Here is a 68,536-nt window from a genome sequence, read left to right as displayed (position 1 = left end):
AAAAGTATAAAAAGCATAAAAAAACATGAGAAAAGTATAAAATAAACATAAAAAACGTGAGAAAAGTAAAAAAAAAAACATAACACAATTGAGAAAATTATAAAAAAAACATTAAAAAACAGTCTGGGTTAGGTCTGCATTTCAAAAAATACAAAAAAACCAGACCTAACCCATAAAAAAGCAGGAAAAACCAGACCTAACCCAAAACGAACCCGCTGAAACTAGTAAAGAAGTGGAAAAAATTAGAAAAAAATTGAAAAAATTATAAAAAATTCATTAAAAAACAGTCTGGGGGAGGTCTGGGTTACAAAAAAGCAGGAAAAACCAGACCTAACCCATAAAGAAGCAAGAAAAACCAGACCTAACCCAGGACGAACCCGGTGAAACTAGTGAAAAAGTGGAAAAAATTAGAAAAAAAATTGAAAAAATTAGAAAAAATTCATTAAAAAACAGTCTGGGGGAGGTCTGGGTTACTAAAAAGCAGGAAAAACCAGACCTAACCCATAAAGAAGCAAGAAAAACCAGACCTAACCCAGGACGAACCCGGTGAAACTAGTGAAAAAGTGGAAAAAATTAGAAAAAAAATTGAAAAAATTAGAAAAAATTCATTAAAAAACAGTCTGGGGGAGGTCTGGGTTACTAAAAAGCAGGAAAAACCAGACCTAACCCATAAAGAAGCAAGAAAAACCAGACCTAACCCAGGACGAACCCGGTGAAACTAGTGAAAAAGTGGAAAAAATTAGAAAAAAAATTGAAAAAATTAGAAAAAATTCATTAAAAAACAGTCTGGGGGAGGTCTGGGTTACTAAAAAGCAGGAAAAACCAGACCTAACCCATAAAGAAGCAAGAAAAACCAGACCTAACCCAGGACGAACCCGGTGAAACTAGTGAAAAAGTGGAAAAAATTAGAAAAAAAATTGAAAAAATTAGAAAAAATTCATTAAAAAACAGTCTGGGGGAGGTCTGGGTTACTAAAAAGCAGGAAAAACCAGACCTAACCCATAAAGAAGCAAGAAAAACCAGACCTAACCCAGGACGAACCCGGTGAAACTAGTGAAAAAGTGGAAAAAATTAGAAAAAAAATTGAAAAAATTAGAAAAAATTCATTAAAAAACAGTCTGGGGGAGGTCTGGGTTACTAAAAAGCAGGAAAAACCAGACCTAACCCATAAAGAAGCAAGAAAAACCAGACCTAACCCAGGACGAACCCGGTGAAACTAGTGAAAAAGTGGAAAAAATTAGAAAAAAAATTGAAAAAATTAGAAAAAATTCATTAAAAAACAGTCTGGGGGAGGTCTGGGTTACTAAAAAGCAGGAAAAACCAGACCTAACCCATAAAGAAGCAAGAAAAACCAGACCTAACCCAGGACGAACCCGGTGAAACTAGTGAAAAAGTGGAAAAAATTAGAAAAAAAATTGAAAAAATTAGAAAAAATTCATTAAAAAACAGTCTGGGGGAGGTCTGGGTTACTAAAAAGCAGGAAAAACCAGACCTAACCCATAAAGAAGCAAGAAAAACCAGACCTAACCCAGGACGAACCCGGTGAAACTAGTGAAAAAGTGGAAAAAATTAGAAAAAAAATTGAAAAAATTAGAAAAAATTCATTAAAAAACAGTCTGGGGGAGGTCTGGGTTACTAAAAAGCAGGAAAAACCAGACCTAACCCATAAAGAAGCAAGAAAAACCAGACCTAACCCAGGACGAACCCGGTGAAACTAGTGAAAAAGTGGAAAAAATTAGAAAAAAAATTGAAAAAATTAGAAAAAATTCATTAAAAAACAGTCTGGGGGAGGTCTGGGTTACTAAAAAGCAGGAAAAACCAGACCTAACCCATAAAGAAGCAAGAAAAACCAGACCTAACCCAGGACGAACCCGGTGAAACTAGTGAAAAAGTGGAAAAAATTAGAAAAAAAATTGAAAAAATTAGAAAAAATTCATTAAAAAACAGTCTGGGGGAGGTCTGGGTTACTAAAAAGCAGGAAAAACCAGACCTAACCCATAAAGAAGCAAGAAAAACCAGACCTAACCCAGGACGAACCCGGTGAAACTAGTGAAAAAGTGGAAAAAATTAGAAAAAAAATTGAAAAAATTAGAAAAAATTCATTAAAAAACAGTCTGGGGGAGGTCTGGGTTACTAAAAAGCAGGAAAAACCAGACCTAACCCATAAAGAAGCAAGAAAAACCAGACCTAACCCAGGACGAACCCGGTGAAACTAGTGAAAAAGTGGAAAAAATTAGAAAAAAAATTGAAAAAATTAGAAAAAATTCATTAAAAAACAGTCTGGGGGAGGTCTGGGTTACTAAAAAGCAGGAAAAACCAGACCTAACCCATAAAGAAGCAAGAAAAACCAGACCTAACCCAGGACGAACCCGGTGAAACTAGTGAAAAAGTGGAAAAAATTAGAAAAAAAATTGAAAAAATTAGAAAAAATTCATTAAAAAACAGTCTGGGGGAGGTCTGGGTTACTAAAAAGCAGGAAAAACCAGACCTAACCCATAAAGAAGCAAGAAAAACCAGACCTAACCCAGGACGAACCCGGTGAAACTAGTGAAAAAGTGGAAAAAATTAGAAAAAAAATTGAAAAAATTAGAAAAAATTCATTAAAAAACAGTCTGGGGGAGGTCTGGGTTACTAAAAAGCAGGAAAAACCAGACCTAACCCATAAAGAAGCAAGAAAAACCAGACCTAACCCAGGACGAACCCGGTGAAACTAGTGAAAAAGTGGAAAAAATTAGAAAAAAAATTGAAAAAATTAGAAAAAATTCATTAAAAAACAGTCTGGGGGAGGTCTGGGTTACTAAAAAGCAGGAAAAACCAGACCTAACCCATAAAGAAGCAAGAAAAACCAGACCTAACCCAGGACGAACCCGGTGAAACTAGTGAAAAAGTGGAAAAAATTAGAAAAAAAATTGAAAAAATTAGAAAAAATTCATTAAAAAACAGTCTGGGGGAGGTCTGGGTTACTAAAAAGCAGGAAAAACCAGACCTAACCCATAAAGAAGCAAGAAAAACCAGACCTAACCCAGGACGAACCCGGTGAAACTAGTGAAAAAGTGGAAAAAATTAGAAAAAAAATTGAAAAAATTAGAAAAAATTCATTAAAAAACAGTCTGGGGGAGGTCTGGGTTACTAAAAAGCAGGAAAAACCAGACCTAACCCATAAAGAAGCAAGAAAAACCAGACCTAACCCAGGACGAACCCGGTGAAACTAGTGAAAAAGTGGAAAAAATTAGAAAAAAAATTGAAAAAATTAGAAAAAATTCATTAAAAAACAGTCTGGGGGAGGTCTGGGTTACTAAAAAGCAGGAAAAACCAGACCTAACCCATAAAGAAGCAAGAAAAACCAGACCTAACCCAGGACGAACCCGGTGAAACTAGTGAAAAAGTGGAAAAAATTAGAAAAAAAATTGAAAAAATTAGAAAAAATTCATTAAAAAACAGTCTGGGGGAGGTCTGGGTTACTAAAAAGCAGGAAAAACCAGACCTAACCCATAAAGAAGCAAGAAAAACCAGACCTAACCCAGGACGAACCCGGTGAAACTAGTGAAAAAGTGGAAAAAATTAGAAAAAAAATTGAAAAAATTAGAAAAAATTCATTAAAAAACAGTCTGGGGGAGGTCTGGGTTACTAAAAAGCAGGAAAAACCAGACCTAACCCATAAAGAAGCAAGAAAAACCAGACCTAACCCAGGACGAACCCGGTGAAACTAGTGAAAAAGTGGAAAAAATTAGAAAAAAAATTGAAAAAATTAGAAAAAATTCATTAAAAAACAGTCTGGGGGAGGTCTGGGTTACTAAAAAGCAGGAAAAACCAGACCTAACCCATAAAGAAGCAAGAAAAACCAGACCTAACCCAGGACGAACCCGGTGAAACTAGTGAAAAAGTGGAAAAAATTAGAAAAAAAATTGAAAAAATTAGAAAAAATTCATTAAAAAACAGTCTGGGGGAGGTCTGGGTTACAAAAAAGCAGGAAAAACCAGACCTAACCCATAAAGAAGCAAGAAAAACCAGACCTAACCCAGGACGAACCCGGTGAAACTAGTGAAAAAGTGGAAAAAATTAGGAAAAAAATTGAAAAAATTAGAAAAAATTCATTAAAAAACAGTCTGGGGGAGGTCTGGGTTACAAAAAAGCAGGAAAAACCAGACCTAACCCATAAAGAAGCAAGAAAAACCAGACCTAACCCAGGACGAACCCGGTGAAACTAGTGAAAAAGTGGAAAAAATTAGAAAAAAAATTGAGAAAAGTATTAAAAAAACATAAAAAACATGAGAAAAGTATAAAAAAAGTACACAAAAGTATAAAAAAAACACAAGAAAAGTATAAAAAACATAAAAAACACAAGAAAAATATTAAAAAAACATGAGAAAAGTATTAAAAAAACATAAACAACATGAGAAAAGTATAAAAAAAGTATAAAAAACATAAGAAAAACCCAAGAAAAGTATAAAAAAGGAAAAAAAAACATGATTGTAAACGAATAGCGACTGCTGTATTTGCAGAAATTTTTTAAAAGTGTATGACTGCTGAAATTGTAGAGATTGTAAACGAATAGCGACTGCTGAAATTGTAGAGATTGTAAACGAATAGCGACTGCTGAAATTGTAGAGATTGTATACGAATAGCGACTGCTGAAATTGTAGAAATTTTTTAAATGTGTACCGACTACTGCAATTGTAGAGATTATAAACGATTCGCGACTGCTGTAATTGTAGAAATTTTTTAAATGTGTACGACTGCTGAAACTGTAGAAATTTTTTAAATGTGTATGACTGCTGATATTGTAGAGATTGTAAACGAATAGCGACTGCTGAAATTGTAGAAATTTATTAAATGTGTACCGTCTGCTGTAATTGTAGTGATTGTAAACGAATAGCGACTGCTCGATTTGTAGAAACTTTTAAAATATGTACCATCTGCTGAATTTGTAGAAATTTTTTAAATGTGCACGACTGCTGAAATTGTAGAAATTTTATAAATGTGTACGACTGCTGAAATTGTAGAAATTTTTTAAATGTGTACCGTCTGTTAAAAGTGTAGAAATTATTTAAATGTGTACCGTCTGCTGAAATTGTAGAGATTGTATACGAAAACCGAATGCTGATATTGTAGAAATTTTTTAAATGTGTACCGTCTGTTAAAAGTGTAGAAATTATTTAAATGTGTACCGTCTGCTGAAATTGTAGAGATTGTATACGAAAACCGAATGCTGTAATTGTAGAAATTTTTTAAATATGTACGACTGCTGATATTGTAGAGATTGTAAACGAATAGCGACTGCTGGATTTGTAGAAAATTTTAAAATGTGTACCATCTGCAGAAATAGTAGAAATTTTTTAAATGTGAACGAATGCTGCAATTGTAGAATTGTTATAAATGTGTACGACTGCTGAAATTGTAGAAATTTTTTAAATGTGTACCTTCCGTTAAAAAGTGTAGAAATTATTTAAATGTGTACCGTCTGCTGAAATTGTAGAGATTGTATACGAAAACCGACTGCTGAAATTGTAGAAATTTTTTAAATGTGTACCGACTACTAAGTTTGTAGAGATTATTAACGATTCGCGACTGCTGGAATTGTAGAAATTTTAAAATATGTACGACTGCTGATATTGTAGAAATTTTTTAAATGTGTACCTTTTGCTGAATTTGTAGAAATTTTTTCAATTTGCACGACTGCAGAAATTGTAGAAATTTTATAAATGTGAACGACTGCTGAAATTGTAGAAATTTTTTAAATGTGTACCGACTACTAAAATTGTAGAGATTATTAACGATTCGCGACTGCTGGTATTGTAGAAATTTTAAAATATGTACGACTGCTGATTTTGTAGAAATTTTTTAAATGTGTACCTTTTGCTGAATTTGTAGAAATTTTTTCAATTTGCACGACTGCAGAAATTGTAGAAATTTTATAAATGTGTACGACTGCTGAATTTGTAGAAATTTTTTAAATGTGTACCGACTACTAAAATTGTAGAGATTATTAACGATTCGCGACTGCTGGTATTGTAGAAATTTTAAAATATGTACGACTGCTGATATTGTAGAAATTTTTTAAATGTGTACCTTTTGCTGAATTTGTAGAAATTTTTTCAATTTGCACGACTGCAGAAATTGTAGAAATTTTATAAATGTGTACGACTGCTGAAATTGTAGAAATTTTTTAAATGTGTACCGACTACTAAAATTGTAGAGATTATTAACGATTCGCGACTGCTGGAATTGTAGAAATTTTAAAATATGTACGACTGCTGATTTTGTAGAAATTTTTTAAATGTGTACCTTTTGCTGAATTTGTAGAAATTTTTTAAATTTGCACGACTGCAGAAATTGTAGAAATTTTATAAATGTGTACGACTGCTGAATTTGTAGAAATTTTTTAAATGTGTACCGTCTGTTAATGGTGTAGAAATTTTTTAAAAGTGTACCGTCTGCTGAATTATAGAGATTGTATACGAATAGCGACTGCTGTAATTGTAGAAATTTTTTAATGTGCACGACTGCTGAAATTATAGAAACTTTTATAATGTGTACCGAGTCCTGAAATTGCAGAGATTGTAATCGAATAGCGACTGCTGTAATTGTAGAAATTTCTTAAATGTGTACCGACTCCTGATATTGTAGAGATTGTAAACGAATAGCGACTGCTGAAATTGTAGAGATTGTAAACGAATAGCGACTTCTGTAATTGTAGTGATTGTAAACGAATAGCCACTGCTGGATTTGTAGAAACTTTTAAAATGTGTACCATCTGCTGAAATTGTAGAAATTTTTTAAATGTGCACGACTGCTGAAATTGTAGAGATTATAAACGATTCGCGACTGCTGTTATTGTAGAAATTTTATAAATGTGTACCATCTGCTGATTTTGTAGAAATTTTTAAAATGTACCGTCTGCTGAATTTGTAGAAATTTCTTAAATGTGTACCGACTCCTGATATTGTAGAGATTGTAAACGAATAGCGACTGCTGAAATTGTAGAGATTGTAAACGAATAGCGACTTCTGTAATTGTAGTGATTGTAAACGAATAGCCACTGCTGGATTTGTAGAAACTTTTAAAATGTGTACCATCTGCTGAATTTGTAGAAATTTTTTAAATGTGCACGACTGCTGAAATTGTAGAGATTATAAACGATTCGCGACTGCTGTTATTGTAGAAATTTTATAAATGTGTACCATCTGCTGATTTTGTAGAAATTTTTAAAATGTACCGTCTGCTGAATTTGTAGAAATTTTTTAAATGTGCACGACTGCTGAAATTGTAGAAACTTTTAAAATGTGTACCGAGTCCTGAAATTGTGGAGATTGTAAACGAATAGCGACGGCTGAAATTGTAGAAATTTTTTAAATGTGTACGACTGCTGATATTGTAGAAATTTTTTAAGTGTGTACGACTGCTGATATTGTAGAGATTGTAAACGAATAGCGACTGCTGGATTTGTAGAAACTTTTAAAATGTGTACCATCTGCTGAAATAGTAGAAATTTTTTAAATGTGCACGACTGCTGAAATTGTAGAAATGTTATAAATGTGTACGACTGCTGAAATTGTAGAAATTTTTTAAATGTGTACCGTCTGTTAAAAGTGTAGAAATTTATTAAATGTGTACCGTCTGCTGTAATTGTAGAGATTGTATACGAATAGCGACTGCTGAATTTGTAGAAACTTTTAAAATGTGTTACGACTACTAAATTTGTAGAGCTTATAAACGAATCGCGACAGCTGTTATTGTAGAAATCGTAAATGTGTACCGACTGCGACCGATTTCTACGAAATATTTTTGGTCCATATTCGACCATTTTTGAAAATTTAGAAAATGTCTTACGACTAAAGTTCTTAAACTAAAACTTATTGCTAGGACTATGGCTAGTTAAAACTAAGCACTTGTGCAAGTTCTTCCGCGGTGTATAAAATTTTAGGGTTAGTGGCTTAAAGTTATTTTAATGCAGGGGAGAAAGAAATTTAAGTTCATATAGGAGTCACTTTGGCAGCAGTCATTTATTATCCCCGTAAAAAAACTTCAAAAAAGTAAAAAAATTACGCCAAGTACATGAAACAAATAAGTCACAAAAAAAGAAGATAATAATATAAATCGTAAAAAAAAAGAAAAAAAGGATACAACCAGAAAAAATAGAAGATAATAATATAAATCAGAAAATAAAGAAAATATACAATGTAAAAAAAGATATGAAATCAAAATGAGCTGCAAATACGTAAAGGTACTTTCTAACTGCGCTCTCTAACGGTGCTTTAATTAACCAATCAAAAAGAATCCAATTGAAAAACATTTTCGTAAATTAATAGCTTTACAAAATTAATGATATACAAAAAATTTGCGCCAATTATAACAATGGCTATTTATAAAAAGAAAAAATGTATTATTGAATAATATTAAGCAGATATATTTTTATACAAATAAATATTTTAATACGAATAAATATTTTATTCCAAATACTTGGCGCTGCTCACCGAATTGGTGTTGCTAAACTAAATACATATGTATGTATAAATTGCATTAATCTTTTTCTTTCTTTCTTGTGCGTGCGTTCGTGAATGTGTGTATGTGTGCGTTTGCATATGCTATGTATGATATTGGAGTTAAATATACGTAGAATAAATCTGACTGCGTTTGTAATATGTATATGTATATGTTTATGTATTTTAGATTGTAAGGGAGTTATTGTAAATTATTAATACTAAGACATTTATTTTTTTTTTCGGTTTCGCAGTGCCAAGTATTTTGAAAAAAATATTTATTCGTATGAAAATATTTATTAATATTTATCTGTTATGCGAGGACCGATTTTATTGAAATTGGTTTTATTCGAAAACTTATATACGGTTTACATAAGAAAAATGCCTTTAAATTTAGGAAATATTGCAGGCGTGATGAGATATTAACGACATAAGTTTCAGGTTAGGTTGGAATGGCTCTGCGACGAGTAAAGGTACACGGTAGCGACAGTCGACATATACAGGGTGTCTTTCCTGTACTTGGCGTCGAGACGTTACCGCCTCTCTAGATTATACTATTATTTTATAGAGGGACCATGCAAGGTCGAGATATCAGGTGATAGAAGTGGCATTTTTGATTTCTCGTAACATTGCCACTAGTGTGTCTTTATATTTAGCACATGCAACGGAGAAGCAAAAGTAGCGAGCATAGTGACAAAGTAGTACCAACAATGACTGTCTTTGTTTATTCCGAGAATCTAAAGACTCGAATGTAATTTCTGTTAAGAGAGAAGATTTGAAAGAACTCACACGAAAGAGTTCAACTTTAGAAATGTAACTCGTATTCAATACATTAAGCACCCCGAATGATTGTGAAATTAAAGAAAAGAAGTTTAGAATGTTTGAAACGCGATATTATAACTGCTATCGCGAATTTAAAATTGATTCATTGCATTTTTCTACGTGTATTAAACATGTGGAATCACACGCATTAAATGTTACTATTCAGGAGTACTAACAATAAGTATGTATTCGTGGTCACTATGCTCGCTACAGCAATCATTTTGTTCGATATCATACAGAAAATTTTGTTCGATAGCATACAGAAAAATTCAAAGAATGAAAAAGTATCACTCACCGTTCGTTGAAAATAGTTTCACTGCTATCCATGCAGACATGCATCCCCTTTCAGCAGTAGCTATTCGATCTGCAGGCGAATGTCCAGCAGTTGCAGGGTCAGTGCCGAATAGAATGTGTCACACTTCCAAATATGTCCCATCACTTTCGCGATGAAAAAGCAATAGGAGCACTGGTGCTCTGAATTAATTCTAGATGCGTTAAAACACTGACTTTACGTTCGCGTTCACATTACTAACACGCAGGGCCACTGTGCACTATGAAATACTTTATCGCGAAATAAGCACTGATTCTACAATCGCATTGCACACGATTACAAAAGCACTTGATGCTTTTAAACATCTCTCAACAGTGGAAAGATGTGTTCGGAATCGAGTAAAGTGTTTCCAAAATAGTCCTCTGGGCACTCAGTGTAATGTAGTAGAATCTTGTTGAACGATCTCCCACATAGTCCAGTAATCGATGAAATTCAGGCACGAATCGAGAAATGACGAAATAATATGCAGGCACATTCACTGATCCGATCGCTGCCGCGGTTAAAGTTGAACTGCCAGCTTACACCTCTCGTCAATGTTGTCACATTGGTAGAGGTTGCTGTCGACCTCAACTGTTTACCATGGAACTTGAAATTTCTCAAGGCCGGAGATAATTCTACCATAAAAAACTTCAGAAATGTAAAAAAATTACGCCAAGTACATGAAAGCGAAAAAATGACAAAAAATAGAAGATAATAATAATTATAAAATAAAAAAAGATGTGAAATCAAAATGAGCTGCACGTACATAAAGGTAATGATAAATAGAAATAAATATTTTAATACGAATAAACATTTTATTCAAAATACTTGGCGCTGCGAAACAGAAAAAAATGTTAATTGTCCTCGTATTAATAATTTACAATAACTCCCTTACAATCTAAAATACATAAACATGTATATGTACATATATACATATACATATTAGAGACGCAGTCAGATTTATTCTACATATATTTAATTCTAATGTCATACGTAGCATATGCGCACGCACACATACACACATTCATGAACGCACACACAAGAAAAAAAGAAAAAGATTAATTAATGCAATTTATACATATTTATTCAGTTTAGCGGCACCAATTCGGGACACAGCGCCAAGTATTTTGAATAAAATGTTTATTCGTATTAAAATATTTATTTGTATTTATCGTTACCTTTATGTACGTGCAGCTCATTTTGATTTCACATCTTTTTTTATTTTATAATTATTATTATCTTCTATTTTTTGTGATTTACTTGCTTTCATGTACTTGGCGTAATTTTTTTACATTTCTGAAGTTTTTTATGGAGATCTCACTTCTTTTTACAAAGATAATTTACATAGAGAATGACTTCAGATAATTTTCAATATTATAAATTATTATTATATTATTAATTGATGACTGGATAATTTTTTCATCCTCTGGGGTTTTTTTTTTTAAATATATTGTATTGTTATCCAAACTACGCACGCCTGCAAAGCTTCAAGACAATTGGATTGGTGGAATTGGTTTAAATTGGTTTTTATCATTTAAATTAAAAAGAAACTCATTTACAGTGGGTGAAAAAAGTATTGGCACACCCAGTTTTCTTGGAATATCTTTAAACTATATAGTAATTTATTAATATTAACTATGTTTATTAGTGTCTTTTGACACACATAAATAGTATGTTTACTGAGAATTCTCAGTTATTTGGTATAAGGAAGTAAAGTAAAGAAATGGAAAAATCCATAGTCAAATAAGTATTGGCACACATACGATGTTATTGAGGAATGCACAGTAATAAACAATATGAACAATATTGAACTTATCTAATATTTGGTGTGCATGCCTTGGCCTTAATTACAGCCTGTAATCGATTAGGTATCGATTCGACCAGTTTTTGCGTAATTTCCGGTGAAATGTTAGACCACTCTTCTAAAAGTGTCGCTTTTAGGTCATTTTTATTTTTTATTTTCCTTTTACGGATTTTTAAATCTAAAATATGCCAAAGATTTTCTATCGGATTAATATCCGGCGATTGAGGTGGTGTAGGGAGTTGTTTTGGTACATTGTATAGTAACCATTCTCTTGTTTTCCTTGCCGTGTGCTTGGGGTCATTGTCTTGTTGGAAAAGAAATTTTCCGTTTATGCCCTTTTTTGTTGCACTCGTTAATAAATTATTTCGCAACACGTCGATATAGACGTCTGCATTCATTATGCCGTGAATAAAAAGCAAATTATAGCCCCATACCATAACGTGACCACCACCGTATTTCACTGTAGGAATAATATTCTTTTGATTTAATTCGGTATTCGGTTTCCTCCATACAAATCTTTTTCCATCAGAGCCGAAAAGATTAAACTTGCTCTCATCCGAGAAAATAACCGTCTTCCAAAATTCCATTGTCTTATTTATATATATTTTTGCAAAACCGAAGCGTTTCTCCCTATTCTTCTCATTAATGAACGGTTTTTTTCTCGCTGCTCTACCATAAATTTCCGCAGAATGTAAAACATTTCGGACTGTTTGGGCATTCACTTCTTTTCCCGAATATGTTGCGACGTCAACAGATAAACTTTTGGCACTTACAAAAGGATATTTTATTGCTTCTTTGATGATGTCTCTTCGTTCTCTAGTTGTAAGTACTTGCGGACGACCTGATCGCGGTTTGTTCTCGACGCTACCAGTTGCCTTAAATTTTTTTATTACATTTCTCACTGTCGAGAAACTTAAATTTAATGAATTACCGATTTTTCGGTAACTCTCACCACTTTTATGTAATGAAAGAATTTCCTTTCGCACGCACAATGATAACTCGCTCTTCTTCGTAGACATGATTCTTGTTCAAAGTGTAAACACAAACTGATTGTGGTAACTGAGAAAAGCAAAAGTGAATTCTGTTTATGTTTACGTTCCTAGAGCCGAATTTGTCGCGTACGAAAGCGAGTATCACTTATTCTTGTAGTTAAACCATACATGTGCCAATACTTATTTGACTATGGATTTCTCATTTTCTTTACTTTACTTCCTTATACTAAATAACCGAGAATTCTCAGTAAACATACTATTTATGTGTGTCAAAAGACACTACTAAACATAGTTAATATTGATAGATTACTTTATAGTTTAAAGATATTCCAAGAAAACTGGGTGTGCCAATACTTTTTTCACCCACTGTATGTATATATTTGTAAAAACACGCTCATAACTTGGTTATAACTTGACGGTAAGCTGTGAAAATTTGGAGTAGATTGCATAGCGAAGATAGCGATTGACGAACGAAACGTGTGTTAGTTCCGTTTTGGCTGAAGGTGTGCGTGTAACGCGTATACGTATTATGTTGACGAAAAAATTTCTTGGAGAATACGAAGAAAAATCTTAATTTTTCCGACTGATCCATGAGACGATATTACGATATCTCGGTTATGCGCGAACCGATTTTATTGAAATTGGTCTTATTCGAAAGCTTATATGCGGTTTACATAAGAAAAATGCCTTTAAATTTAGAAAATATTGCAGGCGTGATGAGATATTAAGGGAATAAATCTCAGGTTAGGTAGGATTTGCTCGGCGACAGTCGACATATACAGGGTGTCTTTCCTGTACTTGGCGTCGAGACGCTACCGCGTCTCTAGATAAATTATGTTTAATTATGGGATAATCAGCTTGACAATAATTTTTTCAATGTATTATATCTGTATGTATCTATATGTATAGTTATATACAACATGTGATGCAAAAGTAAATAACAGTATGATAGGATGAAGCGATAGGGCTTATGAAGTGAAGGTTTAGTTTTACATATCACATTTGTAACATACATATGCACTATATCTATTTTTTAGGGAAAGACGTGAACGCGAGTTAGAGGAAACGGGAATGAGTGAGAAAGCGAAACGTCTTTCACTTTGTTTTCCACGTACCGCAACGTGGTGTGAGTGCGACAACACACTCAATTTACCGAGATGTGAACAATTTAATAGCTCCGAAACGGTACATTTCCGGCACATGGTTTCTATCAGACTTTTTCTCTACGCGTCGAGTAGAATACGTTGATGTAAAAAAAAATTAACGTTAATTTTCAATTTTGTAAACAATTTTGCGGCCCGCTTTTTTTACAAAGGTCTAGTTTCATCCCTATAAGCGATGACCATTACTTTTTTAACAGCCTGTGCATTGAGGAAAGCAGAAAATGCTCTGAAATACTTGTCTTAATGTAGGGAATTCGTAATCATTGTTTGTGTTCTTCTTTGAACAAATTTCTTTCCACATTTTATCGCAATGTAAACGCTTATATTTCGCTTTTTCACTTTCATCGAAATAAGAATACAGTGGTCGCCATTCAATTTCTAGCAAGCTCAAATTAATTTTTTTTAAATTAGAAGCAAATTCAAGAATTGGATATCCACATTTTCTATCTGTTTCATATAAAACTTTTTCAACGCTTAGTGCAAAACAAGAAATCAGAAATATCTGCATTGTGGTGTAATTTACAAGACTTTTAGAAACAAATGTTCATTATGTTCGTTGGATGATTCGGGTATATTTGTTAAAATTAGATACTTAGATACTGTTGAACACCATATTAAGATTAGATACTTGTGTGTACACGGCAAAAGCACAGCCTCGAATGAATTCGCTGGAGCATCGCACCGTTTCGGCGTCTCTCGCAGTCACTTGACACACACACACACACATAGAGTTTCCATGTGTATACAGAACAAATGTACTATATATTTCAACACGCCTCCTTACATTTGTACTGTATGTTTTGCTTATAATAATTATTTCATATTACATTCAAATCTTTTCTGAATTTTTCAAACTTCTCTTTACACAGCGCTTTAGTAAAAATATCTGCCACATTTTCCCTTGTGTGAATTTTACAAACATCAATCAATTTCTCTTTTACGCTTTCATGTACAAAATGATAATGCATAGAAATGTGTCTTGAATTTTTTGTAAAATTACCTTTGTTCGCAATATTTATCGCTCCTGAGTTGTCTTCGTAAATTTTTATAGGTTCAGTTATATTTATGGCAAATATTTTTAGTAACTCTCTAATATACTTTTTATCTCATCTACAACCTCAGATAATGCTATGTACTCTGCATATATCGAAGCTTTGGGCTTATATATATCGATCCCTAGGGCTTTCTCGTAATCCGTACAATGCTTTTGACAGTTTATAGACTCTGTTTGTTCCATCCTCATAACCTTTTGGTTGATTAACGTATACCTCCGAGTTAATTTGTCCATTTAAAAAGGCCGTTTCAACATCCATTTGTTCGATTTTTAAGCCATTTTCGATTTTTCAAAGTCACTGAAAAATGAAGCCGTATCTGTATAATTATTTAGTCTTAATTTTTCCAATCTGTTTCTGCACACAATTTGCAAAACCGTCGATTCTTTCAAGTATATTTCATCTAGTTTCTTTATTATTTTGTAAGCTGTTTCTTCCTCACATACAAATTCCAATTGCTTGTTTGAAATCGAACTATAAATCAGATTTATTGCTTTTAAATCGTTTTCTTCCCATTCCTCTTGTTTATCTGTTGTCGCTTTTTCTCTGGTAAACAGTAGTTTTACACTTTTTAAACTTCAAGAACATTTTGATTCTTCTTTTCCACATACCATAGTCCGAGTTCACTCTATCGAGTAGGTACATTCTAATCGTAACACATATTGTGTTTTAGGTCTTACAAGCCGTGACGGTCACGTTTAAAGCGCAGCATGCACCGATCGTGGATTAGCGATTAAAAATTGCAAGTAAAAGTTCTTTCTTATACGTATTATCGATGAAAAATAATTACAACATTTTAAAGAAAATGTTGCTAATCATAATTTTACATAGTAGTGAATAGGTTTATTTTTTGCCTTTCGACCTTTCATTTAAAACACAGTTTTCAGCAATCGGTGACCGGGACTTGGTAAACCTCTTGAAACGTCTCAAGTACTATGAAGTGTCAAGGCGTTGTTTCGGCTACTGACCCAACCGCCAAGATGTAGAAAAGGAGGCTAAGTAGCCACATAAATTAGGCCCTTGCAAGTGGACTAAAACGTCGTGCGCGGCGCGCCGTTGCACTAGTGGGACCCTGCCTTAAGGCGTATTCATCGGTATGAAAATTGCACAAGATATTGCTTCACCCGAAATATCAATTATATTACACTTGTAAGATTTCATTCTATTGTATGTCGCTTGATTGAATAAAATGCAGCCAAGTGATAAAAGAGTATTATTATTTAACGAGCCATTCATCCACAACTTGTTCCTTCCTATTCCAAATCATATATAAAAGCCATGCTAAAAAAAAACACCTAAAATGATGCTTCCACATGGAGTTGCTTTTAAAAATCTCTGTCTTCGAGTCGCTCTCCAGAGACTGTTCTGAAAATTTCAGCTTCGATGGTGTCGCCTTAAACTTTAAGGCTTAAAGTATCGAACAAAAGCTGCACCTTTCAAGGGCCTTTCGAAACTTGTGCGCTACAGTATTGCAACACAACTACAATCTTCAACTCGTATGGTCTTTAGCCTTATGTACGACACATACCTGCATAGGTATACTGAATTCCACTTATGAACGATGACTCTGAGGAGGCTGTTGATTGGTAGGAAACCGGCAGAAAAAGCGCCACGACCAATCGCACGTGTCAGATCGGTGGGGGCGTATGGTCTACTCTTATATGGAATGCTATATAGTTGACTAAATTATCGACGCAGGCGACGTTACACCGTTTACAACTGTTACCTACAACTCGCAACGTTTCAAAATCGCTGTTACGGAGTGTGAGATCGTACATCCATAATTTTCGAGTACACAATGGAGAATATTGCGAAGTTTGAATGAAAATAATCCTAGTCCGGCTGGAGAAATACGATTGATTGTCGCATTTGTCACCCCAAAACGCGTTCCGCTTCCTTCTGTAACAACAGCAATGATGGACAAAACTTTTTCCCCCATTAAAAGTCTTTCGTTTCAAGGTTGTCGAAAATGTTTAATTCTGCTTGGGTATTTGCTAAATAGATTTATTTTCTACCCAACATTGATACGTGGTTTAAAATCTTATCTTCGCTAGAAACGTAGCGCCGTTAATTAAATCTAAATCTGGAAAATTAAAAATAAAGTATAACGATGTACGCCTCGTCGTTCGCTCCTACGCTGGGCGCGTAGGTGTACATTTTCTCCGTGTTTGAAAGTTTATAAAAAATGATGGAAAAACGCGAGTAGGTAGCTAATGATTGCGACGCAGGAGTGTTCGTCTTGCGTTCGCTTTGATTCTCTTGGTTCGTTAACGAGGCACGTAAAATCCATGGAGAACGTAGCGTAGCATTGCGTTGTATGGTTGCATGGTTGTAGGGGTGTAGGTATCTCGTGTCACAGAATGCATGTACTGCGTGCTTTTGCCTATAAATACTTGTGTATCCTCGATGATCTCGACTTTGCTCCTCGAATAGGTATATACGTGCGAAAATATTCCCATCGAATTGCGCGTGATTGACGATCTCGAATGAAAAGAAAAGCGCAAGAAGTTGCGGATGAAAGTTTGGTGAAACGACCTTGTCGCGCAAGGATATCGGTAGAGACAGCAATTTTCGTTCGACAAGTGTTGCGAAAAGCGGAGCAAAGCAGAGTGGAATGGAGAGAAACGAAATGGAGCCGAGTCGAGTGGTTTAGTGGACTTTAACGATGCCTCCGGTGCCGTAAGCACCTGCGAGTAGAGCCTGCGTACCGTAGAGAGAGCCTTGCCTGAGCCCGAGTCCCACACCGAGCCCTAGCAGCCCTGCGTTCGCGGCAACTACGTTCGTCGTGGCCACCGTTGGACCTGCCAGCAACGGTTGTCTCACGATGGGAGCTCCCAACAGTGCGGCGGCGGTCTGTGTAGTAAAATATTTTCAGGGCTTTCCAAACTGCTTTTATACAGATGCAAGGGGGGGGGGGAGGGGGAAGGGGGTGAGAAATAACGAACCTGCGGACGAACGGCTACAGCGGCGGCGGGTGCAGCTGCGGCGATTACCGATGTCGGTCGTGCGAGTACGGGAGATGCGACCACTGGACGCAGGGCCGCTGCCGCGACTGGTGCCGCGGCCACGGCAGTCTTGACCGTGATACTAGGGTCCTTTTGAACGACAGCGTTGAAACCGTTGATGGGATCGGCAGCATACGATACCACTCGGCGCGAACCATCTGGCTCGATTAAGCTGTAGCTCCCCTGAACCACGTCGCCGTTACGAGTTTCCTCTTGGGCCTTGTTGTCACCTTTCGAATCGCATCGGACGTGATAATTTGTCAACTTGTAAGTACGGCGGGATGCAAATGTGTCTTTAGCGCGTGTACGTACCCGTCAGGCCATCGGCGACGCTGTAACTGAAACTGTACTGCGGATTCGGATCGTAATTTTCGGTTCTAACGATTGTGGCCGCGGCTGGGGCTGGTAGCGCTGCTGCCACCGTCGCTCCGCCAGGAGCAAATATTCCTGCGCCATGTCCGATTAGTCCTGCACGGGCGACGGTTAGGAAAGTGGCCAAGTAACCGATAATCTGCGTATATCGGAAGAAGCGAACAATATTAATTATCGGCGTTGAATATGTTGATCGGGAAGAAAGAGACACCGAAGCGAGGATTTACTTTAAGATCCATGGTGCGCTTCAAGTGTACGACGACCCGATATTCCTTCGACAACTGCGTACCGTTGCTTCCCGGTAGCGTACATTTTATACCAATTAATTGGTTCAAGTTGACCCCACCCTCGCTTTTTCTTCGGGGACACCAACGCCCCCCACTTGGCCAAACATACATTCTCATGTACAAGCACTGCGATAATTATTGTGGCGGGCTAGGTGACCGTGTAAAATTGATCGTGCCGTGTGAAAACGTGCGATCAGCTATTACGACGATGATCTTGACAGGTTTCGTGCTGTATACTTTCGATTTTGACATCGAAATTCAAACTCCGAGATAAAGAAGGAAAATATGGGCGATGATAAAATACCAATCGGATTATACCTACTGTCCCCGTTACAACACGACAAGACGATACGAACCGTCGGAGATGAAACCAAACACGCTGGACGGTTTATAAGAGCAGGATCGCGAGTTAGCTAACACTAATGTAAGATAATAATTGATATCATTGCGACATTGGGTAACGAAACCTAGGCGTTGGAGTAAGAGGTGTTCTCCGCGGGGATGGATCGCATTGGCGCTATTTTATCCATATAGGTCACGTAACTCTAGGAGTATTCCAAGGAGCCGCGCAGAATCGAGCGCTCGATTTGCGTAATTTTATCGTGCCTAGGTAGCTACTACTACGAGATCAAACCTGGTCTAAGTGGTCAAACCGTAGCCTATTCCTAGGCTACGCGGTGTAAGTAGTAGGGGATCCTTCCTAGGTATAAAGAGCGTCGATCGCTTCGAACCGTCGTACTTGGAACGTTCATACTATACCTAATAGCAGGAGTGTATGGCAACGTGAATCGTAAGTGCCTCGACTTTGTACATATTTCCTACGAATCGCTCCCTTGCTCCTGACATAGCGATTACGCGGTGTAGCATTTTGTATAGTATGGGTACCTGCGGGAACGAGAATTGCGGCCAGTGGAATCGTAAAGAGAATTTTTTGTGGACGGGTAAATGCATCTGCGGATATTTAGCCAATCCTGTAGCAAAATAGAACAGTGCTCGTGAGGACGATTTTGGATCCTCCGCAAGTCCAAGTAGCGTACATAAAAAATTTCCTTTCCTCCTGTTGGTGGTTCGAATCGCTCGGCTACGCCCCAAAATGCCAAAGATATTGTGAGAAACATGATCGGTAATCCTACAAGTACGCGAAGGCGTGGCAGCAGATCGATACGTGACAAAGAGAGCAAAATCATTTGCGAAACGTTGTAACATATCACAGCTTTGTCGTAAGCTCGCGTGCCTAGGCTTGGAACAGTGAAATAAATAACTACCACCACCGTGTACGGAACGATATAAATCGCATAGGACATACCTATACACTATATTCACTGTATTGGCACCCTAGAAATTCAACGAGGTAAACACGTTTCCTGGCGATTTGTCCATCTTAACGACTCTGGTCACTTGCTTGTTCAACGTGCACGCTCCGAAGCAACCACCCTCGCTCCGGTTTCGGTCCTCCTTTCCGAAAAACTATGGAATATGTCGCACCGCGGTTGGTTTAATAAGCATCTTTCTCCGGCACCGCGCCGATTCCTTCGAGCTGACAATTGAGAATCGTAACGCAGTTATTAGTCTAATGAATCACTTTGATCAGAAAAGACAGTTCTACCTTTCGTTTCAATCAAGAATCGATGATTTCGGTACAAGCGTGTAATTTCAACTCTCAAAGAAGGTAAGGGCTTAGCGGGCATCTTTAGAGCGGCGACTTGTTTAATGACTGTATAATCATTAACACCAATGTTAACATTCGTGTTAGTCGTGTTTTGGGGGGTGTTGCATCGAAAGATCGCGATGAAAATTGATTTAGATCTTTGGAGGCACGGGGCAATGTGCCCTGCTTTTATATGGTTTCGGGTATGCACCTCCGATGACTTCTAATTTTTCATTGGTCTGGAGGTCGGTACGATAATTCGGAGGTCAAAGGCGCTTGACGAAGGAAAAAATAAGAAAAGCAAGAAGCAAAAGAAGAAAAAGGAGAAGTCTAAGAATAAAAAAAGAAGCGAATGAGAAGCCAATGAGACCGCGGCAAAGTGCACGGCATACGTCGTGAAAGGTACAGATGAAACTCACCCTGCCCCAAGACGATATGTCTTTGATTTTGATATCGTGACAGATGGATTTAATAATAAAAGTGACGTTAAAATAAAAATATGCCATTTTCTTTTATATTCAGCAAGTGGTCAACAACTGTACCTGGACCGGTCAACAACTATGCCACGACCGGTCAATAACTACAATTTTCAGTTATGTTTCTTTACAAATAGCCTAATATCGAAACTACTGATTTCTCAAAGTTTCTTTGGTGTTATAATCATCTTCGATACTTCTCTTTCCGCCCGGCATAATAAAACTTTATTTATAAAATTCGAGTTACTTATTCCATAGCGTTTACCTAAACTGAAGCTCTTAGGTGGTCAACTACTGTATCGTTTACCATGTGCAACTTGCCGACGCTGAGGGGCAATTGGCATGCGTACAAAGTTGGAAACTAAGTAGTCGTACAACAATATCGATATCACGAATTCACGGACGCAGCGAACGTGAGATCGTACGGTATCACGATCGGCGCGCCTCGTCTGTGTTAGAAGCGAGATCTAGCTTTGGCCGGTACTGTAGGACTCTGCCCTACATATACACGGTATCACATTTGAAATTTCGCACGCATTTACAGCGAATTCTCGTTATACGAGAATTTAAACTCGTTATTGTATAATTTTTTTTACCCACCTCGCAGATTTCAACCACGGAGGCCCTCCAAGGTCTGATAGCCCTGGGCCCCAGAAATTTTAATCCTAGCTGGGTTACGGCTTGCATGTTGCTACATACGTGCTTGCTTGAATCTGTATGATTAAGGGGTCTCCCTACCTTGCCGGACGAAAACTGATGCGAACTTTCGGAATTTTTTAAAACAAAACCTTTAAATGTATTTACTTCCAGCTTCGTGGTTTTATTTGTCAATCTTTAGAGAATATGAAAAAAAAATTGTATGCAAAAATAGTGGTTATATCCAGAGTTATAGTGCTTCGAATAGAGCGTCTTACAAAAATCATATGCGCATGGTTAGCATAAAATCAGCCGTTGTAGTTGTCTGAAATAGAAAATTTAAAAATTTGTGCAATCTGTAGATTTGAGTGTGGCTATCGTGTGAATTAGATTAAATGAAAAATACTGCAAAGTAAAAAAAAAAGTGGCAGCGTCTAAAACAGTCATCGATTTCTAATAAAAATTCGCTGTTTTTTTTTAAATCGCGTAAATCTGTTTTTGCAAAAACCGACTTAGTTTTAGTAACAACGAGAATGAGACATCTACTGAAGATATGTACAAAGTTATAAGTAAATCGGGTGATTGATTTTCGAGTCATCATGCTAACCAATTCTAAGAACATCGTTTTCAGAAAGACACGTTCAAAGTTTTAGGTACTGTTATATTTTTATTAAATATTTTTTAAAATGTTGCCTAAATATGTACAAATATAGGCATAAAGTTTATTTGAAAAAATCCTAAATATCGCCCTGCTTTTCAGGCGGTCAAAATAGGGAGAGAGACCCCTTAAAAGTCCGTCGGGCCATTACGCCGAAGCGGAGCGAAATGTTCGTCGCCGCTCTTCTGTCATATGGGCGATGCGTGGTCGTTGCTATTCTGGCATATGAGCGATGCGTGGTCGCCGCTAGCGGCCTAGTGGACGACGACCTTTAAGCGCCCAACCCACCGAGGCATAGTTGAGATGAATCAAGATTATCGCGACACCTTTCGTCAACATGTGTACGCGATCGCACCCATATGTATGTATGTACGTATGTATGTACGTAAGTAAAATTGTTGTGCAATTCGATCCTTCGGGCGCGAGATCGCGATTTCGAGCATCTTTCATTTCTGCTACAACAAGTCGCAGCGAAACTAACCATATGTATAGATAATATTTCCCTTCCATCGAACCGTGCCACCATGGCAATTCTCTGTCGCTTATTTGCGCTAAACGAGTTTCCTCCTCCGGAAACCATCCATCCCTCCCCATCTACTCATCCTGCCCCCTCTTTTCATTGTTGGCATTTTTTAAAATAAAATTTTAAATGAAATATTACGAGCTATATATACTATAAATGTTTTAAGTTAAGAATAAAACTTCGGGACAAGGTCGTGGAAAACCTCGAATAAGTGTATTATAAATAATGGCGGCGAAAAAAGCCCGAGCCGGGCAGGGACGGATCCAGAGGGGGGCGATTATAAAATAGAAATTATAATGACATTGTGTATTATTCTGTATAAATAATTAATGTGAATTTAATTATTTAGGGTATAGTATCGGATAGAAGGTTCAAAAATGGACTTATGTACATTTACATATCTCGCCCCCTCCATGAAACGCTCCTGAATCCGCCTCTGGAGCCGGGTTTGTATAAAAACCAATTTATGTTTTATGACTGACATCTGATACGCGTGTATATATGTACAACATTTTTAAACGATTTTATTCAGCTTCGATCCTCTGTTTGTTTTCTTATGTTTGTATGTTTGTATGTTTGATTCAAATCTGGCAACTCAAATTTAATCAACTTCCAACTATGCAATTGTCTTGAAACTTTACAGGCGTGCGTAGTTTGGATGACAATACAATATTTAAAGAAAAAATTAACCTTAAGGGGGTGAAAAAATTACCCAGTCATCAATAAATATTACCCATAACCGCAAATCCAAACGACTTGAAATCAGCCACTGGCGTTCTTTAGGAAAACGACAAAAAGCCGCTGCTCACATTCGTGACGCTAGTCGCATCACGATTATCGAGAAATGATCCGTCACGTATGTACGGATAGTAAAACTAAAACTTTGCAGGTGTCCGTAGTATATCACCATCGAAATTGCAGTACAAGAAAAGAATTATTTTTTAGTGCATTTTTCTTTGTCAACGTATCCGAGCACTTACATACATACATACATACATACATACATACATACATACATATGTCGTTTCACTTGTTGCTTAGCGACTATTTAGTAAAACATGTATACCTAATAGGACAAAATAACCACATTTCTACTATGCATGTCCACGTTTCCGAGTGATTGTGAACGTTACGTTCATATCGACTGGTTGATGAATCGTTGAGAGAGGTTGTAATAAACCTGCGTACATATAGTTTCCATTCAAAAGCGGATACGCTTCCATGGACCGATTTCCAGTCATTCGTCGTGCCTTCCATCCGAGGGATCCGGCGCGTGGCACGCGAAATTATGACATCGGGGCTTTAAATGAATACCAAAAACGAAACCTAAACGTAAGAAAAAATATCGACCGAGACGCGAGTGAAATTTATTTTAGACTGCATCCAGAAATCAGAGCACTGATCTCAGTTTTGCTCAAGTAAGCTAGTCTTTTTATCCTTATTTTCACCTCCTCCTCCTTCTCCTCCTTCTCCCCAACACCATTTTTTGTCCCTTTTGTCTTTCTCTTCTCCTTCGTGCTTTGTAGCGTACAGTGTCCAGGTACAGCATACCTCCTATTATACATACACTGCGTGCAATGAAACGTCTGCTTTCTGCTCATTGCGATCGAGTCCCTTTACTCGATAATACTGCAAGTATTCTAACGTAAATTTAGAATCAGTTATTTTTTTACAGGAACGTGTTATGCAAACGGCCCGACATGAACGTTCACGAAATCATCGGCTCGTTTTTCAACAGACCACATCGTCGCATATTCGTGGATCTCCTAAATTACTTCTTACACGGCGAACAATCTTTTGGCATCGATAATGGATTAGAGATGCTGTCCCGCAACGCTTAAATAGGTATCATATTTTATAACAGATGGTACGCTTAAAGGTACAAACAATGACGACGATCGCAGCTTGTTTATATGTCGGCCGGTTATGAATTAATTTTCTTCTTCCATGCCAGCTTGCGAATGGAATTAATCGAGCTGCGCGAAAGTAATCACATTGTGCGTACACGCTCTATGCGCGATATAGGCACTTTTGTCAAATTTCTGGTTATTTACAAAGAAAACATTACAAATGGTTGACCAGTCGGCCCATTTCCGCTATCCACGGAACATACGCAACATGTACTTTTAACTTGCTTTTATTCGCTGTACTACATATAGGTATATACATTATACATATGCTCTTTCTCGCGTTTCTACATCAATATTATCGTATTGTATAGATACTTGCTCGTAAGTACCTATATCCCCTCCAACGTCGGCACCTTCCGTAACCAACATTTCGTGTTCTCCTTTCCTTTTGCTTTTCTTCCTTGTCTAACACAGTTTACATATTTCAATTACAATAGGTACTCTTATTCAGTTTACGTACTATCGCTGGTGGTTAATGTTCTTAAGAATGTATTCTATAATATGTACCAGATGTCGATTACTCAGTTTTTTGACAGCGTGGATTTTTTACTCGATTCATAGTTTCATTTTTATTGCCTTAAAAGGGCAAGATTTTATATCCGATTTTTCTTTAAATTTAGAAGACTAAAAGAAATGTGTATTTTTTATTTTCAACCCTAAAGGTTTATGCTGTTACGTTTCTCTCACCAATGAGCATAATTCACTTCGAATGTCTATATCTTTTATATATTTGCGAATTTCAGTCCCGAATTTTCAGGAACCGTTCATGACATATGGAGCACTGAAAATTTGAATAAAAAAATTCTTTTCACAGCTTTTCGGACTTTTTTCGAAAACCGTTTGTCGCACGAGAAAAAGTAATGCAACATAAAAGATACTCCTTGGCGGGATCTACAACTTTTGTTGGACATATTTTTTTATGTAATGAATAACTTTGAGGATATTATATAAAATCGACTTTGTGTGCTGTTAAATAATTATGGGGCAGCACCTTTCCCCAGTTATCCGATCGAGTTGAAAGTTACACAGATTTTTTCCGTTATTATTTGGAACTATTCTGGGCGGTGCCGCGAATAAGATTCAAAACTCGAAAATAAAAGCTACCCTAGTACTGAATTTGCTAATTTCTTAAAGTGTAGAGATACGCGTGTGTGCAGTAGTGTGTGCAGTAGCGCGCACCCGCGATGAAGCGACAGAATCGAAACTCGAGAGTCGAGAATCGAGGACCGAGAGCCGAGAACGGACGAGGATACTCGAACGCGACCGAAGGGCCGCGTGGTGTTCCTAAAGAATTGCTGCACCCTCAGTCGGGACTCGATCGTCGCGGTGGTTCGCTCGCTTCGCCGTTGAATGAAAGCTTTCGTTGGAAATTTAATTTTTTTTTCCTGTGCGTGTGCGTGTTCAGCTGCACAAATGTATAGTGTGGTTTCATTTATTTGATAATCAGTGCGTTTATGGAGAAAAAAATGTCAAATACCGAGATAAGGAGGAATACATTTTCTTCGAGAAGCAGAGAAGCGACGCGCAGCTTGACAGTCGGTCACGAAGCGATCGATTTCGGAAGAAACGCCATTCTTCGGAGAAACGAAACCAATAGCACCAATAGCGACTTTAGGCAATAGATGAACACCAAACGAATGGATATCTAACTGGAAACGCATCGGGTCAGTGGTGATTCGTTCGTAATGGCAATGAGGACGCACAGCTTGGATCGGTCAAAATTAGAGTAGTAGTTGTTCGATTCTGGAGGAGAATGAAAGTGTTCTAGAAGAACGATATCCCGATGCGTTGTTATTGGTGACAGCTCTGTTTCGTCGTGTTTACCGTACGTGGTACTGGTGGTGGTGGTGTTGGTGGTGGTGGTGGTGGTGGTGGTGGTGGTGGTGGTGGTGGTGATGGTGATGGGGATGGTGGTGGTCGTCGTCCGTCGTCGTGTGTGCGTGCGTGCATTTCTGAGAGAGTGTTACACCCGCTGCTGTGTACGCGCGTGTGCGAGTCATTTTTAATACGTGTGATACGCTTCCGTGTGTGCATGCGCGCGCGCGCGCGTGGGGTCGACAATGTCAAAAGTTCAACGTACGAGACCGGGCGACGATTTTGTTGGATAAGAATATGGTAGTAATAAAAATGTGCCGATGGTCGGCGCTTTGATGCTACCTTACTTCGCGCGATATACGAGGCGAGGAACTTACGTGAGATACGTCAACACTTACGCGCATACCTTGTATACGTACACGTAAGCACGCATTGGGCATACTGCGTGCGCGTGGGTGGATATTGTTGGTGGTATGACGTGGGTGCGGGTGCGGGTCCCTCGTACGTACGTACGCGTATTTTGTGGTAACGTGTAATGGCATGGAAATGAGGCGCGCGCGAGTGTCACCCCGAAAGATACGCCTCTTGCCTGGAAAGCTACTCTGTGCTCCAAACTCGAAAGCAGAATCCTCTCGCGAGTGGTCACTCTTACCGGTTTAACCTCAGCATCGGCATCGAGTGCAAATTTCGTGTATCTTTCCTTCCGTTCTTCTCGATCCGGTATTTGGGTTTTGCTTGCGATTTTCCGCCAACTTGGACCGTATGCGGTAACGTCGAATGAAAAAATAATCGAAACGGATCTCGTTCGTCGCTCACCGTTCACGGCATCCCAGCATCTTTGGATACCGGAAAGAAAAATGCGCAACGAGTGGCTAAGGAGCTTGATCGCGATAGCAGTTTTCGCCCTTATGGTGCACGGTAAGCGGACCGCTCTTTCCCTTAATTCATCTCTTTCTCTCTTTCTCTTTACAGTTAACTGGCGCGAGGCCACGTATTTTGGCAATTTATATACCAATGTACATATTTCTGTAATTTCTTCTTTGCGACGATGGCGTTATTCCATACTTACATATTTCTTCAATTCACCCAACAATCACGAACACATTGATTGCCATTCGCGAATACATGTACCGCATCCCACAATCGCGACGACGACGAATCGGTTTTGGTATACATAATATTATGTGCTATACTACTACACGCGTATAATGTATTATCTGTACGTTAAAAGTGTACTGTGAACGAGTCAAGTAGAGATACGTATTTCTTGTTTCTGTTTATGACAGCCCGTTCGACCAGACGCGATAACGAACGAGGGAAGAAACTGACACGAATGAGTAAGGGCTTTAACGATATGTAAACCTTTTGTTCGCGAGTTGAATTCGATGATTAAGATGTTAAAAACCATAATCGAACGAAATAGGGTCAACTACGAGCCGCTCAGCCAAGATTTGTTCGTTCGAGAAATCTAAACTCTAAACAGACATGTGAAAGAAACTGCTGTTTATTATTGTCATCCATATTTTCATCGTTTTCACGCAAGTAAGTTGTTGGTCAAATTCACTCGTGGCAGAGCTTTGACGGATGGATAATTGTTTGCGTTAAAGATTGAAATTATTCTATGAATTCTACTAAATTCATGTAGGAACATACCTACATATACGTATACTTGCACACAACATCTACGCTCGCGGGATGTGCTTATTGAACAAAGTTGGATTCTCAGGCTTTTGTATCTACAAGTTAACCTGTCGTTACTTTCACTTACACGCGAAACGCAAGAGTGTGTGAAATAAAGAAAAGAAAATGAGCGTGTTACCCGTGTGATTCAATCAGATTGGGAATATGTATTCATCTCTTTGTCTCCGTAGGCGCATGAAACGAGCAAATTGCTTTTGTATATAGGTACCTATACATAGGTACTAGGTAGGGTAGCCCTTATTTTCGATTTTCGAATTTTCTTCGTTGTACCCCCCAAAATAATTCCAAATAATCAAAAAAAAGAAAAAAAAATCTGTAAATTTCAGTCACAAATTTTCAGGAAACATTCATGGCATATCAAACCCTGAGAATATGGAGAGAAAAAAGTTCATCTTTTTGGCATATCTCGGTATGTGCCTCCCCCTTTAGTGTTTAAATAATAATCCTCGAAAATAAAAGTTACAATTTTTTTTCATCTTCATAGATAAAAAGTGTTCGAGAAGGATTTAAACTTTCAAAATTCGGGGGAAAAAGTTTTTTTTTCTTCAATTTTTCGGACTTTTTCCAAAAACCATTTGTCGCACGAGAAACTGTAATACACAATAAAAGGTGCTCCTTGTCTGGATCTACAACTTTTGTTTGACATATTTTTTTTATGTAATCTATAACTTGGAGGATATTATATGAAATCGACTTTGTTAGCTGTTAAATAAATATTTAACTGTACAAGGGCTCAGGGGCACCTTTTCCCGTTATCCGATCGGTCTGAAATTTTACACGGATTTTTTTTTATTATTCAGAACTATTCCGAGGGCTGTCGCGAAGAAAATTTTACTCTAGTACATACATACCGGTATGGATAAGAGACATTTTGTTTGTTTTTTCCGTGAGATCGCGAGATACATATATAGGTATGTATGTAGGTATACGGTACCGTCGTAAGTGACGAGTTTGACGAGAAAAAAAAAATTAATCGAGTGACTCTGCAATCGATCGGTATTATGTTCTTCGCTTGTTCAGAAGCAAGGAAATAAAGATCGGAAAAGGGAGAAGGGAAAGCCGTTACGTACCATAGGATTGTATTGTGATACCCAAAGGAAACGTGAGCCATTGTGTTTGGTATAATCCTATCGAATCGGATAGAGTACGATACGTGTGATATTTTCTATGAAACCACCTAGCACGCGTAAAACATGCATGTAATTGCATTTTATCCGACGAAATATCAACGAGGCCGATTAAAATTGATATTCGTGTAGGAAAAAATTGTTCACCCGAAATGATCGAATTCGTCGTTTTCGTATGAATTTACTTTAGATATTATGACTTTCTAGTTAGTTTTTCACTATCCCGTGACATATGAGCTACGAGAAACGCGTTAATCTTCTAGTAAGCTGACAAGTGTTGCGTTCCATGACGTGCAAGAAAATTCCAACTGAACGTGATTATAAGAGTCGGGTTGATGGCAAGTATTTGACACTGGATTAAATAAACGGTGCTTAACACTCCCTTGTAGGACGTAGGTACTGGTACAGTCGATTCTTTTAGAAAGAAAAATCAGATTGATTGTTTTTCTGAATTGTGATAGACGTTGGTTGGTGGTCTATTTACGTGGATGGAAAGTCTTGCGAAGATGGCCGAGTTTAACCGACGTTAAACGAAACTATTAGGTTATGTGCGACGTTGTGCGCTGAAGCGAGCTACGTATGAAGCCTACAGAATATATACATACATACGTACACTCCGGGACAAAAAGATAGCACACCTTAAGAATTACTCAATTTCTGTGTATTAAACATTTCAAATTAAATTTTTGTTATATACATTTGTCAGACTGCATGTATTAACACATATAAATTAAATTCATTTTTATTAGAAAGAACAGAAATATTAAGGAAATATAGTGGGACAAAATGATAGCACATTTGTTAGAAAACTAGGAATATGAACAAAGTGATATTGAATGATCAATATTTAGTGGCACCTCCTTTACATTTAATTACAGCAATCATTCTTTTCGGCAACGATTTATATAGTTTTTTTAATGTTTTTTTGTTTTAATTGTTCCCACTCATCCTGAATACATTGTTTTAAATCATTCACATTTTGAAACTGTCTGCCATTCTGGTACACTGCTCTGGCAAGATTTCCCCAAGAATTTTCAATAATATTAAAATCCGGAGATTTTGCTGGCCAGTCTAAAAGTGGATTTTTTTTTGGTAGAAAAGTACTGCTTTATCACTTTCGCAGTATGCACGGCAGCATTATCTTGTTGGAAGATATATTTATCTCCGGCAATTTTTGTGGCATACGTATTTATTTGTTGATCAATCATTTCGAGATACATTTTGCTATTCATTCGGCCTGTAATGAATTTTATTTCCGTTTTACCACGATACCCAATACCGGCCCAAATCATTACACGGCTCAAAAATTGTTCTTCCTTTCTTAAATCGTGGTAATAATAAGCAAATCCATCGGGTCACTGTACGCCATTTTTTTTTTCATATGTATATTCTTTTCTGCAAATTGTAAGCGTTGAAGTTTATGAAGCTCTGTTAGACACGGTTTCTTTTGCATTTTCTTTCTTATTAAATGTTTACAGTTTTGTAAAACACGTGGAACGTTCTTGACATTAGTATTTACTCCAACATTTTCAGCAATTTGCCTCGCAGTCATCTTTGAATTGGATGCAGCTCTTAATATTGCACGTTTTTCTCGAGCTGTTAAACTTTCTGAGCGTCCACAACTCTTTTTTTTCCCGTAGTTGTCAGGATTTTTTAATAAATTCATAACTGCCTTTCGACTTCTATTAACAACTTTGGATATTTGTGCAATTGAATACTGTTCTTCTTTTAATTTTAATATGGTATGTATTTCACTTGCATTCAGTCTCTTTGCACGGCCCATTTTCAATAGTTTATTGTATTTTCTTAATAAATAGACACCACTGATTGTTAGTGCACACTTCGCTAACCTTTTTTTACAATGAATGTTAGTTACTCAATAGCTTACGTACAACTGAGGAGCGTAGATTTGCTATTTGTACTATTATTTTGTCCGACTTGCGACCTACGATGTTTGTGTTTACATTCGTATAACTTTGTCGCAATGTGTATTGTGGACGACATTCAACACGTTACACTTGCTACCATGCCCAGAGTTGCTGGTATAAAAAAGTATGTATTTCTTTCAGTTTATAGTACAGAATATTAAAAAATATGAAATGTGCTATCTTTTTGTTCCGGAGTGTATGTACGATACTATGCACTCGCCGGAACGTTTGCACGTGTACACAGTATTGCGATGGATTAAACCGGAATTACCTATTCGAGATAGCCACCGCTTAGAAAAACGCAAGTATCGAATGAAAGATTTTACGGAATGTGCGAAATAATTTTTTCGAAACGATCGGGGCCATCGATATTCTTTGAAACTAAACTCGATATACCTAGGTCACACATGGGATGTATGCGCCTGCTAGAGCTCTTTAAAAATCAACCGAATGAAAAGAAAAAAAGATGGTGATTACTTATTAAAATTTTCAAGTCCTAGAACGAGAGATACGGTTCAACTGATATTTTTTACTAATGCACGAATAAAAATTATATTTTTATCACTGGGTATCCCCATCTACTATAGTGTCAACTAATTACAAGTTAAGATAATAACGTTGTCTGGGTTGACACGAAGCGACAGTGTCATTCGAGAAAATAAATCTTGCAGAAAAGCATGCCATCTCTATCGGTACCTATATGAACATGGGAAAGGAAACTATGAAGCCACGTTCCAATCGTATGGTGTAAGTAGCGTGTAGTGTTATACATATGTACCGTGGCACAGTGTTTAGTGTACCATACCATACCATGGCGACTTGGCGCGTTGCTAGTGTACGGCATGGCACTCGCGCAGGGGAGAAACAGGAGGATCGATAGCCTCGGTTAGCGAGACAATTTATCCCAAGGCCAAGAAAGAGAAAAATAGGGTTCTGTTTGTTGGATGCCGCCCCAACTATTTCTGTTGAAAACGTATAGATCGAAACAAACGAAAATAGTAAAGAAAGGCGAAGAAAAAGATTAATCGAGGTGTACTTACCTACAAACGAGGTGTACTTATATATAAACAGAAGTAGAAAGGTATCATAGATTCGTGCCGAATTACATCAACTTTTCCTCGAAAGCTTGCTATTTTTTCTACAACATTGGACAGCCCTGCTCGGGAAGAACTCGAGTAGGGTGTGTCGACCGATCCCTCTACGACGAGGGTTCTGTGCGCCTTAGGTTTCCCCCACGTCTCAAGGAATTCAATGGTTATTCCCGTTTCGTCTTCTACCTTCCCCTCTTACAGAAATATCCTTCTTAGGGATAGAAAGTAATGAAACTGTTCCTTTCTCCGTATCCCCTCGCCCCTCGCCCCTCGCCCCTCCACCGGATCACTCGTCTATCTCGCATATGTAACACGTGCACTTTGCTAAAGGAAATCTTTGACTAGATCCCGGCGCGTACCTACATACATGCGAAGGCAACAAGAATCTATGTAGTCTGAGTTTCGTGAATGCGCTCAATCTGTGACAAAAAATTTAGAACAAACTTGTTTTCGTGACCATAAGAATCGTAAAAAGTCGAAGAATGGAGGACAAATAAATTGCCAGGCAATTGAGCAGAAACGGTTAGACATAAAAACTGGCTGTTGTGTAATAGAATATTTAGATACTGACACGAGACAGCGATAGTACTACTTAGATGTATGGGAAAATCTTATACCATTATTCGCGACGAGATCGGATTAATTTTACTATTAATTTATAAAATATTAAAGGTAAAGGGTAAAGCCGTGAATTTTCGGGAGCATGGCCAAGTAAATATGATGGCGTATGGACAGATAATACCTACATAGTTTAAAGGTAGCGCTAGCCTCGCGACGGTTTCGCGGTGGTAGGTATGCTTTTGGAGTCGCGCCAGATATAGAGTTTGATAGTTCGCACTGTATGCACATATAGGTACCTACTACGTAAGTATGTAATACTCAAACTGTATTCTCTTTTCGTCTACTTTTTGAAACTCCTGAAACGAGCACGTATGTACCCCTTTTGATTTTCATATTCTACGCTGTTATTTCGAATGTTTTCAAACGCTTGTACCTACATCTTTTGTGATTAGCGACACTAGGAAGTGCCCAAATTTCGTCCTCCTGCATTGGTTGCATTTTCAGTGTCATCTGGTGGTAAATGTTGCATTAGTATAAGTCAGTATTCTGACAGACTTGCAAGTAACAGTTTAGGTATTTGTGCGTTTGCAAAGGAGATAGCACGTCACTCGTAGAAGTGGATATTATTTCGACTTCCAAGTTGTAGCACTTTTTCGGGCATATATTGTAGTTTCTTATACGCGATAACTTTGATGGTCATCGGCCATCACTCGCGTGGTTTGTTAGAGCGATCACCAAATTTGCAATTTCAAATAAAAAATGGCTGAAACATGAACGGTTACAGGAGTGAATTTTCTTTTATCGCTTTTCAATCAAATCTTAGTAGAAATGTTTAATGCTTTGTAGAAGCCGAAACGAAAACAGTGGAAGAAGGAGTCCAATTTTTCAATTTAGTTGGTGTTTTTCAGATCTCCCAATTTCCACGTTTTCACATTTTATTTATTATCTCGTATTGACGCGACAATTACATTTTCCGATTCGTGGATACATAAAGAAATATTCAATGTAAATTCATGCCAAGTACCAGCTCATTCTAACATTTTATACACCCTCTACAGGGTCGAATACAATTTGGGGACGAAAATTTGGGTCCTTTACTCTACTCCCCATCATTGAATCCTTGAAATGTAGGTATTACGCGGGAACCGTAGTCACCTGTGCAAGTCGCGACAGTAGATATGTACATTGCTGAAATAACTAATGATCCTGGAATGAGAAGAGAAAGGGAGGTAATTGAAGAACAGAAGAAGAAGAAGAAGAAGAAGAAGAAGAAGAAGAAAGATTGGTTAGTTGGTTGGTACGTCGGAGTGAGAAACCGATAAGCGATTTAAACAGATAAAAGAAGAGGGAGCAATAAGAGGAGAAAACGGTAAGGTCCAGCAAAGCTGGTAGAAGCGCCAAGGGCAGAGAAACCAGCGGAACTAACAGGGCCGAAGCAACAGCGGCAAATCAATACTCGCGTTGCAGTGGCGAAGCCGTATGCCAAGTCATCGCGCATTCGAGTGCTCTGAGCTTTAATCTTTATATACAATCCATATTGGTCTCAAGTCCTATTCACTGTTTTCGCTGTTAATGACGTCTGTCTGTCTTTTGAATTTCAATGAAAAAGTATGAAGAATAGTTGTCGGAGTAAAACTCAAGTGCGATAAAAAATATATGTGCCTATGTATGATTTGTGAAATTGACTTGTTACATTCGAGAATTATCCGCTCGGGAACGTACCTACATAGCATTAGAATCAACTCGTTGTCTATTAGATATCGATAATTGGATATGTTTCTGGATAATATCAATCTGGTTATTACAAATTTTAACCCTCGTACAACTAATGCAGGGTCATTTTCATCCAACTCTGACAAAGCCGATCACGATGTTACATTTGTGACGACAATGACAAAATATAGTATAAGATGCCTAAATTGCAGTAACATTATTTATAAAAATCATACAGGAGATACACCTATTTTATGTAATTTTTTCGTGAAACCCGTTTACCTTAGAAATTTTGCTATGGGCCAAATTGACCCTGCGATTCGTCTCTCCGAGGGTTAATATTATAGATGGTAGGTAAATGTCAATATTGCTCGATTAGTTTCAATCACCTTGGATTTATAACGAATAATTTACATTTAAAAAACGAGTTTTCTTCTCATTTACCCATACGTGGAAGTGCGGGTGATGATTTTTCCCATTGAATTCGGTTGAATGATCGGTGCAGATAGTCATCTGTTAAAACTAAACTAAAGTAGAGTACTATGATCCGTATACGTGCACACACAAGTATATGGAACCCAATTAAACAGAAGAAAATACAAGAATGGAGAAAGGCGAAGACCAAAATGCAAGACAGAGTGATAGAGTGGAATGAGAAGGGAAGAAGCGGAGAGAACGTAGATATGATGGGGTATAAAAGGAACGAGAGTGACAGCGAGTTGGCAAGGCAGGTTGCTGGGATGGCTTGATTCGCGAGAGGTTAGAACTGAAATGAAACGAGATGCCTCGGGCCTACTGAGCGCAAGAACTGCGCGCACGTTTGTTCGTTCGCGACTCTGTTCAACGGCAAAATATGAAAACTCCGGAGGCGATTTTAATTTAGCCACAATGTCTATTGTTTCCGACTGCTGAGCCGAGAGCACAAAAGGAAAACGTAGGGATGTTGTGTGTGTGTGTGTCGTCGTGTTTTTTGCACAGTTTTGTGCGAAGAAAATACATACCGTGAAAGATATTTAGAGGTGGAGAGAGCCATTACATTAGCCATCGAGTAAAAAGAATTTCTCGAATAGAAGAATTACGTCAAGCTAAATCGAAATTGTACATCTACATTCGAAATCGAAGCATAGTGTCATACTTTAATTAATGCTAGAAGAAGGATAGGAAATTATAGGAAATTTCTTCGGATTTTTTTTATGGATTCACCAAGTAGTTGTCGGATCACTACTTGGGTGGTGTGGCAGAAAAAGATCCATAAAGTTTCTCGATAGCTCACTTTCGTTATGTACGTCTTCTGTTGGATGAGCATGCCTTTTCTAGAATGCTGCGTTAGTTTTAATAAATTTCTTTGGCTCTGTTGGCCACAAGTTGATTCTACCAAAACCTGACGCGAGTAGGTCTTCTTTTGCCCACTTGTATGTACGGATGTACATCCATATGAGTTGTATGCAAATGATACCTACATATCCTGCAATTACCTCACATATGTAGGGGAAATGTGTCTAAAACGCCCCCCTTAAGGCGTGATTCATATAAAAAATACAAATGCGCACTATTTAAATAAAAGTAAAGTAGTTTTTGTAAAAATATGAATTCTTAGATAATTTTTGGTACATAATCGATGAGTAGAAGTACTTAAAATCAACTAACAAACATAAGAAAATGAGATCAGCTTCACAGACTTAAATTTTTTCGCGCACCCCCTGGCATTCCTGGGATGATTTTACCCTACTAGAGACAGATCATATAACCCCAAACATCCAACTCACATTCAGTGGTTGAATATAACGTGAAATTATTACATTCGGTAGCGAAACATAGGGGAAAGTGGGGCCCAACTGTGTGCCCCACTAATACATTTTTTTCCTGCTAGCAAAAAGTCACCGCTAGAAATCTTAATTGGAAAAATGAGAGCCTTTTTATGAAAAGGTTATTTGGCTGACAGGAAAACAAGATTTCTCGGAAGTATGCAACTACCCGGTTTTAGCCTATAGGTGTGGGTAATATCGGGTACCTATTAAAAAACGCATAAAATAGAATATAATTAGGTGTAGAATCTTGTATTATGCAGGTATCCTGTTTTCCACTGGAAACAGAATTAAAGAAAGACGTTTCAGGTTGAAGCAGTGATGAATCGTCAGTCTGCTGTTGATCGATAAACCGCGCTCCGACATTTCCTGGTTTTAAGTAAATATTTGCAGACTACGTAAAGCGATCATAAACTATTCGTGGTCTATCTCTATTGGTCATACCTATATGTTCCTATACGTTCCGAGAATATTCCGGAATCCCTATAGTCGTGTCGAGATAGTTGAAATACCCTTCTCCGAGTAAAGGAACCATAGTTATTCCATCTTGAAGCGGTTTCGCACTAGCGATCGTAGGTACTCGGGATAGTCGATTGTAAGAGCAATACATGTGTAGCCCAGTCGTTAAATATCCTTTTTTCCCCCATCACCTTGATCGTATTCTATACGAAGCACTTGGAATTGTTGTTGCAGGGCAATTGAGATCGCCGCGTATAACGGAACATCCTTCGGATATAATTGTGGCAAAGAATGAGCCTGTAACGTTGAATTGCAAGGCGGAAGGAAAACCTCAACCTGTGATCGAGTGGTACAAGGACGGTGAACTGGTTCAAACATCACCGGGAGATGCCAAGTCCCATCGCGTGCTCCTTCCTACGGGATCTCTCTTCTTCTTAAGAGTAATGCACGGGAAAAAGGAGCAAGATGGCGGGGTTTACTGGTGTGTCGCAAGAAATCAAGCTGGTTTCGTTTCGAGTCGAAACGCTACCCTAACTGTTGCAGGTAAGCTCTAATACCGCTTTTCCTTTTTTCGCCAGAGTTTTCCACTTTCAACACCCAATAAAATATCAACGATGGTTATATATTAAATATGGGCATGTACCTACCGACCAATTGCACCATTTTTTTGCCCGCGTTAGGTAAAAGAACGCGGATATTAAGGTAATTTCGATATATTGATACGTACTTACGTACAAGATAGAGGAAACCCGACAAAAGTTCACGTCCTTCTTGTTATTTTCGCCTTTTGATACAATCCCCCCCCCCCCTCCCTCCCTCTTTTCTTCGACTTGAAAAAGGAGCAGCATGTTGTGTCAATATAGGTACATAAAACTAAAAAGTCAAAAATAATTGTTCTCCTTATTTAATCTACGACTCATAATTTTTTAAGTCGGCGTCTCATCATTTGCACCGTGAAGAATTATTTTTTACTTTTTATTGCATTTCTATTTTTTTGAAGTCGGTCTTATATACGTAGTATCGGTAATCGTTTTCTCGTGTCTTTGATACATACGATGAACAAACACATGGACTCGATAGATTCCACTTTTTCGCTTGTAAGAGAGGAAAATGAACTGTACGAGAAGATGGGTAATTATTAATTCATTTTGACGAAGGACACGAATGTTGTTGAGAAATTAAAAAGAATGCAACGAATGGAATAGAAAGGAACGAAACGGCCAAGTATGGGCCGGAATTTCGCTGACCGTCGCGTCGTTGGTATACACGTGTGGTTGGATAGGGTGGTGCGTGCGAGCGTGCGCACGCTCGCGCATACACCCACGTGCTCTCATACAAATACGCATGGATACGCGCAGAGGAAGGGCGAGTGGAAGGCGGCGAGAGGAGAAGGAGAGAAGGGAAGGAGAATAGAAATCGATACGAAGCTGTATCTACATCGAGCGTATGCTCGACCAACATGGTGCTGTGTTGCACGACGCGTTGCAGCAGCATAGCTTGCGATGGCGTGGCGTGTGAATACCGTATATAGTAGCTACGTAGTATATGCCTGTACTTTGATTTTTCCATAAAATTAGATACCCGTAAATACTATAGGTATTATCCAATTATTTCTATTTATAAAAGTGAATTCTCAATTCCAATATATATATATAGAGAGAGAGAAAGAAGGGGGGAGAGAGAGAGAGAGAGAGAAAGAAGGGGGGGAGAGAGAGAGAGAGAGAGTGTTGTTGCTTTCGCGACATATACAAGCGATAGTGCTTTCGACGCGCTGAGACCTTTACTATACTACCTAGGTATAGAATTTGGAATCTCGTATCCTACAACATACCCATCTCCTGTTCCATGTCGTCTGTTTATTTTACACAAGTTGAATCATTTTCATCAACTCGGACTAGCTATAATTATTATCTCATCTCTGCAAGGATTTCGTTGATTTCGCATTTTCAGCATCTTTCGGAAAGTGTACCTTATTAAAGTGTATTTTATTTTTCACGCACCTTTCCACTTGTCGTTCTTGTTACGTATTTAGTGACAGCACGGTCTTCTCTACTTTGTCCATCTTTGTCGCGCGTTGTCGAGAGAAAAAGGACTGAACGGTAAGATAGCCATAGCAATGGCGGTAGGCAGAAACGTAGGCAGTTATGGCCGACGACTATGAATAAGGCTTTGTACTACCGCGAGCACGCTGTGCAACCAACTTGCGCCGAAATAAACTCGCTTGCAACTCGAGGAAGAAAAAGATAGAAAGAAAAAAACGTAAGAGAAGAGAAAATATTGTCACAGAAAAATGAGAAGGAAAGGAAAGAGAAGGTTCTGAACCGCAGCTGCGTGATATAAAACAAGTTCGGGGGTTAGGTAGTACGTGACACTTTGAAAAGCAGTAAATTTTCTGATCCCGAGCATCTAATAAAATCTAATTAAAAGTTATAGACTTAATCGCACAACAATCGCATTTCATAATTTCACCGCGGCTATGGCAAGAGAAATTCAATGTCACAGAAATATTCCATCAGCACGACTGATTCAAGTTGTTCGGATCTACCAATTTTCCTCCGCTTCTCTTCTTTTCTCCGATTCTCGCCACGACGAATCAACACCTATCCATCCATCGTTTGCTTTCAACCCTCTGCTATCCCGGACCCCATTCTAGTCCCTTGTTCGCTCCATCCACCGCGTATCGATTAGCCGGACGGCATAGTACCGCTGTGCTGTGCCAGGGTTACTTTGCCTGGTTTTTAGAGGAAAAGAGAGGAAGAGAATAAAGGCGCATAGAGGGCGTTATAGCTTTTAATCCCAATGGAGGACAGACACTCTACATATACTATATCGATGAATTCGTGAGATACAATATGCCGACACGGTAAACGTTTCCGCTTCTTCGCATTTGGTATAGGTACCTATATTTAAATACTCGGGCTATTACTTCAACTTGACTTTTCGTTGTATCCCCACTCACACACACCACACACACCACGCACACATAAATGAAAACCTCGCGTTTCCTCTGCTACTTGGTATGCAAACATACGTAAGTACATGCATGCATACAACGTATTCTCATAATCTTGCAAAAGAAAAGAAAACAAAGAATGTAGGTATGTATATAAATACTTCCGTCGTTTATGTTCAGTGTTACTTATTATTACTCGTGGAGAGGTTCAAGTATACTCGGTATGCGCATGAAATTCGAGAGATAGAGACCTTTTCGCATTGTACACTCCACGACCCGCAACTTCCGTTCTTATTCCTACTCGCATAGGTACTTTCTCGGAGAACCGCCAACTCTATCGGAAGATAATCCTACCCTCAAGATTGATCTTGAGGAAGATTATTTTTTGTACGTGATACTTCCTCGCAAGAAACGGACTTGTGTAATGTTTACTAATGTTTCTATAATGCGAAGCACAGGAAAAATAAATATTCGTGGCAATGTTGTATATAAAAGCAATTACGATCCTATAAACTAATCGAATCAGACAAAATTGCCGACGTCGATCGGTAAGAATTAATATTTCTCCAAGCTGAAACTCTTTCTGTAAGTTTGACGACGACTACACGACATACATACGTATTCCATTTCGCAAGGAAGCAAATGCTGTCGAAACAACGACTCCATTCAACCCGAATGGTGTAGTAGGTATTTCCGGTGTGGACAGCCAAGTTTGCAAGTTGCATGGCACAGGCTGAGGGGTCGGGGCGCGGCGCGGCGCGGCGCATACAACCGTTTATCGCAAGATGCAATCTACAAGCTACGAATGCTACGATAGATATCGGACAGCCACGTTTGCTATTCCCGTTTGCGTTTAGATTCATATTTACAATAGATTTCATGCTTATTTACCTCGACTCCGGCTGGTCGAAACACTGAACTTTTCAATTTTTTGTTGTATCTTTCCGTTATGTATGTAGGTATACAAGTGTTGACTCATCCTCGGGGGAATGTCTTTAATAAAACGAAACCTTTACACGTATGCATGGGTATTCTACAATAATGAATGAATCGATTCGATTAGAGTCCATACTTGGCCGCTGTAATTAATTATATGTACGATACACATAGATATTTAGGTCCGAGTGTCAAGCACGGATCGTGTCGATAAAATTTCGGTATCGTAAGAGTAGTAGGTAACCGCATACATGTATGCATCCTACATACGTACTACGTATTCCTTTGCTCGCGTATGTATACACGTTTGAATCCCGTTTCTGCCTAGTGCGCGATGTACCTCGGTGATATATGTGCGTGAGTACGTCCAGCTGCCACGCCTACCGACACTACGGTTTAATTGAGTAATCGAGTACATATCCCGCGACGTTGGCGTTGCTGTGAACCAGCAGGAGAGTCACTTTCAACCCCCCTACATACGTTTGTTTCTAAAACTCAAACAACCAGAACAACAAAGTTTTTTCCATCTCCTTGAATTAGGTAGGTATTGCTATTCCAACATTCGAGTGTTGGAACCGGGTGTTTGAGTAGAGAATACAGTCGAAAAGAAAAGGCTAAACTGCTAAAGCAATATATCAAGGACAAGGCCAGGAAGCGTGTGGCGTGAATTATGCCGTTTGTCCGGTTTAGCGGAATCAAAGTCTGGATGCGGCACGAATCAGACAGGAACAATGCAATTTAAATGTTAAGCGAACGGGCACGGCATCGGATAGGCAGGTATCCCCGGCGTAGCGCGTATTTTAGCAAGATACAGTGTGCGTGTTAACGGGATTTCGTGAATTTAAATACGACAGTTAAATCGAATTTTGCCGTGGCGTATCCACGAAACGTGTGCCCCTATCTATGTTATATAGAAGCTAGCGGAAAAGGAACGGAAAGAAGGCGAGGAAAAGGTATGTACGTTGCTACGTACATGAATATTAAATTGCATTTTCGATTAAAAGGAAACACAAGTTTTGTCGTTTCTTCTACGCGGATAGATCTTGACTGGCTGAACCTAGGGATACAACAACTTTGACCGACCACCGATGCTTGTCTACTCTACTACTATCGAATATATGTAGTCGCACGGGGGAACGAACGCTGCACACTCGCGTCTATTTATATCGAATCCGTGGGCATACCGGACCAGACTGGCGCGTCGCAGCGACTCTGGTGCGCGCCGACAATTCCTGCGACAACGAACGTAGGCTGTTTCAAACTTTCAACCACTTTGGACCTCGTTCGAAATCCTCCAGACAGATCCTTAGAAATCCTTAGGCATCTGGAATCGGTCTTGAATCCGTATAAATAATACCCTTGGATGATTAAAATCTTTCTTTCCAACACGACTATATATGTACTAAACGCGAGAGCCTACCTCTGTATGGACTATGGATACGCGATCGACCACCCGTATATGGGTGTATACTCTCCGTACATGTACATTGTACCTATATACAGACAGCGGTCACTTTGGCTAAAACTTGCAGCAAGACATCGAGCAGCGAAGCGTGCAAACATGTAAGCATGCTAACGTACACCCATACGAAGACCCTGCGTGGCCCTGCGGGGATTTGCATTCAATGCTCTTAGGTACCCGCCGAGCGAATATCCCTTCTACGTATGTATGTAGGCATCGCCACCGCTACCACTGCTTCTCGCCCTTTCTAACCGGAACCTTGTACCATTGTGCTTATTTATGTACTTTAATTATATCAAATATGGTACTGAGAATACATCGACTGGACTCTTAGGATAAACAGAGAACCGAATTCTCACATTTGCCGTTTCATCTTTTCGGTTCTTGCATCGCAGTTTAGAGACCAGGTGGTAGGTACGCGTCGAATGCATTACAAATATCCAAATAGGCTTTTGTAGCCGAATACGAGACCCATTTCTTAAAAACATCATAACTCTTGACTGAGAACACTTTTATTAAAATTCGATAGACGTTTCAAAAGTAGAGCATGTATTCTTTAGCTAAAAAATCAGTTTCTTCGTAATAAATTAAAAACGAAAAAAATCGGTTCCTACTATGAGACCCAGTTTGTTTTTTCCCGAATCTTATTTTTTCTTGGTGAAATCTATTTTTTCACTATCGTAGTCTTCGTGGGCCCACCACCGCAAAACAAGCATTCTGTATCATAATTTTCTTTCTTTATCACTTTCAGCATAACTTTCACGGGTCTTATATTTGGAAACAATAACATGATAACTACTAAGCAGCTTCGAAGTTAAGTCTTCATCATTTAATGATATACAACTAGTAAGTCTTAAACACCCTTGCAAGCACTATACAACAGTATTTGTAAGAAGGTATTTGTAATTTAATCCACTTTAAAAACAACTGATACCCGGTTAGTTAGTAAAGAAATAGGTAGGGTCTCATATTAGCAGAGGTCGTTATATTCGGCTACTTTACGTATGCGCGTGTTAATTTCACTAAAGAATGCGTAGAATGTCTCGGCGCTGGGTAGATACCCAACTGTAGGTAGCCAACTACTCGCAATACCTACCGATTGTTTTTAACAAAAAAAAAGAGTTGCCTCGTTTTGAAAAGCCCGTCTCGCGCGCGGCTGGTGCTACTCCCGCACGGTCCACAGGGCATAGCCGTTTGTCTCGTCCCGGTCCATGTACACGCGTAGCACGAAGGGAACGCAACGCAACGCGCCTGCTGCTCTCATTAGTTGGTTCCTGCGGCTCGCGAAAAAGCCCGAGGGGTTATATGGTCGACAGGGGTGGGAACGGTAAAAAGACGAAGGGGGCGAGACGGGAGATCCAAGAACCCTTCAATTCTTTCGCTCCAGATCTAGCGTTCGTTAATTGGAGGTTGTTTGACTACGCACCAGCTTCACCCCCATTTCTCCTTTCCAAGACCCTAGTTTTTTCGCCCCATCTCACTCAGGCTTTCAACAACTGGCCGCCGCGCCGCCCGCCCGTCTCGTTAAAAACAGATGCGAAAACAGCATCGGTTTAAACCGCTTATCGTATTCCGTTTCTACGTGAAAGCGATGCGACACTAAGTAGGTAATCTATTTCGAAAATCAAGCACCTCGCTTCAACTTGTAGGCCTTGTGTGTGTGTGTGTGTGTGTGTGTGTGTGTGTAAATCCTCCAATTCGATTTCGCTAGCATGGATGAATCGAGAATTATTCACGAATTGGAATTTAATTTCGAAAAATACATTGGTATTGGAGAGGCCAAGTAAGGCCGTTCAAGTTTTACCACGCAAGCGTAAAACTGTTTGTAGGGCGTCAACGATGTGCAAACACGCAAACAGAGCGGAATGGCTTAGCCGATGCACCAACTAAGTAGGTATGTCGTGTGACTCATCGTTTCAACAGAGACACACAAGTGATCAAAGAGAAAGGACTAGGACGACGAATCTGCGTGCCGACTTTTCTGCTGTTTCAGGGTTTAACCTCATCCAAATATAATCAGATTAGCTCTACCTACATAGGTAGGTATAGTCGTATGTAAGTGGACAAAATGATGATCTTTGTCCATCCACGCGCAACGATAGTATTCGATAATAAATAGAGCGGTGCTATAAAAGGGACACTTTTCTCTAGTGTCCATTTCTGACAATATCATTATAGGTATTTAAAAAATAAGTGCATTAATAGAAAGCGTGTTTATTTCCATTCGATAAAAATATTTTACAAACTCATCAATTGTAATAGAAAATGACAAAAATCTTCCATTTTCAAATAAGTGGGAAATGTCCCTTTTACGACTAGGTGGTTTTAAACGGGGCAGTATAAGTCATGAAAGGGACACGTTAATAAAAATAAACTTATTAGGTATTACAATTATCATTGTAAATCTTAATGGTACAAAAACAATGGAATCTATGAAAAAAATAACTCTTTGTACTATAAATCATCGATATTTTGTCGCTTTGAATAGTTACTTCACTAATTCTTAAATTTTAAACAAGACGCCATCAACTAATAATTGGTAATTTAAAACGGCTCTACTTCCGAAAGGGACCGGTGGCCGATCGAGATGAAACTTGGTGGGTATTACGACCCCAACTATAAAATTTTAGCTTCGGCAATTAATGCGTTGAAAAGATACAGGGGTAATTGTGCATAAAAGGGTACACCTTACCGAGTCTTTTTAAAAATATTTCTGTTCACTTATACCGACACCACGCATTCCACTTTCCAAATTGTACCGGGTATTAGTATTGGTTGTAGTATTGTTGTTGTTAGTATCGTGGGAGGCGCGCAAAGCATTGTAGCGAACCGATGTGAGTTTGGCGATGCTAAAAATCAGACTGAGGCTACAAAATTTAAAAAAAATTAACAATATTTTTTTTATTACTATTTCGGAAACTAATAAATACCCGAAACTACAATTTTAGATTTAGAGTCCACACCCCCTCTCCACCGGTCCGTTTCGGAATAATATCCTTTAAATTTTAAAACAATGTCATCTAAATATGTATCAGATGATACACTAATAACTTTACAGGAAAATAAAATGCATATAGTGTCCAGCAGTACATGCAGGGTTGCCAGATCTTCGGCATTCAGCCGGAGTCTCAGGTTTTGAACCGTTGACTCCGGTCTCAGGTAGGCACAATAAAAATATCCGGCAGAATAGAGAATATTAGCGAATTCAGCAGGTACGCAAGTACACACTGCCCTGGTGTAGCATGCCATACAAAAAATAAAAAAACTATTAACATCTGTAAGAAAATCTAATAAATATTCATAATACTTTTATTATTATTATTACTCCTTTATAAGAAGTCATTGGGCGAATTCCACTTACGCCCAAATCGCCCAAGAGTTTCATTAGGGTAGATTTCCTTATACGCGACTGGACGCATCGTCAAGAATATCAAAGTCGATTTTCTCTAAAATGAAGCGCAATAACAAATAAATTTATACCTTTTTCTCGACTTATTTACTTGTTTGAAGTCGAAAGGGAAGAGTAACTTTTTTTCATATCGTAATAAATTTCTTTCCTCGCATATATACGTATTCTTTGTGGTGAAATTTCCTAGAGAGTGACCAGCGGTACATTAGCTTGATAAGATCAACGCAACAAAAATTCACAAATTATGGAAAAAGTGGTGAAATCCCCCCCCCCCCCCCTCCATAAACATGACTCATGTATGAAAGAAGCTAATTCCTTTAATTCACGAAAAACATTAAAAACATTCTCACGCAAAGATTGTGAAATCAACTTTGCTAATTCCAATTGTATTCTCGTTCTCCGTTCGAACACTGATTCCTCTGTCACTTTTTATACTTGGCATTCATTTATAGGCCACAAATCAATTCAGTGCTGAGATTTTCAGCTTCGGTTCTAAGGAATTAGCGGGCGAGGCCTGTAGTTGACACAAAAACTTTTATAAGAGGGACAACTTTTGTTAAAAATTTCGTATGAAAATCGTTTTACGATGGAAAATAATAAAAACTTGGTAGAGACTAATTTAAACGAATGAAAGTCGGTAATAGATTAATAGCACATTCGCCAACCTGCACTAGTGATATGAAATATTTTGTTTCAAGTCGACTTCATAGTTTTTTCTTATACAACGCCCGCTAATTCCTTAAAACCGGAGCTGAAAATCTGAGCACTGAATAGATTTGTGGCCAATAAAGGAATGTCAAGTATAAAAAGTGACAGAGGAATCAGTGTTCGAACGGAGAACGAGAATATAATTGGAATTAGCAAAGTTGATTTCAAAATCTTTGCGTGAGAACTTTTCTCGTGAATTAAGGGGGGAGCCTGGTGTAGCGAATCGAAGAAATCGATTTTTTTTTTTTGCATAAATCAATAGTTGAACATCACGACAATATGTTCCCAAAGCCGCAAAACGAAATTCGAAAAATTAAAGCGGATATAGCCGATTTTGCTACGGAGCGCCAGGCTACCACAAAACTTGAAATGTGTTTTTCTCGAAACGACTGTTTTATACTTTGCGGGCAATGTAACTAAACAAATATTCAACCAATCGACTTGGCCTTGTGCACGGATATTTGTGAACATTTTCTTCATAGTACTAAGTTATTAGTATAATGATATTGTTTAAATAAATAACTTTTTTTTAGACATTTAAGGCAAAATTTCGTTGGAAACAGTGAACTTTTTATTCAAGAGGCCGCCATTTGTTCATTTTGCATCTTTTAAGTTTCAAATTACTTCATTCTGTGCGTACACTCATAAACTAAAAGAAAATTGTTCGATTTTTGGTTTCAGATGAAATCAAAAGACGCTACGTTGCCCGCAGTGCAATAATTGCGTCGCCAACGGACTGGGCATAACTTTGTTATTTGCCGCTCTTTTTTAATAATTTTTTTTTTGTTATATACCTTAACCTGTTAATACAATGTCCTGAAAGTTTCAGAAAGATCTATCAAATACTTTCTGTAAAAAAAATTCCCGAAAAATGCCTCGATTTTCATTTAGTTACACCAGGCTCCCCCCTTAAAGGGAATTAGCTTCTTTCGTACATGAGTCATGTTTATGGTGGGGATCTTGATCTCAGAAAACAACACAGAAAATCAACGAAAATGTTACTTTTACTGCCGATAAACATCAACCGCGGATTACTACTCTGTTGCAAGTAAGGCTGCAGTGAAGTTTACGTGAAATGACTGGGCACTTTCTGTTGTCATAAACAGGAAAATAACTTGCATGTGCAATGTGATCAGAATTTTGGCAATTCGATTTGTCCCTTTTATAGCACCTCTCCCCTATTCGGTGTTCCTTCTCAAGAAATTTTATAATATCTTATTTCTCATTTCTCGAGAAACTCAAGTGTAGGAAAATTATTATAAATCCCATTCGTTTTGAGAAATGAATTTTCAGTTAGCTCAAATTGTGTGTTACTAGGTAATCGTGAACATATACCTAAACACATCTACAATTTGTAATAAATGCTAGGAATACATTCGAAGATTTGCGCAATTGTTCTTAAACTTTTCTCTTCCTATCGCCGCGCTTCACTAAATTGCGCGACGGCCTTAACGGCGCAGCAATCAGATTTCAGAAAGAATATGTACGTAAACGATCGTACTGGCGACTCACTGCTCTGCGTGAAAAACAGTCAGTGTACGTTTGAACTCTAAACAGGTTTACAAGACCGACTCTTGTGTTCGTCTGTGCAGGTTTTCTGTTAAATTTAGCCACTCAAAAATACTTTAGAGAAAATAAAAACAATGAATCTGCCACCTGTAATCTTTGTGAAAGACAGCTTTTATGCAAAGGATCCACGACCATAGGGTCTTCGAAGGCATCTCGAAGGTACTCACGGGTTTAACAAAAAGTGGAAAATATGGATTAGCCAAGTACCAGCAGTTTTAATTTTAAAACGGTCAAATGATTCCGATATTCAGACAACAATGAAACTATTGATAAATTTATTGCACGACCAACTTTGTGAAAAATAATAACGAAATTGGCGGCTGTTGATCGGTTTTCATTTAATCAAATATGAAAAACTGAATTTATAAGACAAAACATAGCGGTTAAAGGATTTAATCATCCTCGTAATTCATCTGATACAATGCAGTTAACGGTGGATTTTTATGCACAGGAAAAATGGGAATTATGTAATTGAAAAATAAATACACTTAAAGTGGACAACCAAAAGTTCGGCATATCTATTTACAAATGGACTACTTAGTGTAAATAACAAAAGCTATATCGATGTACATATGTATTATAGTAGCAAGGAATCTGTTAATCTCGAATTAGATAATGCCGATTAATGCAAGCTGTACATCTGAAAGAACTTTGGAATTAATTCATGTAAAACTAAATTCTTTTAGTCCTTCACTCCGGCGTACCAATAGTTTTGTTATAATCACGGGATACATTTGGCCGTTTTAAAAATTCCGAGGAGACGCAATCTCTTCACTCGGATGATAACAATGGATTCTCAGAAAATGAAAATAATCATTCAGCCAATTCAGATTCTGATGTTGAAACAGTCGAAGAGACAATCACAGCAATACGAAAAATTGTAAAAGTGTTTAAGAATATTCTGCAAAAATATGCGAAAGCAGAAGAAAATACACAGTTAAAGCTTATTTTTCATTGTAAGACCAGGTGGAACACCATGGAGGTTATGATTAGGCGATTTATGCGAGCAAAGAATCCAATTAAAAAACCACTGACTGAAATGAATATATTAAAATTATTGTTGAAACCTTATTATTAACATTAGAACCCATAAGAATAACAATAGAAAATCTCAGTCGAGAAGATTCCACACTATTAAGTGCTACAGGTGCTCTTATATTCTTATTTAAAATTTTCTAAACAAATTCTAAGTAGACTTTTCGGAAAATATAACAACAACCACGATTCTCCTGAAAATACTGAATACCTTACAGATCCTGAAAATGAAGAATTACCTACCTCTAACAAAACAATTAGAATTAGCAATCGCAGATAGCCTCTAAGAATTTAGCGTCAACCAAGGAGACGATAAATTCCGGACTTTAGCAAAGGAATTTCATATTTTTCAGTCCACTGGAAAAAGGACATCCAATTTACAACAACTTTTGGATACTCTATATACATACAATTAAAACAACGTCCACTCAAAATGAAACAAATTTTTCTACAGCCGCAGATTTTTTTTTTTAAACTATTTTAAAATAAAAAAGTAATGTTTCGCCTTGCTCACTAAGATACATAACTAGAGTATATAAATTTATCTGTTTTTTTTTCATTTACATAAGTTTTGTGTAAATTAGACACGAATAAAAGTTTAGATAAATATTATCAACATTATTTCGGAAATATAAATTTTGCAATATTTTTTTAATTTCTTGAGAATTCGCAAGGAACAGTATCAGGAACTGTAATGTAGTTGAGTGGTGTGTAATATTATGAAAAATCCGATTCAAGTCAATCACCTCATTACTCGTGTACCTAATATGCCGACATTAATGAAAACTTGTACATATAGGTACATTCGGGAACTCTCGGACAATACTTTGGATGCTTTCCAGCGAAATATTGACCCGAAAGGATTAAACATACCTATATACCCAATTGCCATTTCTGATGTTTCATAGATAGTTACACAGATAGAATAGAAATGGCGAAAATTACGAAACTTGAGAAACTTGGGAAAAGACGTTTGCCGATTGGTGATCGGTAAATTTTTTTTACCGATTTACACAGTGACTTAAAAAATATGAGAGTCGTAGATTAAATAAGGGAAAAATTATTTTTTACTTTTTTGTGCATTTTTATATTGACACACTATGCTGCGGCGATATGCGCGTACGTACATAAAATAATAATAATTAGGACTGGCAAAATATAAAAAAAAAAGATATGCTAAAGAGTTATGCCCTGACAAACATAAGAAAAAATACATACGGGTCGAATCTATAACCTTGACCTTTTTCAAGTCGGTTAAAAAGCTAAAGAACCGATTTGATATAATTTATTTGTTGCAGTGCTAAGGGATGAATTTCGAGCAGAACCGCAAAACACTAGAGTCGCGGCCGGAGAAACCGCTTTATTGGAGTGTGGTCCACCCCGAGGGCATCCAGAGCCAACGTTACATTGGAAAAGGAATGGTCACATGCTAGACTTGGACGTTACTAAACGGTATTTTCATACATACATACATACGCTAACAGGAGTTTTGGACATTTCGGTGTCGGTTCGGGCATTGTCGAGAGAATAATGGGTAACGAAACGCTTGGCATTTAGAATCGCACACGTTTTCGGTGCTTTTCTCCTGATTTAACGTAGCTATGGAGAAAAGCATAATGCGACTTGATACGACGACCAAGGAGTGTGTAGCGGAGCAGCGAGCTGGGCAAATAGTACCTAAACAAGTAGGTAATGAGAGTAGGTTAGGTAAAGCCAAGCGATAGAAAAGTGGAAAAAGAATTAACAAAGACAGTCGTACCGAAAATTTACGGGCCAAACAGAGGGAGGTTTTCTCACGACCACACCATTCGTTTTCTCCTCCGTGGACAAGCGCGCGTTTATCGATCGCTCTTTTCTCTACACAGCGTCACTCTGGTAGACGGTGGGAATTTGATGATCTCTGATGTCAGGCAAACGGACCAGGGCAAGTATCAATGCGTTGCCGAAAATATGGTGGGAGTGAAAGAATCCGCAGTAGCGACTTTGACAGTTCACGGTAAGTACCTAAGTACATGGTACATGTATGTAGACAAGTACAGACGAGTACAATCATTTCCGTGGCTCTTGTTTTATTTAGTAAAGCCATTCTTCTCATCAACTCCCGCAAATCAAACCATTCTAACGGATCAAACGGCTGAATTTGCCTGCCGCGTAGGCGGCGATCCTCCACCTGAGATTCTTTGGCGACGAAACGATGGGAAAATGCCGATCGGACGAGCACATATTTCGGATGATAAGAGCTTGCGAATCGAAAAGGTGACATCGCTAGATCAGGGCACGTATATTTGCGATGCCGAGAATGGTGTCGGCGCCATATCGGCAAGCGCAACCCTGACCGTACACTGTGAGTAGCGAGAACCAATAAGCTATAGTATAAACTACAATATTCGACTCGCGTACGAATTAATAATAATTGAGAAAAAATTCTCACTCTACTTTTCAGCAAGGCCAGTTTTTACAAACTTTCCAAAGGACGAAATCGTCAACATCGGATCGAACGTATCATTCTCCTGTGCGGCGCGTGGCGCACCGAAACCTTCCATCTTCTGGACTCGCGAGGGTTCTCAAGAACTAATGTTCCCTGGAAACGAGTATCAAGATCGTTACAAAATAACCGACGACGGAAATCTGCACGTCAGGGGAGTTGTTGGAAAAGACGAGGGACACTACGTCTGCAGCGCCATCAGCCAAGCTGGCGCGAGTACAGCCACGGTTTTTCTTCAGGTATCGAAATTATGCTAATGGATATCTATCTATCTATCTATCTACCTGGATGGACGAGTGCGATTTCTGTGTGTCTTTCGTCAGGTTACATCCGTAAAAGAGGCTCCCCCACCTATAATCGAAATGAGGGCGACGAATCAGACATCGCCTCCAAAGGACCAGATTACAATGCCATGCCGTGCGTTTGGGAGACCTCCTCCAGAGATCCGCTGGTACAAGGACGACCAACTCGTACGACTGGATACCGGGGATCGATTTGCAATCGCGAGCAATGGTACTCTTTCGATAAAGAACCTTCAACCCGGCGACACTGGAATATACAGCTGTGTTGCTTCTTCCGAATCCGGCAATACATCGTGGAGTGCAAGTTTGACGGTTAGCTCGGAAGCGATTCGCCGTGGTGTAGCGGCAGGCGGCGGCGCATCGATGCTTCCCGAGACCCCTAGCAAGCCGAGAATAGTAAATGCTACTAGTAACGCGATTACGCTTACCTGGAGTCCGGGTCACGAAGGGGCCAGCAAAATAATCGATTACACGGTTGAATATTTTGCTACGAATCCAAAGACCGGCTGGCTCGTTGCTGCGGAAGGTATTATCGATGACACCTATACCGTAAGTACCTATATCGTATGATACATGCATGTGTACACATATAGATGGTACGCCCCGAATGGTTTTTTGTCAGGTAACCAACCTTAAGCCCGACACGAGCTACGTGTTCCTTGTTCGTGCCCGAAATATTCAGGGTTTCTCACTTCCCGGTCCCCTGTCGGACGTGGCGCGAACGACGGGTCTTGATCAACAGGCGATCCCACAAACGGAACTGATTCGGGCCAGAGATCGGCTCAACAGCGAGATTCTTTATTTAAAACAAGTTGAGGCTTTAAGCAGTACTAGCGTCAAGATCATATGGGATGTAAGTACATGCCCAATACATACATACTACATAGTAGTCTGTGCGAATTCAGTTGCCTTTGTCAACTCTTGTATCTCGGTGGTATTCTTTAGATTCTCGGAGCTGCCGATTTGGTCGAAGGTCTCTATATAAGGTACCGCCAAGTTTCCGAGAAACCGGAATATCGAATGGTTACCGTACTAAATGCCGGAGCAACCAGCCATGTTTTGACTAACCTGAACAAGTACACGCGATACGAGTTTTTTCTAGTTCCTTTTTTCAAGACTATCGAAGGTAGACCGAGCAATGTCAAGTTAATAACCACGTTAGAGGACGTACCTTCCGGCGCGCCCGAAAACGTCCACGTTGGTATGATAAATGTCACTTCGGCATTTGTTCGTTGGTCTCCGCCGCCGAGAAATACGCAAAACGGACAGTTGATAGGATACAAGGTAAAAAAAGTCGCGAACATTCCTCTATCGTATCTCCTCCTTTTCTCTGAGCTTTCCAATTGTTTTAGATTCAAATCAAGAGCAACAACAGCAACAAGATTTTGGGCCAGATGTCTTTAAACGCATCCACCACTTCCGTAATTATTAACAGCTTAACGACCGGCGGCCTTTACACCGCGCGTGTGGCCGGCTTGACTCGCGTCGGACTAGGCCCGTTCTCCAGTCCGACTGTTTTGAACATGGACCCGGGGCAATTGACGCAATTACCACCGCGAACGGACCCGAGTCAAGGGAGTGCTTCCGTTATTGGCGAAACGTGGTTTCTCATCCTAATGATAACGGTCGTGTTGACTGTTATCGCCGCTTTGCTGGGAGCTCTTTACGTTCGACGCAAACAAGCAATGAGCAAGCAGCTAGGCCACTTGAACGTTCCCGTCGGTACGGCCAATGACATTTGTCAATTGAACAAGGATACTCTGTGGCTGGAGCGTGGTTGGAGACCGAGCAACACGCTTCAGGCTTCATCCACCACCGACAAGGACTGCGAGACGAAACTGCTTAGCAATCAGAATCAAATCGGTCTGCCGCCTGGTGGAATCGTCGGTATGACAGGCTCCGAATACGCCGAAGTGAATCTAACGACATTTTATAACACAAGGAAACAGCTTCAAGCTCCGCCGGAACCTTACGCCACGACCACGCTTTGCATGCCCACCCGTAGCCCGGACTCGATAGAAACTAGTGGCCGGAAATCGAATTCGAGCGACTCTTGCCTGAAACCAGATTACTCGAGTGTAGATTCCAATCTGGATCGGAACAAATCGACAGTGTCACCGAGTAGCGACAATGCCAGCAGTGTGTACAACGCGGACGAAAGTACAGAAGCGCACAGGCGGACTCATCAATACAGAATGCCTTTACCAATCGAAAATCAACCACTGAATTGGTGCGACATGCTACCGCCGCCGCCAGAACATCCACCCTCGTTCGAGGGATCTCTCGGTTCTGTCAGGCCCCATTCGCATTCTCATCAACATCAACATCAACACCAACACCAACATCAGCACCAATACCAGTATCATCATCATCACCATCAACATCAGCATCAACATCAGTATCAGCATCAGCATCACTACCAACAGCATTTGCAGCTGCAGCAGCAGCAGCAGCAACAGCAGCAGCAACAGCAGCAGCAGCAACAACAACAACAACAGCAACAACAGTCACAAGTGCATTACCAACATCAGACAGCGTTCAGTCCACAGCTGGGAAAACGAAGCATCGACAGGCAGAACGATCTAGACTTGGTAACTGGTTCCGGATTAGCTTTGGGACTGGGTTTGGGTTTGAGTTTAAATTCAGGTTCTGGCTCGGGTTCTGGTTCTGGGTGTGGCTCTGGCCCTGGATCCGGGAATTCTGCAAGTCCACCGAGTCCACCGATCAGGGCAGCGAACAGCTTAGGAGGTTCGGGTACAGTCTGGAATGGTTCGAGCCAACAGCAGCAGCGCGAACCGTTCGACAACTCGGCGGTTCAGCAGAATAACGTTCATCAACAGAGCAGGTATACGAGCTTACCTCCGCAGACGAATCCACCCGCGCTACCTGCCTTTCCGCAGGGATTTGATCGTTACGAGTACAAAAGCAACCAAGAGAACGAATACGAGAGCGGTTCCGTTTTATACGGCCAACGCAACGGGTCGCCATTAGAAGACTACGATTCTACGTATAGTCGCGTAAATCGCGTAGAATCGCACTCGGAGCAATCGATCGCGAGCGAAGATGACTATCGGCGAAACGACGACGGCTCCTATCCGACTGACAATCTCTATCAACCGGAGAACGACGAGTGGGATAGAAAATCGTGTGATTCCAACGCGCATTCGGACATTTGTTGCTCCTGTTCAGAATCTAGCTGCCTTTACGGGAACACGCTCGAATACAACCAACAGTTTGCGGCGGCGGCGACGGCTGCGGCGGCCCACTGCCTTCACGCTAAACAAGAATCTAAAACTAAAAGTGGCAGGAGTCCCCGTAGGAGAAATACTAGAGCCTCTTCACCGACTTACAGCAGTGGTGATAGTAATTACTCTTGTATACCACCGAGGCAATCCGGAAGTATCAGCTCGCAAGAAAGATCCAGGCATAATCGCGGCAAAGGTCAGCATCTTGAGCTTCTCTTCTTCCATGTGTACAAATAGTCGACAGTATCGATGGTTTTCTCTGCATTCACCCTTCTCTTTCCCCACAGACAAAGTGCCTAGCTTCTCAAGAACCAGCGGTTATCCTCCACATAATTCCTCAGCCTCCAATACAGTCAGCAGCTCCGGCAGTCAAAGGTACAACAAACTAAACAACATGTTTGTGAGCAGTGGTAATTCGAATGCTCCTCCAGAGTGTAGTCGGCCGGCCGACCTTCGCGATGGCTAATACATACCTTGATTCGTAAAAGCGGAAGACTGCAACGCGACCCAGTGCACTCTTGCATTACTCCTTTGCCCACTCTATTCTTTCCCCCCATTTTTCCATGGAGTAGTTAGTAGCGTGCGTGTACCGAGACGACATTTTACGAGTTGTTCCTGCATTTTTCTCAATTGCCTTGGGAAAAATACTCCTTTCCATTTCCCGACTCACCATTACCTATACTCGTCCGGTACATTGTCGAATAAACGAATGAAAATGGTAATCGATTCATCAATGCGTGTGCGATTGGTCGAAAAGTAAGCGTGATCCAAGTCACGAATAGTACGCCAATTAGGAGCGTGTTAAACGGAACTGAGAATATGTATAGGTAGTTTTTCGCGAGTCAGCATTTAGTTGATATTTTGGGTAACGACTTTTTCCAATTACTAGTTTCGATTCGATGTGGCGTTTATTTTCCACAACCTCTAGATTCTCGCCACAAAGCGTCCGCGCGAGTATATATTATTTTTCACTGTAACGTTCCCAAGCTCGAAGAAAAATTCGCGAGCTTTATGGCATTAAGCCGAACGCGAACATTTAACGCGTGATTCTGCACAACTGGGTGTTTATTATAGATGACAGAAGGTGCGATGAAATATCGTATCAACGACTAAAGTGTATCAAGTATTATCATATCGAAGAATTTTGTACACGCCGTACACGCTGACTGTGTTCTTTCTGTGAAACTAATGTAGCTGTAACTGCTGTATGGTGTGTGCTGTATAGCGTTCCTTGCGAATCCCATAGGAGAGACCGTCTCCCTTGGTCTGTGATTTCTTCAGAATGGATACCTAATTGTCACAATGACAACGAAATTACGACACCTTGACGACATTCAACTGAATTTTCAATCAGTCGAATCGAACGTTTAATTTCGAGACATCTCGACATGTTCTCTATCGAGATATAGCGAGAGGATTTCTCGATGAGCCTCGCTAGAGCCAAGATTAACGTAGGTATGGGGGATGGCAAGTCAAGTGAAGAGATCGAGTGAACGACACTCGCTGTTTAATAATCGCTCAAACTCGTTATAATTCATTTAATGTTTTTAGGAAGAACAAAGAGGAACGATAACTGCCCGATTAAAACGGTAGTCATCGTCCAAGAGTAGTTGATTGTAGTGATTATACGGTAAAGGGAACGGACGTCGAAAACACTGCCGGAGATTATAAATTCCGTAATATTACGTAGCGGGGTTTAAATCTTCAGAGAAATTAAAACCCGAACCAGCCACGTGAGCCGAGAGTACGCGAGCGAAATTGGTAAATCCGTATCATGTATATTAGGGCACGACACAAGTATAATCCGTCCGGGCGGACGAGAAGCGAGAATTATAGTTGACTAGGAGCAAGAGAGAGGCGAGAGAGAGAGAGAGAGAGAGAGAGAGAGAGTGAATTTTGTAGCGTGTTTAGATTAGGACTCGAATTGAAGAAGAAACATAGCCACGTAGAATATGTATATATCAAGTATCCAGCGTAACGATATTCGAACAATCTTCATGCAGGTCTACTCGAACTGTACGTCGAGTTTGCCAAACTTCATTCAAGTTTAATAACGTAAATGCCCATTCTAAACATATACCTGATACCTACATAGGTATCTCGGGAAGAATGAATGCCCTCGAGACTGTACATAGATTCGCATTTGAGATTTTCCACGGTACGGAAAACCGATCGATAGTATATAATAATAGTTACTTACAATTAGGTATTGAAAAGTAGTTGAGTCGAGGGCGAGTGCTCACGGTATTTTCCTTGTACGAGAGAATCGCGAGAGAACGGATCGTCACTTTACGCCGAACCATCCTATCAATTTGCGAGAAAAAAAGTAATACGTTATTTTTATAGTTTCTCATCTTTGCACAGTTGTTACGATGGTTCGCGCCGTTTGTATCATATTCGTATACATACCTAAAATAAAACAATTGCCGCGCGCACGGCAATTTACATATGCGCGAGTTCTATCCCTTGGCTCCATTTCTATTTTTATCCTTCCCACTTGCAACCTCGCTCACAGTCCCACGTAAATATACATATGTACTTATGTATGAGTATTTGCGTTCCATTCTTTCTACCACTCACCAGTTGTACCGGCATCAGCCGTAATTTCATTTACTTGCCTACTATCCTTCTGCGAAATGCTCCTACGTTTATTCGCTTCTTCTTGCACGTACTTACATGACTCGCTTTCTCCATCGACCACCTACATTGTATTAGGTAAATATCTCCTACATCGCTAATCACCCATTGAGAATTGCAACCAGGAAACATTGGTCCACATTCTTACAATTTTGTTTACAAAACAGTGCAATAGTCGCAAGTGGAAGCGTAAGTGAATGCGTTCATTGGGCTTGTCATCAACTATTATAACAATAAGTAGACTCGGTAGACTCTTGTTAAAAGACTAAACGGCCCCGGGTAAATGTGAACGGTTTTTAACCACTGTATTGCGGAGTGTAGCGGCGGGATACTTTACAGTTGTGACAGATTAATTGGCATATCAAGAACAAACGTGTTCCGTACCCCCCAAGATTCGATAGGTTGGAATTTTAATTGCGTGTTTTAGCTCTCAAGTCTGAATCTAAACACAAAGGCTGATGAGTGATTTAGCTTAAATCTTCTTTACATTTTGTAAATAAAGCGCATAAAAAGTGAAAAAAAAAAACGTTTGTTCCTAAACGTTTTCGTAGGCAATAACTTATTTATTACGAGGCAAACACTAACGGTTGTCTAGTTTGTGAACGCGTGGTCGCATAAAAGAAAGGATGCGAATGTGCGCGAATAAAGTCGGTTAACACGAAATAGTAATATACGCATACATACGCACGAGTACGCGCGCACAATTGTAGATAATTAAAAAATACCGATTATTATTGTCAAGTACTGCGTATACATATATGACGATATACGGAAAAGTTACATAATATACGAGTAACGATTATTAATAAAAATAAAAAAAAAACAAAAAAGAAAGAATGTTAAAAATCTCGAGTATTTTACCAACTTTAAATTTAAAAGAATTATTTAAACAATTCGAGATGCGTAACTGTCGCCTCCTTTCCTCTTGGCTCCTTTGTCTGCAAAACGCCAGGTAAGTCGGAAATGCTGTATTCGCTTTGTACATATTTAGAAATGTATACCTTTATTGAAAACAAAGATAACTTTTTACGTAATTATTTACAACTTAATTCGCTATTTTACTAAATATTTATTTGTAAAGGAATCCGGATGATAAGAAAATGATATAGGCGCACGTGTACACGTAATTACCCACAGCCACCCTTGCCACAACAGGTTCGCTTCGGAGGTCGGTATCCTCTGGAACCATCCCCCATTAGTGGATTATATTCTGTAAAAATTAAGGAGGATGTGCTTTCAACATCGCCATCGATCGTTTTACGTATTTACACATTTACGCTTTACCTCCTCTCGTCGATTTCGCCTTCTTCTCGGTCAAACCGAATGGATCGCTTGTATCGTCACCTAGTGTACGACCCATGAGATTGGCCCGCATTAACCCGGATGCTCCCTTTCTTTTCTCCTTACACGGAAGAGAAAAATCTTTACGCTACTGTTTCGACGACTAACTTTTGAATTAATAGCGAGTAGCTTACTTCTGCTTCTGCTTCCGCTTCTCGTACAAGCATACATTTCCGGTAATATTCTTCCTGCATGTTTTGCCTCGAAGCTTCCAAAGCCGATATTCTCTCTTGCAATAAATCGGAATCTAAATATAAAAGATCAGGCCGATATTTTTATACATACATCGTAGAAACTGGGCGATACCACAAAACGATCTAAATACATTAACGTTGATTTCAGGCTCTTACTTTTGTGGTACTTTGCTGCATAATCTTGATCATCCTTTCTTAGCTTCCACTTTGTATACTTGGCCCAAATATACGGAGAAGCGTACCAGAAGGAAATTGCAATTGCAATCAAGTACCATCCGATAGATATGACAATGGTCCATACTGTTTCAATTTCCAAGGTAAGATTACACGTTAACCCAAAGTGACTTGCAAAATTCGAGTGTTACTACAGTGTAATATTTGAAAATAATAGAGGTAATTAATTGACGTTATGTATTTAGGAATCAACGACTTTACACATTTCGTTCCAAGTAGGTATATACTTATGTACACATACATAGGATAACGCGTAATTTCGAGATTAATATTTGAGGTACGAGTTAAGGAATATAGAACCGAGAGCACATTATATACGAAATCTACCAACAAACGAGAAGAAATAGAATTATAACAATAATAATGCCTCCTTCCAGAAAACATTAGCACAGAACGGCACGGAACAGAAATTTATTGTCTCCTTGGGTCTGGGTTAGGTATTGTTGTATGTACATTAGTTCGTTTAACATACGTACTCGTTTTTAAATAAGAAATTCCAAATTCTTCGTCATCGGGATAATCCATCTTCTACCTACGTATTCGACAATAATCGGTGACAAATTTTTTTAGATTATTGATTCCTTGAATTTCAATATACATCGAGTGCCAGGCATGGCCAGGCACAACGGACTGTAACTGACAACAGTGACAACACGCAACGCAACTCCGGAAAAAAACATAACGTATAGAATCTAGTAACAAGGTTGATAAAGATGCCTAAACTGAATCCGACAACGGCAACAACGTTCAATCGTAAATTCATAACTGGTCACATGATCATCATTTAAGTTTAAGTAGTTATGAACAATGAGAAGAATTTTACGTGTTGCCTTTTGCTTTTGACAAAGTACTTACTACTATACACAAGTATGTATGCATACGTACCGATATCAGACTCGTATTCTTCTCTTCTGTAATTCTTCCAATTTTTCGGTACAATTCTAAATACCGAGGACACGAATAATGCGAAAATCGCCAACAGTACAAATCACAGAGAACTTGTATAAAATATTAATGTATTTACAGTATCGTACATTAAAATGCGTATCCTTACAGACAAGTTACAATTGCATAAAATTGTCAAATATATGTACGTAGTTTCATTTCAGTAACCGTATTTTTCATTAAGACTCGTTTTTCCATCTCCTAATTGATCTTGTGGCGGAACCCACGTAGAGTAATTATTCGTACGAGTGTCTTGATCGCAGGCTACCTTTTGTCGACGCCTTTTCGTTTGTCCGACTGCGTACTTTTCTTCATTTTCATTTTCTCCAACAGACTTGTTTGTAGCGGTGGTAGCGGTGGTGGCGGTGGTGGCGGCGGCCGTAGCAGTAGTGAAAACACCAACTGTAGCGGTGATGGTACTAGTAGCAGCGGTAGTTGAACGTGATAGTTTTGATTCCACTTCTTCTTCGGATTTCATCTCTTCTTCGGATTCCGCTTTCATTGTACTCGATGAAAACGATTTATTACCTGCCTTTAGTTGACGGTTTGATGATTTTTTCTACAGAAGACACGATTGTAGAGGTATAAACTTGAATGGAGACGATTCTGATGGAGAGAAAAAAAGTTATTCGCTTACCTTCCCAAGACCAAGCGCGGGGTCTTGAATCCCGATCGTCACCGATAATGTTTCTCGAGTGAGATTGGTTTTCGTCTTAACATTACGCGTGACTTGGTCAGTAGTCGCGGTATGGCAAATAAGAGCGGGTAAATTCGCCGGACGTGTCAAGTTTAACAATTTAATTATACTTGTTTCCTCCTTGCGCAAACATTGCAATTCTATTTTCATCTTGGCAATATCGCTTTTGGTCAAAGCGAACCAACTTAAACTTGACATGAAAGCATCCAATGCGTCTTCTTCCATTATATCTTTGTTCGCGTTGCTTTTATTTTGCCAATTTTTAATAGAATTTAACAAATACGAGATACGTTTTGTCACTTCCTTGTGCTTTTCGAGCTAACAGAACAGAACGAATGACGATACAAGTCTTTTGTAATTTCTGTGCAAACAAACTACGAGTTGGAAGATGTGCGGAGAGTTTTGGATCGCCGACTTACCAACGAATCGTACGTTTCCACCTTTTCCTCTAATTTGCCAGCTAGGCGCATCCTCTGCTCTCGTTTCTTCTCAACCGACCCGGTTCTATCCAAAAAGTTATCTTCGTCCGAATCGTAATAATCTTCCGCTTCCCAATTCCTCGTTTTCCTTTTCCTAGCTTCTACACGCCATTAAGCGTACATAGATTCGAGGTAGACAACAAAAAGTTGCATTCGTTGAGAAAAGACAGACAATGGCAGAATATTTATTCGGGAGTCGTGCGCTTACCGTGATTCGCTTGCCTCAGTAACCCATATTTGTCCAAGATTTTGCAAGCTTCAAGCGCGCACTGCACGACTGCTTCTCTTTTCTTGCCTTTAACAAGAGCTTCTGCTCTGACGGAACGACCAACGATATCTTCCATGGGAAGGCTAAAAATTTTCCAGGGAAAAATGCCGATTGCATTAAGCTGCTCCGTGTGTCAAAGGGTATAAAAGATTTATAACGGGTCGACGCGGATGAAAATACGGTAAATGTTTACAATAGATTGATTCTGAACAACATTTCCCTTTAAACTTTTTGCCGCTCTGCTTCGGTTTACGAGATATTCGCAAAAAACTTCACTTAACACTGGAACTACTTAGAGCGGGGGGTGCGCGTCCGCTCGTGGGCGCGTAAAGCACGTTAGCGAACAGATGTGAGTGGTGGGGGGGGCGATGTTCGAACCTAGCCCCAACCAATACTAATACCATCGGCTGTGAAACCATCGGTAGTTCTAACGTTAAGTGAAGTTTTTTTCCGAGCGGCAAAAAGTTTAGAGGGAAATCGGAGAACCCTCCCATAAAATAAACATTTACCGAAAATACTCACTCTACCCAGCATAAAAATTGTCCAAGACCCTTCTCTTCTGTTTGATATTGAAGGTCGTATCCCTCTCTTTCAAACCACCCTCTGAGAGTTTTCTTAGGATCCTCCAAAACTAAATCGTCATCTGCGATGCAAGCGTAAGGATTCTCTTGCAAGTCTGTCTCCTCGTCCGCGTCTTCTCCCATGCCCCAGTCGATACCATCATTTTCCTTCTCTGAAATGGAAGCATCGGCTTTCTTGTTTCCACATCGTTTTCCTAATTCCAACGTTCTCATTTCCTACAATACATGTTTTTCGTTTACTATAGACAGTTGATCGTAGGTAGGCAAGGTTATGGACAGGTTATAAGAAAACTAGTATGTGAAAAAATCAAGGATACTTTTAACTGAGACATTGTATATTGAGATTCCTCCTCTTCGTCACCCGACGGTGCTTGCAAAATGTATTTTCTCTGACTGCAACCGAACCTAAGCATATGACCACCTTGTATTCTTACATAAATATTGGATTTTATACGATTTCCATTCCAAAATGTACCATGAGTACTTCCTAGATCATAAACATAAAAGCCTTTAGAATTTTCCTCATCTTGATTGTATCTGTATTGGAAAACGGCGTGATATCTTGAAATAGTTGGATGCGCCAGAGACACGTGGCACGAAGGTAGTCGCCCGACAATATAGAAACTTTGTTCATTAAGTGGAATTGTGTCTACGATGACTCCAGATTTAAGCACCTCCATTTTATAATCCTGCTCTGGTTTCCCACCCCAGAGTGGTTCTACGTATGGAAAAGGTGGATCTTTCGAATGATCCATGGATTTTAATACACGATCGGAGCAGCAATCGATATTCTCGGGTGTGCAAGCATCCGTTGAAACTGATGTCTTGGGAATTTTTCCTGGTGGTCGAAAACGTCTAGGACCAATTAGTACGGTCGGTTTTTTAAAACCGTCGGTCGCACTGCTAATTGCGCTGCTGTTGAGATTTTCGGGTGAATCGGACGAATGGTCTGTAGAATTTTCCATAATATCGAGAGGACTAGACTGTTGTTTATCGAGGTACGATACTTTATCGTCGTCTACTCTGCTTTCCATTTCTTCACCACCCCCTGTCCCATTCTTCGGGCAATCCCGCGACCAAGGTTTTCGCTTCTCTTCCGATTTTTTCGCAAATTCCCCGATGTTTATTTTTCCTTCCATATTAATTGTCACGAATTGTCGCCAATTGTCACCGTGGGCTTACCGTAAAAACCATAGACTATTGCAATTACTTGTTAACGCTGCGAGCACATTTTGTAGCCCGAAGTGTTTTAAAACCTTCTCAAACTAATGTTTCGAGTCGGTTCGTTTCATAGTAGATTTCAAGCGTACTCGTAAGCAACGTCAAGTAACCTCAATCCATCTCATTCATGGTTGTCCCGTATCCGAAATCGTTTTTCAACGTTCCCATCGTCTGCGCATTTGTACGCGGCTTACGCCATCTCACGTCATCTTGTGAATATGAAACTATCCTAAGGCTCGCTATACAGCCACCTAGCGGCGAACCTGTGAATTAAAGCGCCGTGAATATGTAACATACAGTGAATTGCTGAGAATGCTGAGGTAAAACAATTAATTTATTATGCAGTCATTTGCATCTTAAGAATCTATATAGATCTCTAAAGTAGAACATTCTAACTCATTTCAAACGATCCCGAGCAACAATATTGTCAATTTATTGCTTCCTATAGCATACTAGATATTTGTATTACAATTTCAGAATAATATGCTTCCAAATCGTTGCATAATGAGTTACACGCAGCCATCTTTAATACTAGCCGCGTTGTACTATTACCCGGCCGAAAGAAGATCCCCAAGAGGCGGGCTCGGGCGATACAGTCCGTCGCTATGACGATTGGTCGAATCACCTATTTTGGCACACTTTTAAAGACGCGACACACGAATTTTGGTTATTGGCTGAAGTAGGCACATACATTATCGCACCGCGCGACGAAGAGAGCGCACAAAACACATCGAGATCGAGTGGAATAGAGCGATCTGACCGACGAACGCCAAAGCAATAGCGTAGGCATCTCAGACGGTTAACCATTAATATATAATAACATAAAAATTTCCTTATTTTTCAAACAATCTGTGCGAGATTGCGTTTGGGCTTATTTTAATCAGAAAAATCTAACCAAACCAATGATAATACTTTCCTGAATATATTGTGAAAAATAAGGAAATTTTTATGTTATTATATATTAATGGTTAACTATCTGAGATGCCTACGCTATTGCTTTGGCGCTCGTCGGTCAGATCGCTCTATTCCACTCGATCTCGATGTGTTTTGTTCGCTCTCTTCGTCGCGCGGTGCGACAATCATGTGCCTACTTCAGCCAATAACCAAAATACGTGTGCCGCGTCTTTAAAAGTGTGGCCAAATAGGTGATTCGACCAATCGTCATAGCGACGGACTGTATCGCCCGAGCCCGCCTCTTGGGGATCTTCTTTCGGCCGGGTAATAGTACATATATAAATCTGGCAACAGGGCGGGAGCTCGATCTCGGTAGAAACATAACCGAACCGGTGTGGCTGTCCGTGGGTTTAATAAATGTTTATTTGCGCAATTAATGAAAATAAAACGTGATATAGTGGAATAAATATAGTGTAGCGCAATAGAGTGTGCAATGTAGCCAAGTTTCGAATTTTTCATTTAGTTTTTTACAGTAAGATTTTCTAAATTAACAATGCCACGGCGTTGCTGTGTTCCCGGTTGTAAGGGAAATTATGATAGCACTTTGAGATCTGACAATTATGTATCCGTTTTTTTATTTTCAAAGAATAAAGAATTGCAGGAAAATGGGTAGCTATTATTCCGCGAAAATATTGGACACCTACAAAAGTACTCTGCTGTTTGTAGTCTTCATTTTGCTGATAAATTCGTGCTGCCTGATGTATCGGTTTAAATAAATTCGTGTTCTTTTACTGGCATTAAAAATAAATTTTAGAATTGCGACAACAATAATGATTGGGATGATTTTTCATTTGACGTAACTCACTTTTTAGAAGTGTTTAGTAATGAATATTTAGTAATAAATATTATCTGAATGTGTTTTAGACAATTTGATTAAAATTTATATAGGTATCCAATTATGGGTCTCATTCTGTTCCCAAAAAATTAAATTGTAGCATATAAAGGAAACACTGTAAGAAATGTATATTTTGATCATTTACAAAGAGGTGGCCTTTCTATTCCCACTGAGGAAGTAACAACTGTATTGATTCATATGTGTGCAATAATTGAAGCCTTAATAAATGATAATAATTTGGAATCTCAATTTTTTTACGGTCTGAGAATCACAAAAAAAATATTTTATATAGATTAACATATCTTAGTATTAGATCAGATTCGGATCATTTGCCATTTTCTGAAACGCGCATTTCTGGTAAAGATTACCGCGATATTTTGTTTAAATTATTATCTGTCTTTTCTAGTAAATGGAAATTCAAGACTTTTAGTTGGAGTAGTAACAAGTTTAACTTATAAATGTGTATTTTCCAAAATGTGACTGATTCTTTAAAATGTATGTATGTAGGTATGCAGTTTGTTTTATTTGATTAGTACCTTCTTTCAAGATTTAACATTTTATTCAATTTATTTCAAAGATTATTTCTGTTTTCTCATCACATTGTTGTTATTTTTGTTACGTTTTCATTTTATTTTATTATGTGGGATGATAGGGCTATTGGCGAACCACCCACTTTATGATTCAAAAGGTAACGCGCCACGGTAATACCCCTGAGGTGGTGAGGAAATTTACCGAACCATAATAAATTGTAGTATTTGTATATGTAGTTATTAAAAAATTTCGTATATTTGTATCAACAAAGTCCACCGCAAGACATGCCAGGCTCCCAAGATTCAAGAGTCGGACTCGATCGGACTCTCGATAGTCCCTATTCAGCACGGCTAGTAGGTATTAAAGACGGCTGTGAGTTACAGCGAGTTGTAATTAAGGGGGTAGACACGGGTAATGCAGCGCGCTGTATACCGACACAATCTGGCCCGAAACATGGGTTCGGGATTTTTCGTTTTTCGTCCTTATATGAGCAGATTTGGGGCTGGGCGAGGTCTCATTCGAAAGAGGAAGGTTCAATACGGAGCGCTTTCTTTCGACGGCATGTCCTCCTGTTATAAAGCCCAATTTTGTGCATTCTGAAAATTTTTGCCAGATTTTGGCCCAGGTATCAGGAGAACATGAAGCGAAAAGAGGTATTCTGAATTTCAGCTTCGAAGGCATCCTCCATTCTCTCTCCGAAGACGTTACTTAGTGCCACCTCTTTCGACATCATGTTCTCCTGTTACAAACCCCAATTTTGTGCATTCTGAAAATATTTGCCAGATTTTGGCCCAGGTATCAGGAGAACATGAAGCGAAAAGAGATATTCTGAATTTCAGCTTCGAAGGCATCCTCGATTCTCTCTCCGAAGACGTTACTTAGTGCCACCTCTTTCGACATCATGTTCTCCTGTTACAAAGCCCAATTTTGTGCATTCTGAAAATTTTTGCCAGATCTTGGCCCAGGTATCAGGAGAACATGAAGCGAAAAGAGGTATTCTGAATTTCAGCTTCGAAGGCATCCTCGATTCTCTCTCCGAAGACGTTACTTAGTGCCACCTCTTTCGACATCATGTTCTCCTGTTACAAAGCCCAATTTTGTGCATTCTGAAAATTTTTGCCAGATCTTGGCCCAGGTATCAGGAGAACATGAAGCGAAAAGAGGTATTCTGAATTTCAGCTTCAAAGGCCTCGCCTTAAAGTTGCAAATAAGAGGCGCTGAGAGCTTGGTTTTTCAATTTAAAAATCTGAAAAAAATTCAGGACAATAGTAACAATCATACGTACTTACAGTAAAAATATAATTATAGTGCCAAGCCTGCTTCGATACACAATCGGCATTTTTCCGCATTTTTTGGCGTTTTTTATTTTTCACAGCTTGGTTTTTCAATTTAAAAATCTGAAAAAAATTCAGGACAATAGTAACAATCATACGTACTTACAGTAAAAATATAATTATAGTGCCAAGCCTGCTTCGATACACAATCGGCATTTTTCCGCATTTTTTGGCGTTTTTTATTTTTCACAGCTTGGTTTTTCAATTTAAAAATCTGAAAAAAATTCAGGACAATAGTAACAATCATACGTACTTACAGTAAAAATATAATTGTAGTGCCAAGCCTGCTTCGATACACAATCGGCATTTTTCCGCATTTTTTGGCGTTTTTTATTTTTCACAGCTTGGTTTTTCAATTTAAAAATCTGAAAAAAATTCAGGACAATAGTAACAATCATACGTACTTACAGTAAAAATATAATTATAGTGCCAAGCCTGCTTCGATACACAATCGGCATTTTTCAGCATTTTTTGGCGTTTTTTATTTTTCACAGCATGGTTTTCCAATTTAAAAATCTGAAACAATTCTCTAATATGTGCCCCGATAACAGAAATGCCTCTGATTTTTTTGAAAATTTTTCATCCCCTAGTATAGGAGAAATTCGGCAAAAACCTGATTTCCTATTTTTGCCACCTCTTTCGACATCATGTTCTCCTGTCACAAAGCCCAATTTTGTGCATTCTGAAAATTTTTGCCAGATCTTGGCCCAGGTATCAGGAGAACATGAAGCGAAAAGAGGTATTCTGAATTTCAGCTTCGAAGGCATCCTCGATTCTCTCTCCGAAGACGTTACTTAGTGCCACCTCTTTCGACATCATGTTCTCCTGTTACAAAGCCCAATTTTGTGCATTCTGAAAATTTTTGCCAGATCTTGGCCCAGGTATCAGGAGAACATGAAGCGAAAAGAGGTATTCTGAATTTCAGCTTCAAAGGCCTCGCCTTAAAGTTGCAAATAAGAGGCGCTGAGAGCTAGGTTTTTCAATTTAAAAATCTGAAAAAAATTCAGGACAATAGTAACAATCATACGTACTTACAGTAAAAATATAATTGTAGTGCCAAGCCTGCTTCGATACACAATCGGCATTTTTCCGCATTTTTTGGCGTTTTTTATTTTTCACAGCTTGGTTTTTCAATTTAAAAATCTGAAAAAAATTCAGGACAATAGTAACAATCATACGTACTTACAGTAAAAATATAATTATAGTGCCAAGCCTGCTTCGATACACAATCGGCATTTTTCAGCATTTTTTGGCGTTTTTTATTTTTCACAGCATGGTTTTCCAATTTAAAAATCTGAAACAATTCTCTAATATGTGCCCCGATAACAGAAATGCCTCTGATTTTTTTGAAAATTTTTCATCCCCTAGTATAGGAGAAATTCGGCAAAAACCTGATTTCCTATTTTTGCCACCTCTTTCGACATCATGTTCTCCTGTCACAAAGCCCAATTTTGTGCATTCTGAAAATTTTTGCCAGATCTTGGCCCAGGTATCAGGAGAACATGAAGCGAAAAGAGGTATTCTGAATTTCAGCTTCGAAGGCATCCTCGATTCTCTCTCCGAAGACGTTACTTAGTGCCACCTCTTTCGACATCATGTTCTCCTGTTACAAAGCCCAATTTTGTGCATTCTGAAAATTTTTGCCAGATCTTGGCCCAGGTATCAGGAGAACATGAAGCGAAAAGAGGTATTCTGAATTTCAGCTTCAAAGGCCTCGCCTTAAAGTTGCAAATAAGAGGCGCTGAGAGCTAGGTTTTTCAATTTAAAAATCTGAAAAAAATTCAGGACAATAGTAACAATCATACGTACTTACAGTAAAAATATAATTGTAGTGCCAAGCCTG

General features: G+C 38.9%; 4 protein-coding genes and 1 long non-coding RNA gene across 9 annotated transcripts; 2 read left to right on the top strand and 3 right to left on the bottom strand.

The window, feature by feature from the left end:
• Positions 1 to 16,611: 16,611 nt before the first annotated feature.
• On the bottom strand, positions 16,612 to 18,901 carry Cpr5 (cuticular protein 5). The gene is made up of 4 exons (XM_076807134.1): positions 18,228 to 18,901; positions 17,941 to 18,139; positions 17,569 to 17,858; positions 16,612 to 17,476 (listed from the first exon to the last, which is right to left on the bottom strand). The coding sequence occupies exons 1-4, from the start codon at positions 18,402 to 18,404 to the stop codon at positions 17,273 to 17,275; spliced, it is 870 nt and encodes a 289-aa protein (XP_076663249.1). The 5' UTR covers positions 18,405 to 18,901; the 3' UTR covers positions 16,612 to 17,272.
• Positions 18,902 to 20,587: 1,686 nt separating this feature from the next.
• On the top strand, positions 20,588 to 25,306 carry LOC143366237 (uncharacterized). The gene is made up of 3 exons (XR_013084701.1): positions 20,588 to 21,700; positions 21,808 to 22,074; positions 23,904 to 25,306. It is a non-coding gene; the product is annotated as an uncharacterized LOC143366237 (long non-coding RNA).
• A 733-nt stretch (positions 25,307 to 26,039) lies between these two features.
• Positions 26,040 to 56,891, top strand: LOC143366232 (roundabout homolog 2). Of its 3 annotated transcripts, XR_013084699.1 has the most exons (12): positions 26,040 to 26,871; positions 36,573 to 36,881; positions 49,709 to 49,862; positions 50,276 to 50,406; positions 50,488 to 50,754; positions 50,854 to 51,134; positions 51,219 to 51,746; positions 51,820 to 52,050; positions 52,143 to 52,481; positions 52,550 to 54,638; positions 54,730 to 55,897; positions 55,994 to 56,891. XR_013084699.1 is itself a non-coding variant. In XM_076807130.1 (11 exons), the coding sequence occupies exons 1-11, from the start codon at positions 26,811 to 26,813 to the stop codon at positions 54,906 to 54,908; spliced, it is 4,569 nt and encodes a 1,522-aa protein (XP_076663245.1). In that variant the 5' UTR covers positions 26,040 to 26,810; the 3' UTR covers positions 54,909 to 56,891. The 3 variants fall into 3 exon arrangements, 2 of the variants coding, with proteins under 2 accessions (XP_076663245.1, XP_076663246.1); XM_076807130.1 differs by having other exon boundaries at positions 54,730 to 56,891; XM_076807131.1 differs by lacking the exon at positions 36,573 to 36,881 and having other exon boundaries at positions 54,730 to 56,891.
• Positions 56,892 to 58,050: 1,159 nt separating this feature from the next.
• Positions 58,051 to 59,507, bottom strand: LOC143366236 (uncharacterized). 2 transcript variants are annotated; one of them, XM_076807136.1, is made up of 5 exons: positions 59,325 to 59,507; positions 58,771 to 58,914; positions 58,561 to 58,667; positions 58,364 to 58,481; positions 58,051 to 58,289 (listed from the first exon to the last, which is right to left on the bottom strand). In XM_076807136.1, exons 1-5 carry the CDS (start codon positions 59,371 to 59,373, stop codon positions 58,207 to 58,209), a joined length of 501 nt encoding a protein of 166 aa, XP_076663251.1. In that variant the 5' UTR covers positions 59,374 to 59,507; the 3' UTR covers positions 58,051 to 58,206. The 2 variants fall into 2 exon arrangements, with proteins under 2 accessions (XP_076663251.1, XP_076663250.1); XM_076807135.1 differs by having other exon boundaries at positions 58,555 to 58,667; positions 59,325 to 59,504.
• Positions 59,508 to 59,847: 340 nt separating this feature from the next.
• LOC143366233 (kanadaptin) lies at positions 59,848 to 63,292 on the bottom strand. Of its 2 annotated transcripts, none has more exons than XM_076807133.1 (6): positions 62,136 to 63,292; positions 61,760 to 62,034; positions 61,178 to 61,320; positions 60,910 to 61,070; positions 60,431 to 60,808; positions 59,848 to 60,325 (listed from the first exon to the last, which is right to left on the bottom strand). In XM_076807133.1, the coding sequence occupies exons 1-6, from the start codon at positions 62,955 to 62,957 to the stop codon at positions 59,954 to 59,956; spliced, it is 2,151 nt and encodes a 716-aa protein (XP_076663248.1). In that variant the 5' UTR covers positions 62,958 to 63,292; the 3' UTR covers positions 59,848 to 59,953. The 2 variants fall into 2 exon arrangements, with proteins under 2 accessions (XP_076663248.1, XP_076663247.1); XM_076807132.1 differs by having other exon boundaries at positions 59,848 to 60,352; positions 62,136 to 63,281.
• Positions 63,293 to 68,536: the final 5,244 nt, after the last annotated feature.

Source organism: Andrena cerasifolii, chromosome 2, assembly GCF_050908995.1.
Source record: "Andrena cerasifolii isolate SP2316 chromosome 2, iyAndCera1_principal, whole genome shotgun sequence".
Classification (NCBI taxonomy): Eukaryota; Metazoa; Arthropoda; class Insecta; order Hymenoptera; family Andrenidae; genus Andrena; species Andrena cerasifolii.
Note: the sequence above shows the minus strand (reverse complement) of the source record. Positions and strands in the feature narration are given on the sequence as shown.

Bases quoted from the DNA above. Each gene is read 5' to 3' on its own strand.
- Cpr5 (XM_076807134.1), bottom strand. From the start codon at position 18,404: ATGAGAATGTATGTTTGGCCAAGTGGGGGGCGTTGGTGTCCCCGAAGA. The intron at 18,140-18,227 runs GTAAATCCTCGC...CGATATACGCAG, and splicing joins AGCGCACCATGGATCTTAAA to ATTATCGGTTACTTGGCCAC. The intron at 17,477-17,568 runs GTTCGTTATTTC...TTTACTACACAG, and splicing joins CTGTAGCCGTTCGTCCGCAG to ACCGCCGCCGCACTGTTGGG.
- LOC143366232 (XM_076807130.1), top strand. From the start codon at position 26,811: ATGCGCAACGAGTGGCTAAGGAGCTTGATCGCGATAGCAGTTTTCGCC. The intron at 26,872-36,572 runs GTAAGCGGACCG...TTGTTGTTGCAG, and splicing joins TTTCGCCCTTATGGTGCACG to GGCAATTGAGATCGCCGCGT. The intron at 51,135-51,218 runs GTATCGAAATTA...GTCTTTCGTCAG, and splicing joins CAGCCACGGTTTTTCTTCAG to GTTACATCCGTAAAAGAGGC.
- LOC143366236 (XM_076807135.1), bottom strand. From the start codon at position 59,373: ATGGATTATCCCGATGACGAAGAATTTGGAATTTCTTATTTAAAAACG. The intron at 58,915-59,324 runs GTACGTATGTTA...AAATTGAAACAG, and splicing joins AATTTCTTATTTAAAAACGA to TATGGACCATTGTCATATCT. The intron at 58,482-58,554 runs GTAAGCTACTCG...CTTCCGTGTAAG, and splicing joins AAGCGGAAGCAGAAGCAGAA to GAGAAAAGAAAGGGAGCATC.
- LOC143366233 (XM_076807132.1), bottom strand. From the start codon at position 62,957: ATGGAAGGAAAAATAAACATCGGGGAATTTGCGAAAAAATCGGAAGAG. The intron at 61,071-61,177 runs GTAAGCGCACGA...AATGGCGTGTAG, and splicing joins ACTGAGGCAAGCGAATCACG to AAGCTAGGAAAAGGAAAACG. The intron at 60,353-60,430 runs GTAAGCGAATAA...TGTCTTCTGTAG, and splicing joins CCGCGCTTGGTCTTGGGAAG to AAAAAATCATCAAACCGTCA.